Here is a 71,519-nt window from a genome sequence, read left to right on the forward strand (position 1 = left end):
TCCCAGCCAAACCTTTTAAGTTTGTTCATACTGGACCTTAGTTGTTCAAGATTTCAGATAGTACTTTTTCTTTGTTTAGAATATGGCTGGGAGAGCAGGAAATCCCATTTTTGTCTGTTTTGTGTTGGTAGTGCTCTGTTAGTCTTGTAGACGTTTCATGATCATAGCCGGAGTGATAATATAATTATTTTGAATTCATTTTTAGAATATTCTTGTGTTTTATCTGATTCTCAGCCACGGTAGCTGGCTGTTAGTGGTGCATGGTATGCAGAGTAATTTGAGAATATGTTCAAAATTGTTTTTCTTTGGAATCGTACATTGTAGACACTTGAAATGCTGGAGAAAAAGGAGAAAGTACTTATTAAAAAGGCTGCGGCAGAGGTTGAAAAGGCTAAAGAATTTACAAGGGCAAAAAATAAAAGAGGTATTTTGCAAAACTCACGGATCTTTGTGATGGTGTAGATTGTAGAACTGTCTTCTTATCCTGGATCAGTATATCTCTGAAATAAATAAATTTTTTACCCTTTCATATACAATGTGTTATTCTGAGGAAACAACACATTATGTGGTCGTCAAAAGTTCATTTTACATTTTATAGGGTGTGTCAGTGTATGTATATGCTTGACAAGTGGATACCTAATCTCTAGGGGATAATTGTTATTAGATTGGGTACTGAGTCAAAGCTTGTCACTTTGCTTTTGAATTTCTACTTCATGCAGCGGCCATACAATGTTTGAAGAGAAAGAGGTTATATGAACAGCAAGTAGAGCAGCTCGGGAATTTCCAGTTGCGTATTCATGACCAGGTGTGAATACAACTTTTTATTTATGGACAATTCAGACAATGCTTGAGTTTACTGAACTTCTTTTGCATCTTCTGATGATTTGTGGTATAGATGATAATGTTGGAAGGTGCTAAGGCCACCACAGAAACAGTGGATGCTTTGAGAACTGGAGCTTCTGCTATGAAGGCTATGCAAAAGGCAACGTATGTGGCGTATTGAATTTGTTTTAGTGATGTTCATATCTTTTTTCACTTTTAAATTATAGGAAGTTTTGTTTCTCTTCATATCACTTGTACTATTTCATATTCTGGCTTATCTTTATTAATGGAATGCTGATTGTGAATTGTTATCTTGCTATGTTATTTCACAGGAATATTGATGACGTTGACAAGACCATGGATGAGATTAATGAACAAACTGAGAACATGAAACAGATTCAAGAAGCATTATCAACCCCAATCGGTGCAGCTGCAGATTTTGATGAGGTCCTCTTCTAATCATTTCAACTTTATTTGTATTTGGACAAGACATAGATATGATTCTTTTAGGTGAACTTTTTTGAAGGGGTTGGCAAAAATCCCTAAAAGCAAAGAAAACAGATCTACACTGTTGTTTGAAATATACCTGCGGAGCACTCTCATTTTCTTTGTCTCTTCAGGATGAATTGGAAGCAGAACTTGAAGAATTGGAGGGTGCTGAGTTGGAAGAACAGCTTCTTCAACCTGCGACTACAGCTCCTGCAGCTCCAGTGCAGGTCCCAGCTGGGAGGCAACCTGCTCGCCCTGCTCCTCAGAAGCGCACTGCTGAGGATGAATTGGCTGCTGCTTGCAAGCTGAGATGGCGCTTTAAGCAGGTCCTTATTTTTAGCAGTAATGCCATCTAATCCCGTTATTTATGCATTTATTTCAGTTAATTAATGTTGCAATTGGATGGCTTGTGTATGCAATTATGCATCATTTTGTATTGCAATTTGAAATCTATTCCTTAGATTGCTTTCACGAGGAAAATGTGGGAAGCTTATTTTAGTTGGTTGCTCTCATTGTAATTGAGCTTTCTGCCAGAATTTTGCAGGCGCTGTGCTTATCACGTGTGGCTTTCATAAAGAATTCTAGCCACTGTTATGGAGAATTCTGCTTTTCTCAGTCTCCTTTATCTATGCGATATGTTGAACAAACCAGCAGGTGTATATAACGGTGTCAAAAGTTGAACAGAAAAGTCCATCGACCCTTGCATCCAATCTCCGAAGCGAGTTGTTTTTTTTTATGTTGTGTGATTTGTCTATTGGTTACATTTAAACTGCTCCCCCCCCCCCAAAAAAAAAAAATCTAGTCCTTGATGGAATGCATTTACTTAATCATACATTTTGTGTGTGTATCCTGGATGGAATTAATATAGTCTTGGCCCCAGTCCGCTTATATCCTTGAACCTGTCTTCAATGAATAAAAGAAATGATTAGTGAGCGACTTTGTTTGCTCTGGTGAATGGGAGTATAGAAGCACATTTCCGGCAGATAAAAGTACATTGCTTCTTGAAAGTATTTGCTAATCGCTTCATAGAGATCATGATTGGCAGTTTATTTTCCCTAATGGTTGTCATAAGATTTTTATTCTCCCATTGGATATTTGGCAATTCTCTAGGTTGTTTCCCCAAAATGACAGTTTCTACCTTGGTTTAATGCCTTTTCAGGGCCTTGCCTTATCCGGATAATCCAGACCCAATGCCGTGCTTTTCTTATCAAGTTAATTAAAAAAGGACAAAAAAATGAGAAATTCTCAAATACATAAAGATGCAATAAATTTTTATCGTATTCTACATTAACTTAGGCGGAACATCAACTTCGTGGAGCTTGGAGAGGGATGAAAAGCACTGGAAGGTAGGTATGGGTCATGTTTATACAGAAGGTGGTGGTGTAGTGTAGATTGGTTGGAGGCACACAGCTTGAACAGAAGCATTGGATGGGATTAGATTTTTATGGTGGTAAAATATTATATTGGTTTTCAAAAGGAAAATATAACAACCATACTGAGACGAATTGCTAAAAAAGTAAAAAAAAGATCTTTTTAAAAATCTTGGGGTAGTGGATCCAAGCTTATCTTTTACAAGCATGGGCGAGAGCCCCATAGGAGTTTCATCAAGAGGACGACAGCCCGAAGGCATGTAAATAGCGCAGTTGGCCAAGTAGTCTGCTCCCTGGTTTTCTCTCCGTAGCATGATTTGGGCAAATATCCCTCCCCCTTATTATATTAATCTAGTTCTAATTTATAAATATGAGCTATGAGTCATTGAAAGGAGGCTGAGTCATCGTGAACAAAAATCTTGGGTCCTGGTGATGAGTGATGACGAAGTTAGCATGTGTCCTGGAGATGAAAAAGCTGCAGTGGGAACGGATAGTCATGTGCTTGTCCAACTCCAAGAGAATCACCCATCACCCTTCAAGGACGTTGAATTAGTCCTAGTGTGATACTGTCGGGTTTTTGTTTTTGAGAAAGAGGCCAAGATATGAGCGGATTGTCTCCATGGATCATTGTTTTTCAAAAGAAGACCCGCATTTCCGATGGCTCTTTTATCTCAAAGCCTCTCAATTTAGGCTTATTACGAAATGGGATGTGGAATATTGAATAGTTAACAAAACTTAGTTGTTGCTTGTAACTTGGTTGTAGTGTTGTACCCTAAATAAGCCTATCTAAAGGTTCAAGGGTTAGGTAACAAGAAGCAAGGAGATTAAATCCTCATCTAGAGTGAAAGGTTAACTCACGTGTCTCTAATATGTATCCTTAAAGATTTATGACTTCTTCTTGCAATGCCATTGATGACTTACTATCATCTCATGAGGAATTCATATTTTAGTTCATTTTGGGTCAATGACAGAATGTCTTTACTTGCATGTCTTCGGTGTGCCGTTTTACTCAAAACTTCAACTTACAGAGCCGGACCTCAAAATCCATCTATATGAACTCAGATTGCCGTGAAATGATTTAAACATTTGAATCTCAGAAATCAGGTGTGCGTTTTGTCTGGAAACAGCGCTTTTGGCATTGAACGGACACCCTCAGAGTTATTTTACAGTAAGGAGGTGTTTGGACACCATGAAAGAAGTATTTTTTCTCAAATCAAGATAAATACCTCCACCACCCGTAAAAGTACTTTTAAAATTATGGTTTTTGATTCCATCCGAACACCCTTGAGAAGAAAACCGTTGTTTTCACTTCGAAATGTAAATTGCGAGCTGTTTGCGCGAATGATCCTTTGAAAAGAAGGGGAAAAAGGGCAAAGGCGTGGCTGCTTAAATCAATTTTCAGTTACTTTTTATTTATATTGCGAGGTTTGTTTACGTCATCAACTCTGGAATACTGATCACCACGTTGCAGAAATGTCATTTCTCTTTGCCCCAGAAAGAGTACTCACACTTCAAGCAAATTCGACAGAGAGGAGGAGGAACGCATGAAATCAAAGAATTTCATTGAAAGATCACAGCTTCAGCATATGAACAGGAAACAGAACCAAAATAGAACACAATCAATCAATATACAAAGTTCGCAAATTCAGGCCTCCTTTATATCCAAAGGCTTAATGAATGATGTAAGTAAGAAGCAGAGCCACTAGCATGAGCACGTAGGCGATCCCTTGATCAATTGCCATCCCTGTCAGGCAAACACCATTTAAAACGAACCTTATCAGACCATTAAAACAGCCCCAGGAAAGAATCGAAGACACAGAAGAAATTAATGATGGAAGCAGCTTAAAAAAAAAAAAAAAACCAAAAAATGAAGAAAGGTGATGAGAGGCATCAAAAAAAAGTACCATCACTGGTAGGAGGTGGTGCGGGAGCAGGGCTCTGAGCATTGATGGTCGGCACTGCAAAAAGCAAGGCAAGAGCGAAAATGGCCATCAAGAAATATTGAAGTCTAAGCGCAAGAACCTCCATTGCTATTTGCTATCAAGTTCTCAACTCTGTTTTCTTCTGCGTTTGAGAGGATTCGAGGGCAAGAATGGGATGTGATGGGAGAATATATAAGCAAGTTGCTTGCAAGAGGAAGAGGAGGAGGGCGAAGCTTTTTATGCATCGAGACAAGAATCTTGGGACGAAGCAGACACTCTGGCTGGCAACTAAGAAAAGGGAGAAACAAGAAAGAGAGCAACATGCAGAATGCAGGAATCAGATGTAGGACCCAACAAGAAAGGTTGACGGATGACAGGTGTAGAGATGAGATTGTGCCCATGTTACACAGTCCAGGCAATTTCGAGCTGTGCTACAGAAGGCGGCCTGGGCCACAGATATTGACAATAGAGATTGATTCGGTTCAACATTTCAAATTTGAATATTTAATATAATATTTAGACAACTGATTCGGTTGAACCCCGAAATCTTAAATCTTTTCCCTCTCCTCAAATTTCGAGACATGATTGAGCCGTTACCTTGGACGGCGACCGTTGGCTTGGACCGCATCCCTAGGGGCCACAGATACAACTCATCCACGACACACAGCCCAGCGGACCGGAACAGAAAGGGAGTGAAGCCGAATTCGATTGTGTTTAATTAACTTTTTGCACATATGGAGAAATAAAAATTTAATATATTGATTATAGTTGAAAGGACTTTCATTTCCTAACACCAAATTTTAAGTTCGAGGTTGAATTTGTGTAAATACAGAAAATGTGTTAAAAAAATTATTTCCCAGCCAAGTTTACCAATATTTGAATCTAACATAATTAAATAGTCATATCAAAAAAAATTTCACAGTGCTAATGGGCCCGTTTGGTTGCAGCCCAAACAGCCCACCCGGCATGCAATGCTATGGAATATTGATTACAATGACATCATTTACTATGTGTCTTTTTTTAAATTAAAGAAGTGTAGTAGGATATATTTTTAATATTTGATTAAATAAAAATTACTAGAAAAAATCATATTACCCTAAAAATTAATAGTCTAGGTTCTTTATTTTGCTACTTTTTGTTCTTGTCTCGCTGGTTCCTTGTTCTTTAAAATCATACCTCGGTTTATATTAAAAAGAAGGCAACGATGTATAAATATAATCACATATATGGTGACGAACTTGTTAAGTTGGCATGATTTGCCGAACAATGCGCCTCTTTCAGAATTGTTTTTGGGCGCCAAAGCAAGAAGAATGACAAAGTCATATGGACAAAATATGGAAGAAACAATTAGATGCGACAAAGTTTTGGTTGCCTGCACGTTCACCAACAGTCATGTGGACCAAGTCAGAAAACCAATTCACAAGCAACGAAAATGTTCAATAATTATTTCTCTTCCCTTTGTTGTCATTGTCATGGGACAAGTTTAGTTTATAAGATTTGTGTCCAAAATGTTAATTTTTTTCTAAATATCTGTTGTCTTTTATGTTCATGACTGATTAAACAAATCATATCTAATTAATAAACTTTGTTACAGATAACTATAAAATTTTAATAACATTATATATAGTTTGACTGAATTTCTCGATATAAGTTCATAGATCCTCACAAGTTATAACAAGATCTGGGAGATAAGCTGCTCAACAAACAACCTAGTCACATGACGGCAGCTGAGATGTAACTAAAGATGAAGGCACATTAAAACTGAGGCAGAAGATAAATTTTGACTAATTAGCTAGTTAATATGGTATTATGGCAGAAATCTACCAATAAGAACAAAGTTCAGCTCTCCAACCTCGTAAAAACACTTTTGCAATCTGATGAGAGTGTTTAGAAACTCCCAGAAGTACTTTAAAAAAGTACTTTTACTCGAGATAAAATAAAATTCTTTTCATATACTCATTTTGTTTTTCATTCAATCACCTCCGCACATTAGTCGCTCCAAGGGTATGAGGATATGTTAGCAGAACAGTATTGTTCTGTCATCTTTCAGAGAAAATTATGCTCAACTGAACTTGTTATGCCTTCATAGTCACAGAAATGGATGCCTGTGGTGGTTAACTCGTTATCATGACCAGAGGATCGAACGAATAAAGAACTCGGGCCACTAAGGATATTAAAACTCTACTCAAAATTGTAATCATGACCAGAGCGTGAACACAATTCACACAAACAAATACCCGCATCCTCCAAACAGGATGGTCATAAACCTCATGAAAGTGGCGGCCGCGGTTAAAGGGAACAAAAACAAGACAGTAAATACTATTAGGTAAGCACAATAAACACTTCAATTAAATCCTAAATCCTATATATTCTTAAAACCTCTTGATATATTTTCGCTTAAAGAAACTCTTGCTTCTTCTTTTGAACTGATTACGCTATCCTTGAGACTTTGATGAAGTTAGGGATGTGGGGAAGAGAAAATAGCATGCCACTGTTTTTTGTTTGAAGATCCCATAGGAAATCATGATAATCAGCTTTACTTTATGAAGATCGGTAACTTAGAGACACGAGCAATAAGTGGCCTTCATCTTGGTTCAAAGTTCCAAATCACCAACAGCCCTGAGGGGAAGGGGTGCTAGCTCCAAATAGTCAAAATCATCTGTTATCCCAATCTGCATTAAGATTAAGGTGCAAGAGTTAAGGAGACATAAGAAGAAGAAACGTGGATAAACAACCCAACTCTCCTCAAGGAAGGCTGTGTCCTAGCTACGTTGTGCATCAGGATAGTGATCTCAATCTCATTCAAGTGACTATGAAAGGCAAAAGAAATCCATTGCATAGGGTCAAAGATAACAACTTAACAGAGGGTTTAAGCATCGAGCTTTACATAAAGAGGCATAAAAACCTGACCTCCTTATACACGTTTTCAAGCTGCTCCTTGGCCTGGGGGAAGTTGTTTGAGCACCATTGCTTCAGGGTGAAAGTGTTGTCTGCACACATTTTTTAGCCACTATGATTTGGAGGTTCTACTCAGCACAATGTAATGTGACATTTCGAAAATCCAGACATCCTCCCCTAGTAAACCCAATTCATTGGAAAAAGGGGAAAAAGGAAAACATTAAGCAGAACCTGTCCATCTGTTGGCTGCTACATGGGCAACTTCAATTGCTTCCTCTGCAGATATTGACATCAAATCATCAGTGATCCGACATGAAAACCATCACAAGTTATAAGGATTAACTTCTAAATTTTTCCAATTAAGGCGCCAAATGAACAATTCTTAACTCATTGCTTCAACGGCAGCTGGATCATTGTCTGCATACTTTCCCAACTCTTCCTGAAACCATAAAATATTAATTGATTGCGGTCATGGAATTCATTAAATTATGATCATACTTAATGCAGTGTGAACAAATAAACTGCAAATCAACCTTCAACTCATTATGCTTCAGCTCAATGGCTTTTAGATCCGCTAAGGCCTCCTCTCGTTCGTCCTGGAGGAGATACAATCGATACTCTTGGAGTAGAGCAAAATGCAAATGATACACTAGTAAGGAATGATGAATCATAACTCACAGATTCCTCTCGTCCTTTCTTTAGCACCTCACATTGATCAGCAAGTTCAACATACCGCTTCTTGTTGCTTTTGAGTTCAGATTCAAGTTTGTGGTAAACATTCCTAAGCTATACAAAATTGTGTTAATGCCGTAATCAAGCTACAGCCAAATAATCTGGAGAGCAGTGACCAAGTTATCAACCAAAAATGGTAAAACAGCAGAATGTCACTTTGTCCTCAAGGGTTTCACCTGATTTCCTGCACAGCTTGGAAGACTCCAAAAGTATACCTGACAGCCAAAATACGAGATCAGTCATGTCAAGGTTATCTCTGAGAATAATTTGTCCGAATGTCAAAGACAGCTTAAAATTTCCGTTTCTCAAGTCTTGTGGGTGGGACAAGCATCTGATGGCCCTAACTATAAAACAAAGGAGGGGGTGGGCGCGAAAATGAAAACTATTTTATTCAGTCTCTATTTGTAGATGTTAACTTACAGAAGTTCCTATCTTATCTTTTGAAACAAGGTCATCGTCCACTAAACTTTGGATGACATCCTTCACGGACTGAGTGATGACACCTTTCTTGGGACCTAACTTCTCAAGCTCCTTAAGCTAAAAAGAACCCATATATAATTAGTCAGTTGATGATAACAAAAAAAACAAATTAATGCAGTAGTGAATGAAATGAGGCTAGCAACTAGAAAGTTACACGAGAACCTAACCAGGAAGAAGTCTTGTGACTCGTAAAAGACTTGGAGCATTCTCTCACGCTTCTCTTCCAATGAAAGACCTCTTTTCTTCGACTGCACCGTAAGCAAAAACGCACCAATCCATCGCAAGACAAACAAATTGACAAAAACAATCTATCAGTCATTAGGAAAACCACCAAGACCTTGCCAGAAGAACGCGTCATTTTCTCATACATGGAGAGAGCCACGATTAAAATCGTAAAACAATCTATTGAACATGCAGGAAAACAATTAGGTATTCCATATAGCAATTTTTCTTTTGGTGGTTAATTCGGGACATTTGCCAACTCCCATTATATTCAATGACGAAAACGAAGAGGAACAAAATAAGAAAAGGGCGCTCAAGATTCAACTCTAGAACCAACCAACTTCCCAGTGACTTCAGATATGTGATATCAAATCCTACTAAACAAAGGAGCTACTAGTGAACGATAAGATCAGTCACGGAGGCGAAAAATGCTACAAATAGGGATAATTGAAGACTAGGTTATCCAATAACGAAATAACAAATGAAATCCCGATTTAGAGAGAGATGAAGTCACCATTGCGACTGTTCGGCGAGCAGCAAACCAACAATCGGCAGTGAAGGTGGAACGTTAAGAGTCAGGAATAAGAGGAAAATTCCGGAACCGCGGGCTTTTCGTTGCGGCAGCCAATTTCTCTTTGGCGGGAAAATGAGGCTTGCTCAATACAACACTGTAATTATTAAATACTCCTTTTAATTGAAAATGTATTTTTTATTAAATCAAAGTAAATAATTTTTTATTACTAAAAAATTGAACTTGATTTTATACTTAAATGATCATAGCTTCCTTCTACTAAAATCAATGTCTGTTGGTGATCTTTATTGAAAACAAATATATCAAGAATATAAATTTAAATAAATAAGTTTTTCCCAAGATAAATGAGGTAGGTGCAGTAACTAAATATAAAAATTTTATATTGATATTATCGGCGAGTCATAAGTGGGAATTTGAATCAGAGGCATGGGCTATGTTTAAAAAAGTGATGTTAGGATTGAGAATAAATTTATTCTTTTTGGTAATTTTTTTTAATGGAGACAAAATAATATTAAGTAAAAAGTAAAAGTTCATTTCACCCAAAAAAAAAGGTTCAAAGTATAATAATAGAACAAGAATAGAAATTATAGTTGGAAATAGCCATAAAAGAAGATGAACTACTCCTCCGGTCCTAATTATAAGACCCAATTGACTTATTTGAGGAGATTAAGGAAGTAAGTTAAGTTGGTTATTTATAATAAATAAGTGTTGTCATTCCTAAAATATCCTTGCTAATTAAGTATATTGGCTAAAACTATCATTATTAGAAGGATTATGTTGGAAAAAATGCATAAATATAAGAGACAAAATGGATTGGGTTTATAATTAAAACCAAATAAAAAGTCAAATTGGGTCTTATAATAAGGATCGGAGGAGTAATATGGAAACATAAGGAAAAAAGAAAGCAAATAAAAAATATCATAAGAATATCTTCCAAAACATGAGGCTTCTCTGTGCTGATTAAGCTTCGAAGTTTTTCCACCAAGACTAGATGTGAAACTGAAATTGGATATTCAAGCAAGAACAATAGCTTTTGACACAATAAAATGCCGGTCTCAAATATGATGGAATGAAAAGTTTAGACTCCGAGGTTTTCCTCATATGTCATATGATAAGAAAAAGAAAAAGTACTCATTTGATTTTTGTTAAAATAATTAATTTAAACTAATTTCATTAAGTTATATAAAGTTATTAAGCATAATAGGGAAAGAAAAAAGTACTCGTTTGAGGCTCACCGATATAAAGGATGAACCGTGAAATGAAAGAGGAAAAAAGAATCAGGAAAATAGTTATAAAGTCTTGAGTAAAAAAAATAATTATTAAAAAATCTCAATAACAAGAGAACAGTATGCCATAAGCTTTCAGAATATGAGGCTCTTCCGTACTGATTAAGCTTCTAAGTTTTCCTCACCAAGGCTAGATGGAAAAAACTGATGTTGACTATTCAAGCGAAAGCAAATAGCCTTTGACTCAATAAAGTGCTCATCTCAAACATAATAAAATAAAAGGTTTAGACTCTGAGGTTTTTCTAATATGTCATAATAAGGAAATGAAAAGGCAATTGTTTGATTTTTATTAAAATAATTAATTTAAAAGTTATATAAAGTTATTAAGCATAATAAGAAAAGGAAAAAGTTCTCATTTGAGGCTCACTAATAAAAGAGAAGCAGCGGAGGAAAAGAGAATTGGAAAAATTACTATAAAGTTTCAAGTAAAAAATATAATTACTGTAAAATCTCAATAACAATAGAATAGTCTGCAAGATGCCAGTAACAAATTCTAAAGCAATAAATGACAACTATTCACTCTTTTTTTTTTTGTGCAGACTACTCATTTATTATTAAAACTTACTTTCTTTTTTTTTTCCTATTGAGGCCTCCTTATAATTCTCAAGAAGATTTGAGCTGACAAATTGTAGTGGATCTTGACGTTGTATAATTACTACTAATCTGTGAGACTTATTATCTTAATCTCAATCGTAGAAAAAATTTAAAATTAATATTCTAACTTGTGAAAAAAATTCTTATTATTTCTATAATCTCTCCATTTTAGTCTTGTCTTCCGTTTACCGAAATTAATATATATATATATATAGTAAAATTGATCAAGTTTTAACGCTTTTTTCTCTCTTCCATATAAAATTATAAACTATATTCGATAATTATATTCAAACTACTCTATATATTCTATATGAATTTTTAATTCAGCGTTTCTCATTCATCATTTGAAAATCTTAAACAACATTCTTGACTAGCTTGTGTTTTGTTCTGAATCCTAAAGGCATCAAGTTAAAAATTACTACCTCCGGTCCTTAATATAAGGCCCCATTTGACTTTTTGTTTGGTCCTAATTATAAGACCCTAATCTATTTTTCTCTCATATTTATGTATTTTTTTCCAAGATATTTTTCTAATAATGATAGTCTAGCCAATACACTTAATTAGCAAGGATATTTTAGGAATGAAACACTTATTTATTACAAATAACTAACTTAACTTACTTCCTTAATTCCTCAAAAAGTCAACTGGATCTTATAATTAAAATCGGAGGTAGTACTAATTACGAATCTTGATATGCATGATGACGAGAAAATGACAACTGGCAAAGAATATTGGTATTTGATAATTTATATTTAGGATATTAATCACTTGGACCAAAACATCAAACCAAACGAAGAGACTGTTTCTTTTTGACTATAATCCTCTGAGAAAATTATAAAAAGACAAATGATGGATTCCTCTATATATTCCGACTTGTATTAATTTTAAATTTCAAACTGATGCAGACACCCTATTAATCAGTTTATAAAAACTTGTATTTATATACATAATTTAAACTTGCAAATAAAAAATTGGAGAAGGAAAGCGATTTGTTGCGCATAAGTAATCAGAATGGAACCTAAACCTTGTGGTGACTATAAACTCGTTAGGGTCCAGTACATGATTACAAAGATTAATGAATAATGAATACAAAAGTAGAAGAATAAGACAAGAAGAAGAAGAATGGTTTATTAATAAATATTAAATGGGTTTGGCTTGGCCTGACCATTTTAAAGACCAAGATATATATATATATATGTGTGTGCATGAATAAAAGCTGTAAAGCTGAATAAGACCAAGCGATATCTTAGCTAATTGGTTAATTGACATCCTTAGGATAACTTGCTCTAGTTTGCTTCTCATTTTAAAATAGTTAGTTGTCAATTAATATAACTATTTATGTGATATTCTAAGTAATCAAAGTGCAGAATGGCCAAGTAGGTGAGCCAGCGCCAATCAGTTCAAGCTGACTCCTTCGCCTTTTCCTATTCTCCAGCTTTGCTGATTTCATCGTTTTTTTAATCTTTTTGTGGTAATTTAAGTACATCCTTCTCATCTATGGACACTCTTCTTTCCACATTCAACGAAGATAAACGATCTCACTATATCCACTTTTTACCTTGGGGTGGAGCTACCGTAACTACCAAGACATCCAACTGACAACTAATGAACTAAAGACTAAGAAGTCCCTATATCTGGTTTCATTTGATTTTAACTTTGCATGATTATGGCACTTGGTAAGATATGAAATCTTCGTAGACCAGACAAGGCCCTTTTTTAGTTCAGACATGACAATGCTGATCAGATTCATCTCCTCGACTATGATGCTTCATCTTGTTCTTATGGTTTCAGTTCTTGGACAGAGACAAACAGGTTAGCCTTCCCTGTGATAATACGGTCCTGCATTTAAGATTCATAATTCCTTTTCTTCTGCAACTTCTCGTTATGAAGTTATCGCACGCAATATTTTACTCAATGGGTTGTCCGCAGTCCTTGCCCTTGTTTATGTCACATTTGAGTTCTTGTATTCGTTCTAAACCAATCTAAAACCTTGTTTTTCTGAGGCTAATTTGATTTAACTCTGTGTTCAGGCTTCATCAGTATTGATTGCGGAGGTCCAGAGAATTTTGAATACACAGATGATAGCGATCAAATAAAGTACAGCACAGATGGAGCCTACATACAAGCAGGGGTTAACAAAAACATATCGTCAGAATACTCATATCCAAACAATCCCAATCTACCATTACCAATGTCTGACCTCAGAAGTTTCCCCAAGGGAAAGAGGAACTGTTACACATTAAGAGCTGGACAAAGAGGAAGCTTACGTTTGATAAGGGCCTCTTTTTTGTATGGGAACTACGATGGAGAAAACAGGCTTCCAGAATTTGATCTCTATGTTGGTGCCAATTTCTGGTCCTCAGTAAGCTTCAAAAATTTTTCAGAGCCAGTTACACTGGAAATTATCAGCATGGCAGAATCAGAGGTGACGAATGTTTGTCTTGTGGACAGGGGACTGGGAACTCCTTTTATCTCAGCGTTGGAACTAAGACCACTCAATAGTTCGATTTATAATACTGAGTTTGGTGCATCAGCTTCACTGTTACTTTTCAAAAGATGGGACCTTGGAGCAATTAATGGTAGCGGTAGATATGAAGATGACATATATGACAGAATTTGGTCCCCATATGGCTCATCTTCCTGGGATTCTGTCAGCACTTCCCATGCTATAAATGGCAATAACAATGGCTATAGAATGCCATCTGAAGTGATGAGAACTTCTTCAAGACCCAAAAATGTTAGTGCTCCTTTTGAATTCTCTTGGACCCCAAATGCTCCAAATTCAAAATTCTATGTATACTTGTATTTTGCTGAGGTGAAGCAGCTTAAGATTAACCAACTAAGGAAATTCAGAATATCCTGGAATGGACATTCATTGTTTGGACCCTTAGTCCCAAGCTACTTAGATGCAACCACAATATCGAATTTGAAACCCCTGATGGGACATGAACATCGAATTTCTCTTCATAGAACTGAAGATTCAACCCTTCCGCCCATGCTTAACGCAGTTGAGATATTTGAAGTTAGAATGATGGATGCATTCCCAACACTTGAGAAGGATGGTATGGTTTGTTTTTCTTGGCTTGAAATTCCAGTTGCAAAAGCAAATGTTATATCATATGACCTGACACTGATTCTTGAATAAGAAACACAGTAAATGCTATCGTGGATATCAAAGATGCATATGGAATTGAAAGAAACTGGGTGGGTGATCCGTGTGAGCCAAAGAACCACACTTGGGAAGGCTTAACATGTAAATATAGCAATTCACATCCTCCACGAATCGTATCTCTGTGAGTACCTACATATTTATGTTCTTCCATTCTGAGAACTCTGATTTCGTAGAGAGGTACCACCTTTGTTTGATTCAAATTTTAGAAGGGAGAAATTTATTTTGATAGGAATCTGAGCTCAAGCAGCTTGGGTGGGGTGATTTCTTCTGCCATCTGCAACCTCTTATCACTTGAATCATTGTAAGTGAACATTTAACTGATCTTGATTATCTTACCATCATGCCTATGACTTTTAAGAATTGTATCATCCTAATAAATAACACACAAGGAATTTTTTTTACCTCAGGGATTTATCAAACAATAGCTTATCGGGGTCAATTCCGAAGTTTCTGGCAGAGATGAGATCTCTCAAAATTTTGTAAGTCCTAATATTTTGGTGGTATATGCACCTAGCCCTTGTATAGCTTGGGGATGAGGAGAAAGTTAAATTATTTGTAGGAATTTGAAAGGCAACCAACTATCAGGTCTTGTCCCTACAGCTCTTCTTAAAAGATCAAGGGCAGGATTGCTTAAACTGAGGTATGCCGCACTAATTGCTATTGAAGACCTCGAGAAGTTTACTTTCTTTTATTTGTCCTGAAACAAACAAAACTCAATAAAGAGAGAGTGAGAATGCAAGTATGAAGCATTTAAAGCTTCCAAGAGATGTCATCAAAATCAGTTTAAGACATATAAATGTGACCTGGTAGTGACTTCCTTGTTCTCACCATTTTCAGTGTGGATGCCCAGAATCTTTGTGGCTCAGACAAGTGCGAGAAGAAGCTAAATGTATTTGTTCCCATAGTTGCTACGATATCATCACTTCTGGTTCTACTGATTGTTTTCATTATCATCTGGAAAGTTAGAAGAAATGTGCAACCAGGTACTGCTTTATTTGATAACTCCCAACAACTGATTTCTATTCTCAATGGAGTCTTTAGGGCTATATAGAATCTCATATTTTGTATCCTTTTGAACCAAAGATCATACAAGTAATTCCAACAAAGAAAGAACACTTGTGGCATCAAAGAAGTGGCAATATAGTTTTGCAGAGGTATTGGACATCACCAACAACTTTGAAATTGTCATTGGGAAGGGGGGATTTGGGACTGTGTACCGGGGTCAGATGAAAGATGGGAACCAAGTGGCAGTAAAAAAGCTTTCTCCATTATCATCTCAAGGGCCAAGGGAATTTCAGACTGAGGTAACCGGTAATTTATTGTGTCACTGGTTCGGACTTAAATGGGGGTGCTTTTTAACATTAGACAGAACCATCAACAGAAAAGCATCCTGGCTTGCAGGCTGAGCTCTTGATGACAGTCCATCACAAAAATTTGGTAGCCTTCATTGGTTATTGCGATGATGGAAACAAAATGGCACTCATATATGAGTACATGGGAAATGGAAACCTCAAAAACTACCTTTCAGGTACACTCATTACCTTCCGTTTTTGCTTCTAAATTTATGGCACTAAATACTGAAGAGGCCATACTTTGGTTACCCTTGCAGCAAGAAATTCACGTTGCTTGACTTGGGGAAGGAGACTTCAGATAGCAATTGACGCTGCACAGGGTCTCTGTGTGTGTGTGTGTGTGTGTGTGATCTTCACTCTAGAGGAAGCCAGCAGTTCCCTTGTTGTGCATTCATTCAATGACAATGATGTGTTTTGACTTGTAGGATTGGAGTATTTACACCATGGATGCAAGCCACCTATAATACACAGAGATGTGAAGACGGCCAATATTCTTCTAAGTGAGAAGTTGGAAGCTAAGATAGCAGATTTTGGCCTCTCCCACGTGTTTAAGAATGACACTAGAGATGTAGGATCCTCAGTGAATACAAACGATCAAGGAAATGCAGAACCTGCTGTTATGGGTACCAAAGGGTACCTTGACCCAGAGTAAGGCTACAATCTTCGTCATTTGGGCTCATTTTCATTCTCTGATGGATATACTAACTGCCACCAACAATTTTGTTGTTGTTTATTTGCTCAGATACTACAAATCAAGGAAGTTGAATGAGAAAAGTGATGTCTATAGCTTTGGAATTGTTCTGTTGGAGCTAATTACAGGTCAACCTGCTGTATTAAAGGGAGAGGAATCAGTTCACATACTTGACTGGTTAAGATCTGAGCTTCGAAGAGGAGATTTGAGTAAAATTGTAGATCCAAAGCTACATGGTAAATACAATGCATGTTCTGTGTGGAAGGCTTTAGGAGCAGCAATGGCATGTACTGCGCCAGCCTCAATTCATAGACCTACAATGAGTTGTGTGTTATCTGAGCTAAAAAAGTGTCTGGAAACAGAGGTGCCTAGTCAGAGTGAAACATATATGGTACCAGCGCAGATCTATAGGGAGTTGCATAGTTTGTCTGAGACATATTCATTGGATGATGAATCTATCACCTACCCTTTTCCAAGATAGTGAAAATAAGTGTGTGTGTGTTGAAAAAAATATTCAGATGTACTTGGCGCAAGTGTACAAATTCTTATGAAAGCATAAAGATGGACAACTATGGATTGCGAACCACCCTTGAAAGTGCCATATTCCCAAGAGCTAATCACACTCATATTATGAACTCAATCACGAGTCACTTGTAATTGCAAGATCTGTGTGGTTTGTATCATTCAATTAATCACATTCATTCATAACCAATAGATTGATTAAACTGAGCAGGTAAAACTGCAACACAAAATGTTTAGGATTTCATTCTTGTTGGTACTCCTTTGTTGGTAGATAACTGAATATTTGAAATCATCCACTAATTGTAAAAGGATAAGGACTCTGTTTCAGTAATAATGTCTCTAATATGCTAGTAATTAGTTCAAAAATAAAATTCTATTTGACATCAGAGATAATCAATGTCTAGCACCCATTAATTCTTCAATCAAACTTTAGAGAGACATTGAACTGCCGTAACTACTTATGACTTATCAGAAACTTCTCAATGCAGTTTGAATATACTAAAAGATGAATTCCACATCATGGAATCTGACAATTGCTTCAATTCTTCAGAATACATCTGTTAGTCGATCATTGTTCTGACTAGGGAGATTTCCGGTTGGATTTTCCCAATCCAATTGTCCTTTTCCCTTCACTTTCAGGAAGAAAAGGGTCCCGGGACTTCATTAACGCCTTGACTCTAGAGGTATAGATTGGGCCAGCATTCCACATAGGAGAAACCTCATTAACTGGAAAATCATACTTTAATTGGGTGCTAAGACTGATCTTAATCGAGTTGTTGTCGTATAATAAGAACTTGTTTTGTTTGGATTTTACATTCAATTGTTAATGTGTGCCCAGGAGATTATTATTTTGACTTGATGCATCTAAATTATCAATCAGATTGAGTCTGTGATGGTAAGATTTTGACAAAGTTTCAAATGTTATCATGTCAGGAAAGTGGCGCTGCCTAAGAGAGCACTATGTCTTTGAAATTTGATACACGGCCGTCTAGAAGCAGGAGACCACAAAACTAACTTTGCTACCTAGATATTTCATGTACTTTCAATAACTTGATTGGGATTGTCAATTTCTACTTTATTCGTATTATCCATTGGCCAAAAAATATATATATATATATATACACTTTTTAAAATGGCTTGGGTATTTCAATCTACTTCTCTCTACAAAATCTTCACTGTATTCATAAACTGTTTCGATATCAAATTTTTAACGATATAAATTAATTTTTACTTTTAAAAAATTATTAAATCTAAATCAACGAGTTTAATTGCTGAAGTTCTTGCGCGCTTTATATCTGTGGAAGACGTTGAAGGCCTACGAGAATTTGATACTCCTCCGGTCCTTAATATAGGATCCAATTGTTGAGTTAGTTTTGATCTTAAATATAAGACTCATTTCTCATATTTATTAATTTTCTCTAAATTATCCCTATGAATACTCCCGCAACTATAATTATCAAATAGAAGAGGAAGAGGGGATATTAAGAAAGATGATTATGATATTTTAGAAAAAACGTGTCACATTTATTATAATTAACTAACTTTCTTAATCTGATCAAATTAGTTAAATGGTTTTTATATTAAAAACTGAAGGAGTATAATTCTAGTGTTTTGTTTTTTCTCGTTGGGATGGTTACGGCATAAACATGCCGAATCAGCATGTGCATGACATAATATGTTTGAATTAAATTCATATATAGCTGGGGGGAAAATATCGGCACACCCAAAATGTTTTGGGAGAAAAATATGTTAAGTCGATCAGTAGTTTAAATTATTGGTGTGGGATAATATTTACTTAATATCATGGTGATGATTGGTCAAAAAAAAATCATGATGATAACATAGCACAGCTCAAAAGTGGACAAAAAAGGTTAAGTGTCAAACAAATTCCGGACAAAAAAGCAAAAGCTGGGTTATAATTACACAAATAATGGTCCTTAATACTCCTCCAATCCTTAATATAAGACCTATTTAACTAATTTGATTAAATTAAAAAAATTAGGTAAGTTAGTTAATTATAAAAAAAATATGACATGTTTTACCTAAAACACTATAATCATCGTTCTTAATATCCTCTCTCCCTCTTCTACTTGATTATTGTTGAGAGAGTATTCATATAACTAATTTAAAAAAATTAATAAATATGAAAAATATATCTTATTTAAAATTAAAATCAACTTAATAATTAAATTCTATATTAAAAAGTAATAAAAAGGATAAAGTCCATCCCTGCCACGCTGGTCGTAAAAGGATTTCAAAGTGATTTGATTTCATGGATAGTGAAAAATAGAGACCCATTACCAATCTTCAAACAGAGAAAAAAACAAAAACCAAAAAGCCCCTTACACTTTTTCCTGGCGAAAATTGGTGGGCTGTGACCACATCTCGTCATTCTGCGTGGAAAACGAGCTTCTGATAGTGTATATGTTTAATTACCATTCTTCAAAGCATGCCTAGATATTGCATACGTGTTGCAGAAAAATTACTGTCCCTTTTATGAGAGTTTGAATTTGATGTTCTTTTAAGCTACAATATAATATATAGCTGTCCAAAGATGACGCTGCTCACATAGGTTTTAATTATTTGTCAGTGACATTTTACTGAAAAATAGCTTTTGATTGGGTTTGCTCCAATTATCGCAATATACATCTTTCACTTTTTTATATGATTGATAAAGTACGGGGTACAATTAATTAGCTGCCTTTTTTATTATGTCGAGCAGGATGAGATTCTAATATGATTCTAGCACTCTGGTATGATCGAGTAGCCGACATGATTCGGATCGGATCTTTTACATTTGAAAAGTCAAATGTATATAACTAGCTAATATGTTCAAAAGGAGACGAAGACAGCAGAAATAACAAGATAAGATGTGAATCTGACACTCACACACACACAGTTGTAATTTTTGTGCCTCTTTCTTTAATTTTAAATATATATAAATACATAAATATAAGAAATTTAGCCAGTGATAGTTTTTGAGTGAATAGTACAGTCTAATATTGTCCCAAAAAAAGAATACAAAGCTTGCCAGTCAAGCTTCTTTTCAAATTTTTAGGTTTTGGCCTGTTTATATGTGCATAAAGTAAGCTCACTTTACATGTATATATGTATATCTATATACCTGAATAGAGTTGGGTCATCTCTCACGTGAAGAAAACACGAGTTTGAATTTTGCAGTACATTTGTTATTCTATGACGGGCATCCCTTTTCCTGCTCAAACCCTAAAGAAACTTTCAACACAACTGACTTGATATAAAAGCAAGCTAACCACCTCAAACAGGAGAATATAGTGTTTGAAAATCTCTAACATTATGAATGAGAAGTAGAACTCGCTAGTTCCAATGCTCTTGTTTACCATTTTCTTTGGAATTAACATGCAGTGTTGGAAACACCAGTTTACACGCTATTGAGTACCTAAACAAAATGCATCCCCATTCAATTCTTTTTCTTTTTGGGGTAATCTGACTATTAATTAATTTGGGAAGCATTCGTTGATGAGACCTTGATCAAAGGAAGCAAAGCCATTAATGAAGAGATCATCATAGACAAGATCAGGCATACTTGCATCATATTGATGATCATCATGCTTAAAGCCAACCCACTTGGGATGATCGTTCTTTTCTGCCAACCAACCTGAAGCAGATGAAACTTCCATAGAACATGGCATCCCGCAGCTTTCGCTCTTCACGCCGCTGCCAACCTCTGAAACTTGATGCTCCAGAGGTTTTGGTCCTGAAAATGGAGCTGTATTTTGCTCCAACTCCAGAACACAAGGCTCAAAATACTCTGACGAGTCCTTGTGACCTACCAAAAAGGCATCGCCTTGAGGTGTTTGAGGGGGAAAGGATAAGAACGGTACATAACTATTGCCGTCGTTAATGTTGCTGGTGGTCCCATTACCATTGTTTGCTGCAAAATACTTCTTCTTCAACTTTGTGTTCCAGTGGTTTTTCACATCGTTGTCCGTTCTTCCAGGCAACTGAGCAGCTATAAGAGACCACCTAATGACAAAAGAACCAAACATATTCAGAGAGTAATAAAACGCAATTGTAGTAAGAAGCAGAAACAGCAGTAGGAACTAAATCTTGCCTGCTTCCGAGGGTAGCATAGAGAGTGCAGATAATTTTGTCTTCGTCGTCAGTAAACCCTCCAAGCCTTATATGAGGCCTAAGATAATTGAGCCATCTCAGACGACAGCTCTTCCCGCAACGCTTAAGACCTACACATCAAAAAAGTTCAGAAAGCAGTGAAAAGATAATACTCATGTGTATCAAAAGAGATGGGATGATATAGGGATCATTAGAGACACATATATAAGTAGTAAAGTACCAGCTTTTTTGGGGAGAGCGATCCAATTGCCACCGGTGCCATGCTTCTGGAGGTAGTTCTTGAGGGTGGCATCTTCTTCAGGAGACCATGGTCCTCTTTTCACACTAGCTTTGTCGCAACAGGGAGCTCTTCCCATGGCTACTCACTAAAACTGAACTGATGAATGTAACAACCAGAGAGAGAGAGAGAGAGAGAGAGAGAGAGAATATAAAAGAGAGTGGCTAGAAGCTAGCTGGAAACATATGCTTTTATAAAACGTTAAAAGGGAGAGGGGTAGATGACTTCGTCTGACTGACTGACTATAACTGACAATAGCCCGTTTCTTTTTGTTTTCTTCTTCTACTCTCTGTCAAGAAATTCTTTGCCTTACCCAGTTCCCTAACAAGAAGAAACAAAGGGACAACTGGGGGAATGACTGAAAGAGAACCAGTCAATGCTCAGAGAGCGTTCGAACAAGTGATCTGTTTTTTCATATGATATAAATACAAATTCCCTACTCATGCTGCCGTTGCGGGAAATATCATCCATCAGTTCACCCATGTGAACGTGACTTCTGAGTACTATGGTGCACGTATATGTATATATTCCGCAGCAGCGTTCCCCTTTCTTTAGGGAAAAAATTAAAGCAGTTTTTTTTTTTTTGGCTGGCGAAGTTAAATAAGGTAAGGAAATTTTTCAGGTTTAATGTTGAAGAGAACACCATGGTTCTTTGTTGATTAAGGAATTAGCTATATGACAAGGCGGAAATGAATGAAGTGCAAGATCTAAATCTAATAATGCTTTCAGAAAAGAAATTATACTACCTCCGATCTTAACTAGTTGACTAATTTAAAAAAAATAAAAAAAATTAGTTATTTGTAATAAATAAATGTTGTCTTTCTTAAAATATTCTTATTAGTCAAATTTATTAACTAGAACTACTATTATTAGAGAGACTATCTTGAGACAAAATACATAAATATACAAGATAAAGTGACTCGAATCTTATAATTAGAATCAAAATAAAAATTAAATAAGATCTTATATTACTGAAAATAATATTATACAAGGCTTTAAAATTTTATGGAGTGATTATATATTTGGGAAGGAAGACGTACACAGAAATTAAAAATGTTCAACGGCAGAGGGACGAGGGAACTGAGTTCTGACGAGGTAAACAGAGGCAGACTTGGACGGCGGACACGCGAAGTTTGAGTGTGTACTGTGTACTATGGCCGTTGCAGGCTACTGACTATGGGCCCAATGTTGGACCAAGTTAGTTCTATTGCATGAAAAATAAAAGGGAAATTGAATATGATAGTCCTTTTGAATTAGGTTCTTGTTGATTTTTTTCTTTTTATTTAATCCTTATTATATGCTCCGTTAATAAAGTTAGTCCTTCCGTCTAAAACATTTGAAGATGCCGTTAGTTTGAGCTAAATAAATCATAAGCTCACCTTTTTCCTTAACACAGCATCACCTCCTTTCTCAGCCCTCCCCCCCAAAAAAAAAAAAAAAAACTCCACCAGTCTCCTTCATAGCAAATACCGTTACCTCTTCACCATTAACCAGAGACCTCGTGCCTTCTCCAAGCTAGAAGCTATTCGAAAAGAGGTCAAACATGGTGACTACGTTTTGTTCCACATAAGCCTTCTTTAGGAGCGCCGCTATTACAGTCTTTTTCTCCATCGAGGCTTTGGTTAAAGCAAAATCAAGATCTTGACTTCCATCAATAACACTATAAAATAATGTCATAAAAAGAAAGTAATATATAAACATTGGAAAAAAAAAACTGGATCTTTACATTCTTTTTTAAACAAGAAATTGAAAAGAGTTATGAGTTTGAACTTATTGTGCCTAGTGGTATTTTTTGAATAAAAAACAATGGGTTAGAGAAAGAAGACCGAAAGAGGAGAAGCTAGCGTTCCGATCAACAATTCTGATATTGGGATAATGCATTGTGTGTCTTTACAAATTTCGATCTTTGCTGTGAGGTTGTGTGGCGAAGATAATTTGTTGCATGGAAATATGGAGATACAGTAAGGTTGTTTGAATTGATTCATCATTATCTCTCTCATTGAAGTTGCAGACAAGACATGGGAGGTTGGCTTAGCAAGAATGGAGTGAAGCTTGTGCAAGAGAGGGTGAAAACGATGAAGTTGCAGAGAGAGTACACGGACGATGAGCTTCGGCACATATCTTGGTCAACTTTAACGGCACCTTCAATTTTTTTTTGTACGGAAGGACTAACCTAATAATAAAAATAATAATAAGGACTGAATAAAAAGGCAAAAAACAATAGGGACCTGATTCCAAACTTGATAAAACTATAAGGACTTTCTGATTCATTTTCCCAAAATAAAATTATGAGATGATTTACTGCATAAGTCACTGGTCTCCTGTGAAATTTATGATTTGCGTAGTCTTAAAATTAACTAATATTCTGCCTCTCCCTAGCTCTCTCATTCATCCAAACTAAGAATGCAATCATAAGCCAATAGTTTTGTAGCTTGTTGGCTTGAATGCTTTCTTATAAGTGGGAGTCACAAGTTTAAAGGAAAGGGAAATGAATAATAAGGGATGCGGGCTAGTAAAAATGAACTATTACTCTCGTCTGACGCAACCAGGGAGGAAAGGGATAAGGTTTTGATCATAATTTACTCCTCCAATCTTTAATATAGGACTCAATTGTTAAATTAGTTTTAGTCTTAAATATAAGACCTATTTCTCATATTTATCAATTTTCTCTAAATTACCCCTATGAATACTCCCTCAACCATAATCAAGTAAAAGAGAAAGAGGGAGTATTAAGAAAGATGATTATGGTATTTTAGGAAAAACATGTCATATTTTTTATAATCAACTAACTCACCTAACTTTCTTAATCTAATCAAATTAGTTAAACATGACTTATATTAAGTTGTGAAGGAGTATTTGGTTGAATCAGAAAGAAGGAAGGGAAGGTGAAAGATTTTGTTAATTCAAGAGGGGAGAGAGGATTTTAGTCTTGTCAAGTTGTAACAGTTAAAATGCTTCCCTCTCTTTCCGAGTAATGATTAAACCCAGTCAATGATTCAAGTTTAAAACATTCGTCCGCTTCAAAAACCTAATGATCATTTGTTGCAATTTTTAATCCAACCCAATCATCACCTTTTAACCCAACCGAATCATATTTGCCGCCCCGAAAAAACAAAGCATATTTGTATATACGCTTTCGGGCTGTTTAGAATGGTTTGTAAGGAACTTTTTTAAGGGAAAATTTCATCTAAGGACCGCATGTGAGAATTTATATCAATCAACCCCAAAATATTTTGAAATATCACTGTAGGACTAAGAGACCAAACTAAAATTAAAATTAAAAGTAAGAATACAATAATACCCCTCATTTTTATTTTTTTTAAAAATAAATATTAATGGTCACCAGAGTTTCGACCATCGGAGGTCGGAGGTCTGGTCACCGATACTCAGGTGGCCGTGGCCGGAGGTTGGACCTTCGGTGGCAGCTGTAGCTCCGGTGGCTAGAAGTTTTTTTTTTTTAAACAAGGTAGCCAAATAAAGGTTTGAACCCATAATCCCTTGACACACAAAAAATGATGCAACCACCAAGCAAGCTATTCAATTGTGTTATGCAAATAAAAATATATATATAACAAAACAAACGCAAGTGTCCAAATATAAGTAAACAAGTGAAATTTGATAGTTTACAAGTAAAATTCAACAATTTACAACAAAAATTTGACAACTTACAAATAATATAATGGAATTCACAACCCCAAATGTAAATATTTAAATGTAAATGAGTAAATGAAATTTGAAGATTTGCAACGAAAATGTATAGATTTCTAAGTGAAATTCAGTATTTACAATGAAAATTTTATTTGCTCATTTTCACTTAAACACTTACATTTTAAGCTGTAAATTCCATTATGTTATTTGTAAATTGCCAAATTTTTATTGTCAATTGCTGAATTTCACTTGTAAGTTGTCAAATTTCACTTGTTCACTTGTACTCAAACATTTTGGGTTGTGAATTGTCTTGTATTTCTTATGAATAACCAAATTTGGATTGTAAATCTATAAACTTTTATTGTAAATCTTCAAGTTTCATTTGCTTATTTACACTTAAACACTTACATTTGGGGTTGTGAATTTCATTATATTATTTGTAAATTGCCAAATTTTTGTTGTAAATTACTAAATTTCACTTGTAAACTGTCAAATTTTATTTGTTCACTTATACATGGACACTTGCGTTTGTTTTGTTATATATATTTTTATTTGCATAATATGATTGAATGGCTTGCTTGACTTTGTGATTACATCACTTTTGGTGTGCTAAGGGGTCATGGGTTCAAACCTTCTCTTGGCTACTTTTAGGGCTACACATGAAACTCGATAACCCGGTCCAATTTTTGAAACAATCCAAAACACTTGGTGAAATTCGGGCTAGATCAGGTCTGATTTGAAGACCGGGTAGGACCGGGTTACTAGTAGGCACGTTGGACTAATAACCTGGTCCTACCTGATGATTTTTTGTGAGATATAAAAAAAAGCTGCATAGGCCCATATTATAGTTTCTTTTCTTTTTTTTCCCTAACAAGTCCATTTCTGATTTAGGCCCGTGTTGAAGTCTTTTTTTTTTCCCAGATCCAATTCTGATTTCCCTTGCGGCCTTGCCCACACCGCATGTTCGAATCCATCAGAGATCAAACCATCACCTCGTCAGGCATCCTTCATGAGCATTCCCAAATTCCCTCTCCCTCTAAACCTAACGACAGCGTCAATGTCTCAGGCTCTTAGCGATTAGCATAGACTGTGAAGGGATTTGCGTCTTAGGCTCTTAGTTCATCAAGCCCATCCCCTTTTGTGATTTGCGCAGCATCGGCGACCCCATTCCCTAGCAGCTAGCAACCAAGCTTGCCTCCTAGTCCTATGATTTGCAGCTCACTATTTGCTCGCCAGTTGCCGGCTTGCCGCTGCTCTCCAGCTCTGTCACCATCAGGTAAGTTCGATTGACCAAATGAATTCAGTTGATTGGTTATTCAATGGGATTCTTTGTGATCTGCAAGAGCTCTAGACTTGGTTGAACTCTCACGTAGTGATCTTCGTTTGATAAAGGGTGTTTAATATGTCTCTATTGATAATGTAGGAAGAGGTTGCTCATGAAGCGGAAATAAGAAAGATCTATAGATCCAACTACATTGACAAGCAAGGGAGGATTGTTCTTGTAATGAGACCTAGCCGCTAGGTTTATACTAAAATTTACTTTAACCTCTAGCATGCTTTTCTTAACAAGTGCCTAGTTATATAAACGTTGGATATTCTGGAGAAGGAAGGAAAATGAGGGTTCTTTCTACACGTGCTTTCTGTTTAACTGCATTTTCAAATTTGATGCCTATTATTTTTCACTCTCTCAAAGAACAGCCTAGGTCAACAGAATAGTTGCACATGCATGATCTTTGAATTTTAATAAAGTCTAGCTAATGATAAATGCCCGCTTAACTAGTTAAAATTCAATTTAGTATTGCTTTGAGAAGAATATTTTGTCCACGTTGCAGTTTATTAACATTTGTTTTCCTTTTCCTGGAATGCAAAATTCGCTGCTCTCCAGCTCACTGGACTGGACCTACTAAACCAGTAACCCGGTCTAGTCTGGTTCAGTCCGCCCAACCCGAAGAACAGCAACTTCCTCACCTAGCAAGACCGGTCTTCGGGCTGGGGTGACTAGCTCGAGACCAAAATGGACCAGACCACGAGCTGGGGTGACTAGCCTGAGACTAAAATAGACCAAACTACACATTAATGCCCTGCCTGGCTTGATTTGGTCCATGTTCAGCCCTAGCCACCTTGTTTTTGGGGAAAAAAAACTTCCGACCACCAGAGTTACAGTAGCGGCCACCAGAGATCCAACATCTTCCAGCAGCCACCTGACCTTCGATGGTCGGACCTCTGACCTCCGATGGCCGGAACTCTGGCAACCATTATTTTTTTTTAATTTAGGGGTATTATTGTAATTTTACTCTTAATTTTAATTTCAGTTTGGTCCCTTGGTTCTGTAGTGATATTTCAGAATGTTTTCAGGGCTGACTCATATAAATTCTCACCTACTGTTCTTAAATGAAATTTTCTTCTTTTTTAATTATAATTTACCTAATACGAGGTTAATATGTAAGAGAAATTTTGTCTCCACTTGCTTAAAACATGCTTATAAATATTTTTAAATGTGCTAACAAATACTATCTTTTTTTTGTGAATAAAAACTACCTTTATACACAAGCCATCAATTCATGAACTATGGTCTTATTTTTTCCCCATAAAAAATCATGAGAAAATCTCCAAAAAAAAAAACCTTCAAAATTTCAAAATTCTAAATCAAGAATCATTACAAAAATGGGTTGTCATTTATTTTTTAAATATGGTAGACTATTATTAAAGTGTAGTAAACAAGATTAATTTAGAATTTAAAATTTAAAGGTATTTTTCTAAAATTCTTCCAAAAATCAATTAAATTAATATAAAATAATAAAAATTCATTAACTATTGTCTCTCGGTCTTTCAGGTGAGATGGTTGTTTCATTTTTGAAAGGCCCTTCAAGCTTAATCAAGGCCCGGAGCAAGCCATTCGAACCTAAGGCCCATGAAGGGAAAACAAACCGGCCCAATAAAAGGGTGGGGAAGAAGGATGGCTAAACATTTAAGTTAGAAAATGGGAATAAAATCTGTCCTTTGCACCCAAAATAAAAAGAGCATGGATTACTAAGTGGGGTTGGGTTTAGGGGGAAAAAAAAACTAACCTCTCATAATGTGAAGAACAAAAGTTTGACCAACGGGGGTTGGTCCGAGTGGTAAGCGGCTCGGTTCTGCTTAAGTGAGGTCTCGAGTTCGATTTCTCATGGATGCAAAAAACCCCTGCTGGGAGACTCACCCACCATACCCAGGTGCGCGACGCGGGTCGGATCCGGATGTAGTCAGAGCAAAGCTCTGGTGAACTGGGTGGGGAACCAAAAAAACAAAAGAACAAAAGTTTGAATTCTTCTTGAAAGATATACCTATATTTAGTATTGGACGATATCTCAAATAAGATTGTCTCTGACAGAAAGATACCTATGTGTAAGGAAAAAAATTTTAAAAAAAACGAATATGATTTATTCAGAAATTAATGCAGGATAAAACATAAAATAGTTATATAATCATATTTAAAAGATTAATAAAGTTTAAGTTTTTTTTTTGTTTTGAGCAAAATACGTTAGAAGTACTACCTCCGGTCCTAATTATAAGACCCAGTTGACTTATTTGAGGAGATTAAGGAAGTAAGTTAAGTTAGTTATTTGTAATAAATAAGTGTTGTCATTCCTAAAATATCCTTGCTAATTAAGTATATTGGCTAGAACTATCATTATTAGAAGGATTATCTTGAAAAATATATATAAATATGAGAGATAAAATAGATTGGGGTCTTATAATTAGAACCAAATAAAAAATCAAACGGGATCTTATAATAAGGATCGAAGGTAATAAGAAGGAAAAGTCAAGAATACGGAAGTTGCATAGAAGACGTAATCTGAGTGTGGCCTCATCAATGGCAGCTCAAAGCACAAGAAAGCGGATTTATCTTGTTGGAGTGGTTCTGTCCATAGCGATAAAGCTTGGGGACTTCAGCCGTCTCTCAACCGGTAATTTTCGATGATCCCACACTTTCATGTCCATATCTGCTGCTTCTTGTTTCTTGCGTTTTCAGTCAAATCCATCCCCATCTTATCTTCAGGCCCAAAAGACATGTTAATGTTATGGTCTCTACCCATTTTGTCCCAGGCCGATATTCCTTTTCTTTAAAAAAAAAAAAAACTGTATATTATATTGTTTTAACGAGTTGATTGATGAGAAAAGTTTAAAACTCGAATAGAAAATTATATTTTTCTTTTTTATATTCTCTTATTAGAGACAATCTTATTCGATACACTGTCAGGCACTAAATATAAACACCTCTCTTAGCGGGGATTTGAACTTTGATTTATCACATTGTAAAAAACTAACTCATTCTGTTAGAGCCAATTCTATTGGTATATTTTCCTATTTTATAATTGTATATCTCTGCTTCGCTTGTTACGGGCCATTTTTTTAATAAATCATGTGCCTGCCCAACCCATTATGTCATGATAGGCATTCACATCATAATTCTAACATTTTTATTTAGTATTAATATCAATCATTAAGTGCTGCTCAAAAAATATTATTATAATCATTAAGCAGAGTTATTTAAATAAGCTAATCTGTCTATTCTAAATAATAAAGTGCAAATCCATGAGATCCATGAATGGGGAAAAGAAAGCCAGAGATCAGAACCAAAATCTAATGTGCATTAAATATCTACATACCACATAATTGAATAATCCTAGTCATTAAACGTAATGAAAATGCATATGCATCCATTAAATGCAAATTTCAGCCAAAAAAAGCTAAATAAACGCAAATGACTGTTTTGACTTCTGCACCCGAATAGGGATATCCTTTGAATTTTTATTTTTTTGTTATACAAGATATCCTTTGAATTTTACCAAATGTGCACCTAGGGCTGATGACAACTCACCTTGATGATCATGACTCACGACCCTAGGGGTTCAGGTTAGTCGCCACGTGTCGAAAAAGTCAAGACTCGTGTTTGGATGAGCCCAAGCCCCACATGGGAGCGATGCCACCTTGTCCCCATCCGCTATTTGAAGAATTTTTCTTATCAACGTCCCTTATACTCCCCCTGTTTTTAGATATAATTTTAAAGAAAATTATTTGTTTCATTTCATATATTTTTACAAATTTAAAGCAGTATTTTTAATATTTTTCATATTATGCCCTTATTCACCCTAACAACTTCAAAACAACATTTATTAGGTCTCAGGACCAAAATTTGACCGTGTAATCAATAACTTAATTTTATTTCTTAATTTATATCCAAATATCATAAAAGATAGATTTTGACATCAGGGTAAATAATATTATTACAATGTGCACATCGTAAATTGGTGACATGAAATGTTTTCTTATAAATCGAAGTTTTCAAATTTGATCCTACTCCCAATGTCAAGCCATGGCCTCTTAGACTGGACTGAAAAAAAAAAAAATCAATTTAGACGTTATAATAAGTTGAAGCTTGATACTTCTCACGGTTAGCTACTCTATTTGAGAGCCACAATTTAAAGTCATCTCTGATTTTGATTAGGCAGCTTCAAAAATGAACTCAAAGATAATACGACTATTCCCAAATGCACTGCGTCATTTCATTTACTATCTAAAATTCCTCTATTTTCTCAAATGTCTTAAAAAGTATCCTATTCAGAGTCTCTTACAATGATAAACTATAACTATGATAATGAGATCAGGCAGACAAGCAGAATCACAAAAGTCACACTTGAACTCTTTTTATTGGGGCATCAATTCATCGTAAGTGGGCATTCTTTTCTTGTTACGCGCATACAGCTAATGTTGACTACCACTATCGGCTCAGTTACCACTGCTACCTTACAAAACTGTCAGCTCAAATTCTAGCCCCATTGTAACAACCATAACCACATCAAGTTTTGATACTGGTTCAACTCCAAGAACTCTGGAGATTCATCCAAATAGTTATTTATGTACCACAAGAGCAGGTGTTTTAATTTTTATGATAAAAATAATTTTGCAATTACATACTCACGTTAGCCGGTGTTTGTTTTCTTTCTTAAAAGGTCAGTAATTATACCATCATTGAAAAATAAGGAGTTGCATTGTTGTCCCACCTGCTATTTTGAACCGTTGGCATGATTCACGGTTTAACTTTGTATTGGTCTATGGGTTTGGGACAGAATTATTTGTCCCCTGAATGTATTGAAGCTATTGATAGCCTTGCCACAATTGCCATAGCAAGCACTCTTTCAGCGACTTAATAGATAAAATTAGGATGCTATTGCATTTCCTGCTCATATGAGTTTTTAGCCTTACAAACTAGTTATGTAAACGTTCTCATAACATATGAAAAAAATTTTGTATCTTTGATCACTCTTCACATTTTGTTCAGGAGGCAAACGATGATGAAAGAACTTAGATTATTTTCTCGTTATATTCATTGCTTTTATTTTCAATAGAGTTTGCTATACAACAGAAGGTTAATTCCTCACAAATAGTTTTTGATTTTTTTTTTTTTAATGATGACAATGACTTCGAGGTGGAAACTTTTTTACAGTCGACGTAAATTCCGTTCCTGATGGATTTCATAGGCAGTCCATATTTAAATAAGTAATCCATTATGTGAAAAAAAAAATGAATAGTGAATACTCTTCTACACTATACTCATCAGTATATATCAGTGTATGTAATGAGACGAGATCCAGAGCCAAGACCAAGACGGATTCTCATTTGGTGAAAAACCGAGTCAAATGTGAGAATCGCTTCTTTACGTATTTTTCCACCCTTCTTTTTGCGGTGGAGGAAGAAAAAGATCGTTTGTCAATTTCACTACCTGTAAGGCTGAAAAAACAGAAGCACGACGCACGAATTGCTCTTGCTCATACGATATCTAGACAGGTCATTGTTATTGGAAAAATAAGTCAAATAAATTAAAAGATCAGTTGTCCATTTCCCCGCTTGCAACCATGCCATTCTGCGCCTTGATTGAGACGATGTGAAGACCTTTGCGCGGCGCAAAAGGGCCAAAAAAAAAAAAATAGGGAGACGATAGGGCGATAAATTAATATAAAGATTTCCCCCAAAAAACAAAATAACCAATTTGTAAGGTGCAGATTCTGGGCCCGATCTCTATTCTTACGGTCTCCCCCCCCCCGGGGCGGCCAACTGACGGTCTTAACTCTTGCTCCCATTTGATTTTCTCAAAGGTACGGCATAGTCTCCTTTTGAAAGTCCGCAAATACTCTTGTTAAATGTTAATGCACCCCTAAATATTTATTTGCTCTCTCTCTCAATTCCTCTTGTCTTGCTATTATCCTTTTTTTTTCTGTAAAAAAAAATTTATGTGAGTTAGATTCTAGAGATTCACTAGGGCTAGGAAATACTTTCATGCTTAAAAAGTACTTGTATAAGTATTTACAGTTCATCCACCAAAAAAGTCTTTAAATCGGCAGTGGAATTTAAACTCACGACTTTATGGATCATGAACCGACTTTTTACTAATTAGACCAACTCTTGTTAATTGCTATTATCCTTTATTTCCTCTATTATCTATTTTATAACACAATCTATTTAATTATCCTACTTCTGCAAAACTGAGGTTAAAGCCCCCTTCAATGACCCAAAAAAAAACCGGGGTAAGGGGTGGGAGGGCAAAAGGCATTATTTGACCGGGATAATAAAGTAATTTTCAAAGCGATGAACTTCTAGTGCCCTACATCGATAATAAATTAATAAAATAAATCCAGTAGTCAAACTGTGACTGCAATATTGATTGCAAATAGTCTTTGATAAGATTAATTTCAGACTTCACGGGGTAACGCACGAAGTCTTGCGTGTAACCAGGTACAATTGTCTCATGGAGATTCGCATTAAATTCCTAGAAAATGACTAATAACAAAATAAATAGAGAAATTTAGGCCTGCGGATTAGGACCCAAAATTGCGAGTTCAAAACAAAACGGCGAGCAAAGTCTAATTCAAGTCTAGTCCGTCCCTGACGTAAGCCCAATTTGACTTTAAGCATTGAAAGAGAGCATCGAATAACATCCATCCGTCCATCCGTCCGGGCCGTAATTACCTTTCTCATGGCCACAAAGAACGGCCCCAGATCTTCTTCCCCTTAAAAGACTACTGCTCCAGAAGATCCTTCAACCAGACAAGATCCAAGTTATCAACTGTATCAATACCATTACACAAGAAAATTATGGAATTCTAACTGGAGCAGATCAGCCATTGGTGCAATTCTTAACCTTTGCATTAGGAAAGGGTAATTGGCTCTGCCCCCTAACATGTGTCTTCTTAATTATGTAACCTACCTGCACGACCCCGTCCATTTCAAGGTCCGTTCATAAAACTATGCTACTATGGTCATGATAATGACTTTCACCGGAAAATTATAACACATCCTAAGACACTTCCGAGAGCCGTTATTTGTTATGCTCCCGGGATTCAATCGGAGGGGTTATGGTAGCATCCAAGGGAGGAAAGGGGCGTGACGAGTCATGAGGCCAAGGAGATCTTTTACCACAAGGCTATTACTGCCTAAGAAGATCACACTGTTACATCAAAGGAGGAAATCGTTCGCGTCTGACAGGAGGAAAGACGCCAAAAAAGTCATGATTCTCCGGGGCACAAGGGTCTAACACAAGGATGGGAATTTAGGCCATCGACTCCAAAAACCATTTCTCTGCTCTGTTCTCAAAATAGTGCCATCGTCATAAAACATGTGGAATTTTTCTCACGATTTGCCAGACAGCAACATGACCCATAATTCGGAGTCTCAAACAGATTCATTTCCCTCTATTACAGGGTAATTTTGAGAAACGAAATATTTTACCCAAAAAAAAAAAAAACAGCAGCAGCAAAGTACATCTCGTTTTACTTCTTCCCAGAATGGTGTAGGACCACATAAATAAATAGACACCCCTCTAAATTTTTCCAAAATGTGTGTGAATACCAACAATCTCCAGGAAGAAAGACACATGAAATTCCATCACCATATCACAGCCAAAGCAAATCCCTTATCGGTGACAGAAGCGAATGCCATGCACTTCGAAATTGAATGGGGACACGCACAGAGCCATGGAACGCTTAAAAGCGGCAACCTAGATACAACCGAAGCTCACAAACTATGGAAAATACACAGTACACAAATGATTTGGATAAAACCGAGGAGCTTGGATCCTACATATCAGTTTGTACATTAATGAGAGATTAGAAGACACAACACAATAGTTAATACATAGCAATAATTCTTGGTCTACCACCTATACAGAAGCTTCACATAGAGCTTATCTTCCAAAACAATGCATTGTTGTCTTGATTCTTCCCGTTAACTACCTATAAAAAGAGATTCTAAACTTCAACCATGCCTTTGGAATTAATTATATACATAGCATCTCCGACTTCTTGCTTCCAAAATAAATCATTACTATTAATCCCCCTGATTCCTCACATTCTATACACAGAGCTGAAGAATCAGAGAAGGTGGCCATAAAAACCCAAAAAGGTACCGCCGATGACCGTAAACAAAAATCAACGCCACTCATCCCCAAATCCACCTACTTCACTTAACCAGCTCCGAAACCCACCCAACATCCGGAGCTCCAGTGGATGTGCTGGGACCCGATGGATCCAGCGAATTCTCTTTGCTTAGTTTTTCAAACATCTTCGCCCTTATGTCTCTTCCAGACTCCACCCTCTCCATCACAGGCTCCTCCTCACAACCCTGATCCCAAAGATCAAAATAGCTGGCCCCAGAACGAGTCGGTGCCTCAGTAGGGGTTGACGGGAGGCTACAGAAATCTGGACGGAGCACCGATCCGCGTGGAGATCCAAAACGGGGAGACCCCATTGGAACATTTCTAGAAGGGGGGAGTGACTTTACCTTTCCAAACTGTAGATTACGCAGAGAAGCCACCATCTCATTGATGGAGCTCGAACCCAGAGAGCGGCTCAGAGACTGTGTCATCGGCGACATAGGAGGAGATTCTGCCGGAGGAGTTGCTGGAGGAGAAATAGAACCCGGAGATGACATGAATGGAAGCGTTTTTGCGCAGGAAGACTCAATCGCTTGCCTGAGAGGAGACCCATCATAGGAGTCCACCGAGTTAGCACTCCTCGGACTCTGCTGAGGAAGGACCCTGAGTTGCTCCGGGGTGTGAGCAAAGAAACAGACCCTGCGGCGGCAACTGGTGCCATCCTTGCATGGCTGTGTACGATAACGGGCTGGATGAAGCCAACACTCAAACACGCCATGAGCAAACTCGCATGCATCCCCCTTCTTGCAATTCCCCTTGCGGAAATCAGGGCATGCAGTACCAGAATAGTGATACTTCCTCGGGTCCCTACGGCGAGCCTTCTCACCAGGATGAGCATAAGGACACTCAGTCCAGTCATGTGACCGGCCCCGTGCACACCTCCTCACCTTGAACTCGAACATGCGGAAATGGTCGCAGGAGTAGGCGTCCACCGGAGCGTCCAAATCTCGACCAAGAATCTCGGAGTCGGAGTCGATATCGGCGTCGTTCGACGGCAGATAACGCTGGAGTGCCGTCAGTGCTTCTTGCAAGTAGTACGGAGAGTAGTCGCCGCCGCTGGCATTGCCATCGGAGTTTGCAGACATGCCACTCATGGAGTAGGGAGAGTACACCTCCGGCATCTGATCATCGATAACCGGCCACGGCGGTATCTGAACCGTCGGATTCGTGTGATGGGGTTCTCCGAGCATCATCGAGGAGGACTATCTTGAATGTTCACAGGAAAAGCGGTATGGTTAAGCCGTTTATAAACTGCCACGAAAGTGGGATTTAACCGTGGTTAGGTTAAGCGTAACCATGGTTGCATTAGATCAATGGCTTGCGAATTTCACCGCGGTTAAATGGAGCGAGGGTTCTAGCGCTCCGAGGAAGAAACGTGACAGACGACGTATGAGTGAGCCACGTGGCCAAACACAAGGTGAGGTGGAAATGACATGGACCTCCTGATCCACGTGGTAGGAGATGATTGGATGGTGATGGAAGATAGTCACCCGGCCTTTTTCCGTTGGACTGTTTGTCCCTGCAACGCCCCCAGTCTTTGGTAGATGAGGGAGTGAATGATGCGCAACACAAGCTTTTTCTAAAAAAAATAAAAAACAAAGGGGAATATTGATGGTACTATTGATAATTTAAAATTAATAATAATTATAAAAAAAAAACTGGACGTAGTTTTGATCGGTAAATTGGGATGAATATTATGAAGAAAATCGATGGGCTCAAAATCGTAGAGTTCGAACTTCTGATCTGGGCCAGTGTTGCTGAATAAGTTTAAGCTTGATTGCATCTGTTTATTTTAAATATAATTTGTGGTAGAACTCATTATACCTACTTTCTTTGTATTGTGTAAATTTACTATTAAGAAACTGTTTCAACCATTCCAAACAAGTTTTTTGTCATTTAAGGCCATGAGAAGTACCACATTGCTTTGCTTTTGAATGAGGTTTCTGTCTCGAATTCAAGGGTGACATATTATATTTGTGTGTATGTGAATTAAATATAAAAAATGATATATGATTATTTGGGATTTTATTGATCGACAATACTCAGTCCATCCACTATAAAACAAGAAGCCATATTGTTTGGTTTTGTTAATCTCAATGGAATCTATTCAATTTATGAGTGAGCGTTGGGTATCCGCAAAACTCTTCTCCAAGTTAATCTTTATAGATATAACCAATACTTATAATCGGTAAGAATATTTTATGAAAAATATTACTTATTTATTACAAATAATTAATTGTTTAATCTACTCAAATTAATCAACTAACTTTTATATTAAAAACCGAAAATAATATAAAACATATACATAACGCGGTTCATTTATTAGTGAACTGAACGTTTTGTATCCGTCTGGCTTACAACGGGACAAGCATCCCTAGATTGGGCATTCATCGTTTTATTTTAAATTATTAGGTAAAAACTGCCGCGAAATACAAACGGTTTACGAACGCCAATTGTGTCTCTCTGTTTCTTTTTTTGGGTCAGAGAACATCTACTGTGTCTAATCTTCTTTAGTCACTCGCTCATGCGCTTCACATTAAATGGGACCCTTCGACAAACCAAAAAGAGAAAACTATTTAACAAGATACGTGGGTTACTATTATTGTTAATTCCTCAGAGTTAACCTTATTTCAGTCGGAGTTATGGAATTTGAAGCAAATTATTGGTTTCAAATTTTAGGAGTCAAAATTAAAATTAGGTCGAATTTTAAGATTTATAAATTATATTAATCTAAAATACAATTGAAAAACGTTTATGGGTAAAATGAGCCCTATCGGTCAAATCAAGCAGTCAATTATAATATTTTTGTGCTTGTTTGAAGATTCTTAATATAAACACATTCATGTAAATTAAGATAAAAGTCCATTTATGTAATTATTTTGTATTTGATAAATCATAACAAAATAAAAAAAATAAAAGAAATACTTTCAAAATTAAAATATCATATACAGGAACTTGTTTATAAAGATTGTTGTCATTTGTTTATTAATTACTGTTAAAACTAATATTAATACTGTAATGAGTCTCTATTTACAATTTTTTTTTATTTTCAGTGTCCTTTTTTACACTATTACAAAAAATGTCATTTTCGTCTGTTTTTTAAAACAGGAGAAAAAAGATCACTATGCTCGTCTGTTAAAGCCTAACAGACGAGTATGCAAATATATACTCGTTTATTAAGTAACGGACAACAAACTTTTTACTTTAAATTTGAATTTTCAAAACATAGTGCCATTTTTTCATCAAATCAGAGTGAACTAGCAGCAGTTTCTCTTTTTCTCCTCTCCTCCTCCGCCGCAAGCTTCCTCTTCCTCTCTTCTCATGCAACAACCAACATTCTTCTATACTCTCCTCCTTGGCCTGTGACAGCTCATCCTCTTTTCTTTTTCTTGACAATGCAATAGCTCGACGACACAGTGAACTCTATGCCTAGCCTCTCTTTTCGATGGCAGATAGGTACTCCTCTCTTCTCTCGTGTGCTTGACAACACCATTTTCTTCTTTTTCTAGGGCTTTAGCTTTGCAGGAAGCAAAGTAAATTATGTGGTTTGGTGTTGAATGTTTTGGTTGTATGGGACTATTATATGGGTGTTGAAGGTGATTGTTTGGATATTTTGGTGTTGAAAATTTTTTATTTAAATTGATTGTTAGTGAATAATAGTTTTGGAAAGCAATGATAGTGATTGAGAAAGCATATTAAGATTAAAAGCTTATTAAACTTGTTTAAATATTAATGCACATAAAGTGTCTGTGAAAACGTCTAGGAGAGAAATGTTGTTAGAATATGAGAATATGATAGTTAATTAAGTGTCCTTAATGTTTAATTTTCATATTAAATTTTAGAAAGGTATGAGATTCTAAAAGTTAAAATATCTATTTAAATAAGTTAGGATGTTACTCCTCCGGTCCTTAATATAGGACCCAATTATTGAGTTGGTTTTGATCCTAAATATAAGACTCATTTCTCGTATTTATCAATTTTCTCTAAATTACCCCTATAGATACTCCCTCAACCATAATCAAGTAGAAGAGAAAGAGGGGGTATTAAGAAAGATGATGATAGTATTTTCGGAAAAATGTGTCACGTTTCTTATAATTAACTAACTTACCTAACTTCCTTAATCAAATCAAATTAGTTAAATGGGTATTATATTAAGGACCGGAAGAGTATTAGATTTTCTAGTTTTAAATTTTGTTGTGTTATATGACTGAGTTAAGGTGTTTAATTTTTTTTCCTTAACTAAGTTAATTTAGATGTTATTGTTGTCACTTGCTTTGACTCATGAAATTGTGGTTTGTATGGAAAGTGTAACATGACATGGTTTTGTTGAATTGTTGTCATTATTACTTTGTTTTCATTTTGCTTTATACACTTTAGAATTATAGGTTATAGTAAAAACTAATAACATAAATAATTTCACTTAAAAAAAAATCACTACATTTGTCTGTTTTTGAAACATACAAATATATAATTTCTATCTAAGTCTTCTTTATCTACGTTTCCCTTTAAACAAACAAAAAAAGGCCTTTAGGATAGACGAAAATGGATCTTTTTTTAGTAGTGTTACTATTTTTTCATAAAAAACTGTTTTTAGTTTAAAATATACTTCCCATCAATTACATTATTACTGGTATTTTCAATTAAATATTGGGACAATTATAATGAGATCGTTACAAAATATGTTTCAGAAGTTGTTATTTTTTACTCCCACCGAACAGTAAGAGATTAATCTTTCGGGATACTGTCAAGTGTCGCAGCGGGGATTCCTTCTTACAATGTTTGTTTCATACATACCACCTCAAGAATTAAACTCAGGACATGGTATTTAAAATGTCTAAGTTCCTTTCACTTGAATCAACACTTGTTGGTAATTCTCCTTTAAATATTTACTTATATGTATTTTAGAATCATTTTTTGGTTCACCAAAATGAATATTATCTTTGTCGTGATTCAATGTTTAACTTACTTTATATTGCTGGTCAAAAAAAAAACTTACTTTATGTTGGTCCGATAAAAAAAAACGATCTTTTTTTTAAAAACAAGCAGATCGATGCTTAGAAATTAGCAAGTGATTTATTTATAATCGCAAGGCACGGGGGCAGGAAAGGTAATGCTAATTTCAACCCCAAAAAAGATTTATAAAAATCTTATATTTATGATCAGAAGAATATCATTTTATTTTATTTTTTTTGCCAGAAAAATGTCCAGGCATCTGAAGGAAGGGAAAGACGTATTTATATTGAAAATAAATTAATGATCGCGACGTACAAGCAATTAAGAGAGACGGGCAATTATTTTATATTTGTCCCACGCCGCCCCATACTATTGAGTAGAGAGTTTGGCGAGAGTAAATGAAACGATAGCCACTGCTGGTCAAAAAGTTAAAAAAAGAATGAAACGATAGCCCCAGAGCCTGGGATCACACGAGGGCGGCTTCACGAAGCTTCTGATGAGGTCTAGAGAACTCAAGAAATCATGTTTATCATTTCATATAACAAGAAATTCATCAAACGCCAAACTTTCACTGCGGGCCTCCGTCACATTCGGTCTCATTTAGTACGGAACACTAAAAATAAAAAATAAAAAATAGAATTGAAAAAATTTATTAAAGATTTATTATACATGATTGGACAAATTGATGTATATGGATTTGAGAAATAGCATAGAAAAAAGTGATATTTTCCTATCCAATATGTATAAGTTGACATAATCTTATATAACAAGCAATTATTCATCTTAAATATTTTTTAATAATTTTTCTTAAATGTAATATCAGTTTTTATTTTTTATTTTTAATGTTCGTATCAAATAAGATTTTTAGATCATATTTTTTTATTTTTAATGTTTCATATTAAATGACACCTTTAGATCATGCTTGGATAAGAATCTCAATAGTAGCTCGGACGGGAAAGCCTAAAGCATCATTTGCATATATGCGTCCAAAAAAGTGTGTGTGAAATTATATTTAACTTGCTTAAAATCAATTTTTTTCCTCTTTACTATATTTTGAAGCATACAAGAATTCTCATATTCCAGGCAAAAACAAAAATACAAAGGAAACAAAGGAATTTGCTCATATCCAAAGCAGGCACATGACAGAATGTATTATAGTCTTCGTTATTAGACACGGATATCTAGCACTGTAGGATACAAAGTTTGTGTACCTCACCCAAAAAACATTTAAAAATTGATTTAGTACGTTGTGGGAGCTAATCTTTTCTACCAGACGTATTAAAGAATCACAATGTGGGCTTTAAACGCTGAGTTTGTCCTGAGGAAAATTGGCAATACACATTGATCAGCCGTAATTTTAAAAGGTGTGGGTGATTTAAATTCAATCGGTAACATTATACTCCTCCGGTCCTGATTAAAGACCCAATTTGACTTTTATTGGTCCTAATTATAGACCCAATCCATTTTCTCGCTTATAGTGGCATTTTTTCCAAGATAATCCTTCTAATAATGATAGTTTAGCCAATACTGAAAGCAAGGATATTTAGGAATGACAACACTTATTATTATAAATAACCAACTTAACTACTTCCTTAATCTCCTCAAATAAGTCAATGGGTCTTATAATTAGGACCGGAAGAAGAGTAGAGAGATGATGATCAAATGAAATCCGCTCACGAGCAGTGGCACTGGTCATTTACTCTCGTCCTTATCGGTTCCACTCGCCACCCCCTTTTTTGTCTTTTTGAGAGGCCGATAATGAACACAGACAAATTAAAGCAGCCAGAAAGCGCAGAACATATAAGTTTTTGGCACGTGTTTTGGATTTGGACGTACGGGGAGGGAATAATGTCTGCCATGTGCCCGGCCATATTGAAGAAAACTTGTGCATTGTGATGAACTATGGGGAGGACCATGTAATTTGCTGTCACAAGTACTAATGAAACATGGAAGGTGAAGATATTGCAAGGATGTGAAGGGAGAAGCAGATAGAAAGAGGAGGAGTGGTTGCAGAAATGGAAAGGAGGGGGGTCGATTGGTCCAAGCCAGGACGTCAAGATCAGAGAGAGAAGTGGAGATGACGACGAGCACTAATAATAGGAGAGGGCATCCAAATTGGGTGAAAGTGATGCATGTGGCGGATTATTGCCCAACTTCGCAAATGATTCTCTCCGCATTGTTTAGTTGTTGTCTGTATTTTCTTGGATTTTAATTAGCCAAGCACAGAGTGCGTAAGCTTCATCAAAATACTATTACCGTCTCGTTGTTAATATAAAAACTCGTTTGATTTTTATTTTAAGTTCTAAATATAATTTTTTAATTTATTTTGTTTCTTATTTTTTATTTTTTTAAGATAATCCTTAAAATAGTAGTAATTCTAATCAATATACTTGATTAGTAAAAATATTTTTTAAAAAATAAAATTTATTTATTTTAAATAATTAATTTAACTAATTTTTTTAATTTATTTAAATTAATTAACTAAGCGTTAAGTGTTATATTGAGGATTGATGACGGTATTACTAACCGCCTCTCGGTCCGGGGAGTTGCTCCCTCCCCAGGAATCCAATTCCCCCCTCCTGCCCCACCACCCGCCTCCGCAGTACCTGCTTAGTAGTTATTACCCATCTTAACATCTGATTACGTCACCTTATACCAATGTTGTCTCCTTGAAATTAAATTTGTTCCTTTTTTGGTTAAATAATAATTTGAACTCAACATCGATAATAATATCTTCAGTGCTGATTCGATCGATGAACAGTGCAAAAATTATGAGTTTACTTTAATGATTGATTTAGGGAAAAAAAAATTTGTGAACTTTTATAATTATAAAGCTCTTTTTTTTATATATATATATTTTCTGATTGGGTCAAATTTAAATATTGTGGAGTCTAATAATTATAGGTAGAGCTCTTAATATGAACTCAAATTGAGGTTTCATAATCGTAGAAGACTCATGCATTAGTGATTTTTTTATATCTTGGATTAACATGACATTGGGATACTGTGATGTGCCGGAGCACATGGTGAATAAGGGAAGGGGGCAGCATAAAAGTGATGGGTGGGAGTGGGATGGGGGGAAAAAGGGGGGGAAAATAACAGGATGAAATTAAATAAGGAGGATAATGACGTCCCGGAACTCAACAAATTTAAAATATTGGTCAATGGAGTTAATTCTCGTACTAACATCTTAATAAAGATCAATTGACGAAGATGCCTGTGTCGTTGCAAAGGGATTAAGATGGGGCATTAACCTTCGAGTATTGCAGGGCTTTAGCAGAGTTTTTGTCTTTTGCTTTTTTGCCAAAGGTTGTAACAATATGGTACCGTACTATTTTGGGTAATGGCGGGGGAGAAGAGTGGTTGGAAAAGGCGGGAGCATGATAAAATGAATGGATAAGGAGGAAACGTGGAGGGTGATGGCGGGAAGGGGCGAGAGTGGAATGAGTAGTTGAGTGAAGGCCACGAAGGTACTACCAAACAGAAATCATCAGAGTGGGGTCGTAGGGGCGTGTCATGTGAATCAAATCAACTCCTGTTCTCTCTCTCTCTCTCTCTCTCTCTCTCCCCTTATTAAATATCTCCATCCTTTTCTCTTCCCTCTCCCCTTTCGCCACTGTCCCCACTCCATCCCTTTCTGGTTTCTACATCCTTCTACGCCCTCCTCTCTTCTCCCTTCATTCAATATTTGCTATATGCCCCCCAATTCCCTTCATATTTCAAATCAACCCCTTGGGCCGCGTTCTCGCTTCCAACTCCAGTTCACTTCTCGGAAGGACGCAGCCCGATTCGACGCCAATTTTGAAGCATACTTTCCCCAACTCATGACCAGAAATTTGGGCTAAAAAGAGGATGTGGAGGGAAGTCGTCGGGTTGACTCGGGGGAGGGAGGGTCACGTGAGCAGTTGGGGGAAAAGGGCCACATGGCCTCTAGCAAGGTCTCCGACAAAATAGGGAGCAGCAAACACGCCGTACCACATTCTTTTAAAAAAAAATCTTGCTCCCCGAGGATCCTCCCTTGATCATGACATCTGTACAAATGCCATTTCGCCGTCCACGTGTCGGCCCTTTCTTTTGTCCTTTCCCTCCTCCCCTACTTCTCCCACCTGGCTCCTGTCCCTTTTCCTCATCCTCAAGATTCGCGTGACCCTCCCTTCCCGGTTCCCTACCCCGCCCCCAAAAAAAAAAAAAACTCTTTCTGTATGTCTAAATTGCATTGCAATTTTTCGTCCTCTCTAATATTACTTCCTCCTGCTTAAAATATAAGATAAATTTTCTTAGAATGATTTTTTTATATGATAATATTTGTTTTATTTAAATATTTAATAATTTTTTCTAATTTTATCTTCTATATATTTTCTTTTATCTTTAATTCATTTGTTATATCTTTATTTATTTTCTTCGTTAATAAAAAAATATTTAAAAAACACATTTTTATTTTAAGTTAATTTTAACTATTTTTTAATACACGCGGATGGATAAAGTTTCTTTTATATTTTAAATCAGAACGAGTAAAAAAATATAATAACAATTACTTCCCCGACGCAATGAGAGCATGTAACTTTTGTTTAAATCCGTGCTTATGACGATGGTTGGAAAAAAAAAAGTCCCCGTTTATTACCGAAAGTTAAGTCTGGTAGAAGGGGGCAAACCAAAACTTACGCCGTAAGAGGTGATCACATCTAATACTTAATTATTTTGAATTAAAAAAAAGATAAACTTTATTAGATGAATTTGATTTTTTTATAAGATAATTAGTATTTTTATCTAAATATCTAATCAGTTTTTTCTAATTTATCTCCAATTTTATTTTCTTATACATTCTCTTTTCTCTTTAATTCAGTGATTGTATTTTTTACTTATTTTTTTTATTAATAAGGACATATTTAAAAATACATATGTCTTACATATTTATTATTTTAAATTAATTTTAGCTAATTTTTTTGATAAACTTAAATAGATAAAATTTATGTTATATTTTAAGCTGAAGGAGATAAAATTATTCTTAATAAAAAAATAAGTGGCTACGACAAAAAAACCTTATTTATAATTTGGGCCAATCTGTCTTCATCACCGTCAAACAATGAAACACAGCGTAATTTTGTGTTGGTCAGACAACTTGGCGTAATTAATGGTGGAACTTGTGGCCATTAGTGCAAGTCAATTGTCACGTTGAAACCGAAGCCGAGAATGCAATCCGGGGAATCATGACAAAGTTGGTTAAGAACAAAAAGCTCATCCATTATCAAAATCTTCCAGCCAGAACAGAGCAGAGCCTGAATAAACGTAATAGATTAAAAGGGTTTAACTGCATCCATATCCTCAGGTATTTTTTTCCCGAAATATTTCTCACACGATTAAAGTTTTTTTTTTTCTTAGTACTAGATATACCAAAATATATTATTAAGTATTAAATATATCTGAAAAATACTGGACACATTTAGAAAAATATTTTAAAATACTGAATGCACGTAAAATATTTTAATTACTTTTGATTATAATATTTTTTATTTTTAATACTATTTCTAATCCTTAATAAAAAAATTGAACTATAAAGTATATCTTATATTAAAGAGCAGATGTAATATAAGAGTTAGATAACTTATTTGTAAATATTAAAAAAAACTTAATTAATTGTTTTTAATAAACGTGCTTTGATTTTCCTATAAAACCTTTCTAATTAATTAGTAACTACGTTAGCAAACTATACATGTTCACAAGGAATAGGAGATCTTAGTCTTAATCTTGCTCATTAGAAATCTCCGCTTGTATTCAGAAGGGCAACACCATGCAAACCAAGTAGAAGGTCCGAAACCTGAATTTAAAATAATGATATGCTGTCGTGAATTATATACAAAGTTTAATTTTACTCAAGTGTTCTGATTTATTTATAATTTATTTCAGATTCAAACTCAAACTTCTGTTGATCAGGAATTGTTAATTTACTTAATACTGATAATTAAATTTAAGGGTATAAACTGTTCAATATTGATGAATTTGAGCCAGAGAGATTAAAATAATGAATCACTTATAAGACGAACAGAAATGTAATTTGGTTCATATCATTATCAGCCAACTGCTATGCATGATGTAACAAAAAAAAAATACAGGGGAATGGAAAATATGGACAGAGGTTAGCATTCCAAACAGATTTTAGAAGGAAAAACCCGTGGCATACTTTAAAAATAAATCTAATAACAATTATTAAACCATCATTATATACTCCTTTGGTCATATATATATATATATATATGACGTAATTATTGAGTTGGTATTGGTCATAAATATAAGACTCATTTCTCATATTTATCAATTTTCTCTTAATTACCCGTATGTATATTCTCTCAACCATAATCAAGTAAAAGAATAAGAGAGAATATTAATAAAGATGATTATATTGTTTTAGGAAAAACGTGTCACATTTCTTATAATTAACTAACTTACTTAACTTCCTTAATCTAATCACATTAATTAAATGGGTCTTATATTAAGGATCGGAAGAGTATAAATTATGATGCTATGGATTTTGTGCCTTACACAATACGACAATAGGTTGTATTATTTACATATGGATCATGAATAGTGGGATTTTTTTTCCCCCCGAGATCGGCGGGAGTAGTAGTAAAATGATAGAGTTGATAATTGAATAAAAGGTTTGGAATACATGGAAGCCAAAAGAGATTGAAGCTTGCCTGGCATCATGTAAACAAAACTCAAAAAGTTAGTTGAAATTAGGGAAAAAAACTAATTGAATAGCAAATAAGTGCCATTATTTCACGTATTAACGTCACATTTTTGGCATTTCGAAATTTAAGTAGTACTATCTCTGGTTTTTATCATAAGACCTCATTTACAAAAGAGGTCTTACAATTAGGACCGGAGGTAGTACTATTTAAAATTACAAATGAGATCTTATAAATAGGATCAAATGTAGTATTTTTTAGTCATTTTTTTTAACTTGTGATTTTTAAGGGAGTGTTTGGATAAGAATAAAATCATGGTTTCAGAAGTGTTTTTACGATATACGAAGTAAATATGTGGAGGAGTTTGTCTCAATTTGCGAAAAAAGTGTTTTTGAAAAGTGATTCTAGGGTTACCCAAACACCTCTTAAATCTTTTTTTTTCCGTGTAAATTCAATTCAAATCTTGTGAAAGTAACTACCTAATATATGATTTAAGTGAGTTTGAAAAGAGGAGGAGCAAGTAGGGAGTGAATCTGAAGGTGGATAGAGATGAGGGAGGGAATGGTAGACTTTTGGGGATGATCACAATAATATTGTGTGGTGCACTAACCAGAAAGCAATTAATCTCATTGTGTGCCTGTCAACGTTACTGGGATTTGCAATATCCGCCCTCCCCTCTCCTTCCGATAGCGATTGACCCCGAAGCCATAGTCGCCTCCCATCACAACCACCTCAGATTCCCTCTCCCCTTTATCGTCATTTAATAATAACACGCACTGTAAACCATGTTTCGATGCTACTATTTATAACTTATCAATAATATATAACTTATTTTTTTAATTAGGATAGGTCTTTTATATATATATATAGATGATAACAGACATACCAAAAATTATATCGATCGGTGATTGAAAAGACGGAGGTGGCGTTGAATTGGGTCAACTCAGTAATGACTAAAATAGCATAATTTAATCAACATGTGTAGAAATACTTGTACATAACCCAGAAAAGTAATAATTATATAAAAAGGCATTGATGTATAAGAAAATCGAATATTTATGTGTGAATCATAGGTTATCGAATATAACAAGACCATTTTTTCAAACTCAAGACGAGGTTGTTCGGACTTTGATGAGAAGGGAAAAAATAACCATTTAAAAGTCTTAACCCGACTGGCAGGGAATTACCGCGAGTTCATTTGTCTGGCTGGTGGACTTGATCAGTCGAGTTGTAGCATAATTAACTGAAAATTTTATAGACTCACATGGAGTCATAATTGAATCAATTGTTTTAAGAGTTTAAAATTATCGGGACAGATTCCTATCACATACTCATTTCGTACACCGTAAAATTACCTTTAAAATAATGATTAAATTTTAGGGCATGACCGGTGGAGCATTGGCATCTATATATTTATAAATTATAAATAATATCTTATAATTAGAATAGAAAATAGTAGTTGGGAGATGTGAGGGTACGTGTTGACCATGGAACTGGAAAACAAATGTTAATTTTATATGTACGAGAGTCGAAAGAGGGAAGTGGGCGAAATTTTATGGTACGAGGATGCGAGACGTGTCCCACCCGAAAGCGGCAATGTCCCTCCGTTTGTTTATTTTGTGCCAAGGTTTCATCAAGGCCTTCCATCGCCTCACATCTAATGTTTCTAATGTCTTTCATATATAATTTAATACTCCCCCACGTATTTTTTAAAACGGAAACATTCACATCACACACAGGGTTGAGCTGATTGCCTCCCCCACTGTATTTAATTATTTATTGTACAGAGTCATCAATCAACCGCAGAAATAATAATAAAAAAAAACTAGTGAAAACATGATGAGAACACCCTTCATTATTAACGCAAGATACATAATACAAACAGTTTGTTGCCATGATTTGATCACATATATCTTTCTTGTGATGAGTGTTAAGAAGCCGCCCGATGCATAAATTAAAATAAAAACGTAAAAAAATACAGTAATAGATATGGGCCGTTTAATGCACGGATAGTTTAATGATTACAACAGCTAGATAGCTGCATATGACCGATGAAGAGAATTATTATGCTTCGGACTTTTTTATTATTTTCATATCGATGCGTAAATTCACATTAAAACGAATCGTATAGATCACTTCAAATTTATGTGAAATTGGACATACCTGTAGGTATAAGGTATATTACGTGCATACTCTCGTATACCTGAGCGAATGGTTTGGGCACTTTCCAAATATATGTCTGAATTGGATTCCAATTTTATGCGACAAAAGGTTAGGGATCAACGCAGCGCAGGATATAAATTGGTAGGTAGAGTTGTATAATCAAATCAAGAAAAGAAAAGAGGGTGGATTAATTCGTAAATTGATGCTGCATTCAATAATTAACAAACAAGTTGGAATTAATAAAGAGGTGATAGCATAATTAATTAAAGAAGAAAAAAATGAAAAACATGAAATTATCCACTTCCCTTCCAGTTCCATCATGATTAAGTATCATTATTACCTCCATGAACCTCACCTTTATCTTTTGCTGCCTAACTAGTGTCTCTTGTTTATTCCCTCACACGTTTTCAACACATTTCGGGTATCAATAATATCCGGCGCCGGCGGTGCTAGGACGGAAATTTGCGTCAAAGATTCCTTACATTTCTTTTATTTCTTAGTCGTGTACTCTGATTTGTCTCGATTCCAGAAAGGGATTTTGCAGATTTAACCCCCACATGATCTTAATTTCTCGTACTCAGTTTGAATATGGGATCCATGTGGAACATGCCACGGTGTGCCTCCCGTTATTATTTTATCACTTTCAAACGGCTTTTCAGCGGCAAAGAAGTGTAACTTGTTAGATATGATTAGTTTTGATGATGTCAAATAATAGAGCAAAAAGTTTACATAAATTATTTATCTCATATTTTGACTAACTATCATACTTACTATCTTATGTAGTTTCCTCAAGAAAAGAAAGGAGATATTATGTTACACTTTGAGTTATGGAGAATGATCAAGAGGAAGAAGAAGAAGAGAGATTGAGAAAAGAAGAACTTGCAAGATCAAATGAAAATATCAAGATTCAAGTTCATAGAGTTGATGTTAAACGTTGCTATACTCAATCAGAAGTTTGGATGGCTCAGTCGGAAGCTAAAATATACAACCGGGAAGTTATACCATCATATATTGAGTCACCCTTCATATAAACATGAAAAATAAGCTTCAGAGGTGATTTTCATGGGCAATTATCGATCACTTGATCGATCATCCATTTATCGATCAAGTTATCGATAAAATACATCCTCTGTTATGCTCTGTTCTTCGTTCAGTTCTGACATAGGTTCGGTATTTCTTCAATATCTCTCAAACCACAAATCTGTTTGAGGTGAAACTTGATTCCTATGAAACTAGACTCAGAACACGGTTCATGGACACCAAATTCACCTTCAAAGAGTTTCATATGAGGGAGATATGTAGCTCGAAAGATTGCAGTAAGGATTAACGCCTTTATTCCGACCTTTAGTCATTGTGATGAAGATAACTTTGCAACCACAATGAATTTTGGGGTGATTCTTGTTGCACTAGAAAGTAGACTCAAATAGCTTTCTGGGGATAGGTCATTTGCAAAATTTGGAGTTGAATTGGAAGAGTTATGATCACTCAAAGTTGACCTTCGTTCTGCTTGAATCAGACTTCGAATTTATTGAGGCAAAGACCAGAAATTCTACATTGATTGATTAAGCTCTCAAACAACATACTACTCAAACATGTTATTGAGTAAAAGCACTAGAAGAAATGAGGAAATGAAAAGCCATTATCAGATGTTACTCGAGCCTGATCAAGCAACTACATATTCGATCATTTTATCGAGTTCCTGGTACTATCTCTTTAATTCTTCTCTCTTATCTTCATATGCATTATTGAGGTTTTATAACCTATTGGATAAATGGTTTTCGGATAACATTATGGATAGATGTTTTTATCGATCACTTGATCGATAAACAAAGTTAACGTTATGGATAAATAGGCATTTATCGATAGCATGATCGATAAATAGATTATCGATGAGAAGACAGATAAATGGTAATACGTTCTACTCATTCTATGTTTTGCTTTAGTCTCCATTTATCGATTACCTCATCGATCAGTCATTTATCGATAATATGATCGATCATTGCTCTTACATGTCTACCCTGTTTTTCACGTAACGTGATCGATAAATCAGTTCTTTGAATTTACATGATTAAATCTCCTTGTTTTACTTTATCGATAACTTTATCGATCACTCATTAATCGATCACTTATTCGATCAACCTACATAGCATGTGTTTTCTCCGAATATACTTGTGCTTATTGTTTATCGATAAGGTTATCTATTATTTGATTATCGATAATTTGTTCGATCATCAATGACTGAAGTTTCATTTCTGTAACACTTGGATTATCGATAATCTATTTGATCAACAAGTATTTGATCACTTGTTCGATCATTGTACAAATTCATTTCATAACAGCATTTCACGATGATTTCGAAATCCTTTATCTTTTTATCTTCAAAGCTTTTCTCAGCCTTCTTTTTACACATAACTCTCTATTCAAAGGATACGAAGGCAAACATAACTTGAAAAGGTTTATTCTTGCATAAATCATTTTTGGGTCACTGTATTCATGCTTCATCATTTATCGATCATTTGTTCGATCATCATATGAACCATAATCTATTCGATAATTGCATCTATCTGCTATATCTTTTCTTCATGTAATTAATCGATAATATAATCGATCAAAGTTTTATCGATCAAGACATCGATCAAGTAAGTTCATCTTACGTTCTGAATATCTAAATATCTGATGATTGATTCCATGTTTTCCAACTTATAGTTTCTAAGATTATCAGATACTTATCACTTGATCTGAGGAAGATTATTTCAGATAAAGAGCCACAACGAATTTATGATGTGAAGAATCGACGTTCATCAGAAGCTTCCAACGGCTAGTTTCAACGGTCATATTCTTCAAGCCAAACGGGAAGAAAATGCTCAACGGTCAAGTACCCAACATCATCTATAAATAGAAGAGCATTCAAAACAAAAAAAGAGAAGAGTCCAAGCTTACAACATCAAATGCTAAAATGCCGAATCAACATATTCTCATTTAGAGCTCCGAAAGAAAACTCCCTGTCTCTGTACTTCATAGATTAAAACTTATGTATTCGTAAGATAGAGAGGAGAGTTTCCCAAACGTGCTTAAGAGTCGTCTATCACTTCTTTGAGAGAAGAAATATTCAATCTTCATTATCATTATTAGATTGTATCCTTACGGTGAGTAAGGGGGAGTATTTACCTCGGTGTGAGGTTGCTGCTGAACAAACTGATTAGTCTAAGAATTGTAAGTGGCGTCACAAGTGCCCGGATCAAACTTGTGATTGTAGTGGTTCTCAAGTACCCGTGTTAAACTTGAGGGAGATAGTCGATTGAAAATCTCAGGGGGAGCCTGGGGACTGGACGTAGGTCAGTGAGGACCGAACCAGGATAAATCTCTGTTTGCATCTTCTCTTCCCTTACCTCTTTATAATTCCAGCTAAACCATTTTACTACTGTGATTATGCTTATCTCGATTCATTGTTTTTTATACTCAGAATTCCTTATGAATTTCATTATATTGCGAAAAGATTTTTAATTTTAATCAACACCCAATTCACCCCCCTCTTGGGTGTTCAGCCATTCCAACATAACTGACCCTCTACTTCTACTTTCCTTTTTTTTTTAATAAATAAATATTATCATAAATTTCTTAATGATTTTTAAAATTTCATATGGACATAGATATACTCTTTATGCGATATTTTTATCCGTTTTCACGCTATTTAATCTCTAGGTTTTACAAATATACTGAGCACTTTAGAAAGTTTATGTCATCATCCATATACTGTAAAACAAGCCGCGTTGATCGGAATCATTTGCAAACCGTATTGACGAGTGAAGGAAAACGAAAAGGATCTTGTTGAAAACATCGACACTAGCTAGCCTATTAACGAAGGACTGGAGCATCAATACAAGTTCAATTATTGTCCTGGCAGATTGAAAAATATAACCAAGAGGACGAGCTCGAACTTGCACATTGGCTACCTTTTCTTGGCTCCCAACACGCATAGGAAAAAGAAAACCCGATAGCCCCTACATGTATATATTTATTCGTCCTAGCCAGCTGACTGATTCCCAAGGCTCGTCTTCCCGTTGAGTTCCATCTGTTATCTTGATATCTTTATTTTATATCGCAACGGTGTGTACATATTTGTGTCTAATCAATTATAATATTTACAGATGCGTACTATATTGCACAGTGTACATAATAGCGAATTGGGTTGTTACATATCTGAGATATTGATTTGGAGAAGCTTTCTTTTTGGTGTATCAGATTTACTTTTGAAATTTACCGACCTTGTTTTACTTGCCATGAGCCTGAGAAGGAACAAATAGTAAATAATTAGGCAAAAGTTGATGTGATGTGGTTCTCCTGGTCAATGTCGTTGCGAGAAATCTGCTGAGCCAAAACTGTGATACATAATTTCAAATATTCGAGATGGAACATGGAATCACATTCAAAGTGTACTCATGAACTGCGCAGAGTTTGATAATTTGTCGTGGCCAGGAAGAATTGACTAACCATTATCTAATCAGGGAAAAAGATGAAGTCTTCACAATCAAGAGGGGAATCTCATAGTCATAGAATAGATTAGAATAGAATAGTTAGAGAGAGAGAGAGAGAGAGATTAAGAATAGTTTGGAGAAATAAAAGAGAGTAAAAAAGAATAGTTGGAACGTACTTTTAGGGCAAGGAATTAAGTAAAGATGGGACCCTCGTGCTGCTCCAAAGCGAAGAAGGTTATCATCAACGCATATATAGAGGAGACCTGTTCTGCAACTTGCTCGTGCAACTGCAATATTATACTGCACAGTACACAGTGGGATAATATACTGCTTCCATATATATTATTGCTTCAACTCCAAAACAAATCCAGATCCATGTGGATCCACCCTTTTATAGTTTGCCTTGTATTTTAAGATAGAACCTGTAAAGGACAAGAGGATTAGAGCCTTATCCCTGAGCATGATGTTCGAAAAGGAGGATAGCTCATAATAATACTAATAATAATTAATAATAGCCCATCAACTTTCCCCCATATTCGGTTTCAGCTAGCCAGGCCCTACCTGATAATAGGCTAAGTGTTGGCGGATAAAAAATGTAAAATATATTGTTTAAAAGGTGAGTGGGCTGAAAGGATGGGCCCAGGGTAGGTCTTGGTGTGAGAAAGAAGTGGTAATAATAGGGTGGCATGGTACAATAATGAGAAGCCTAACTGGGAAAAAATGAGTGAGTCGGTCTGGGAAGGGGAGACCGATGGGCTGGACCACACCAGAATATCTAGTTCCGTCGAAGCAGGGTTCGGCTTATTGGGATCATATAGGACGGCCATATATAGCTCTCCACGAAGCCCGCATCTAGATTTTTATCCTCATCGTCATCCCCAAGAGATTTGTGGTTGCATTCAGCGTCATCATCAGGACTATCTTTGGAATTAGTGGTCTAAATCAAAGGGTAAGAGCTTAAGAATAAGTAGGGTTCGTGGAAATGGTGGGTTCCAAGATAAAGACCCGAGCTTTAGGGAAAACGCAGAAGAAAGCAATAGATTGCTGTAACTGTAGAGACAGAAGTTGGACTCAAGTGTGGGTTATGATTAGCCCTTTTCGAATGAGCGAGATAGATGAATTGGAAGTAGTGGGATATGGATGTTGGGTTTGGCGTTTGTGTGATGAAGAATTTACATATAGGCTTGGTATTTTTATTGCCTCTGTTTCTTTTATTGTGAATAGTCATTATTGGTTTAATTAAAGTGGAGCAAGTATAGGTAAGGTAGGCTTGTTATTATGGGGAAAACCAGGCCTGAAAAGTAAGCATCTCTCTCTCTCTCTCTCTCTCTCTCTCTCTGTTTAAATAGGTTGCTGGTGAGGCCGGGCAATAGTACTCACTACTCAAGCTACCTATTCAATATTTTTATAAAATAAACCAAGCATTCATCGTACTCTCTCTGCCGAGATTCACCTTAAATGGAACGCACTTGAAAATTTAAAGTTATCCAGAGTTTCGATTTTGTATGGTTTCATTTACTCCTTTTTATCTAAACATGTTTTTGTAAGTTAAACGTCAGATTGAAATCCGAAAAGAGTGAAAGTGAAAGTTTCACGCTTCCTTTTTTAATTGATGTCTGGACGGTGAGTATATAATTTGTGGACAGCCTTGGAGAATTCAAATCATTGAAATAACAACACGGGGAAAGGAAAAAGAGAAGGTAGAAAGAAGGGGAAGAAGACAGTGTTATTAGGGTTTCCTAAGCTGATTAAAGGGTTGGCCCAATAATCTGGGATGATATGAGAAATGGAAAGCCCCTCTGGAAACCGGCCCAATAAGGTGTTCATAACTATGCGTAAAAAAAAAAAACCCCCACCGCCCCCCCCCAAAACCCCAATTATGCGTCTGATTCTGGAAGTGCAACAGGACCCATGCAGGGTATTGTAGCAAAAGAAAAAGGAAAAAAAAACCCACACATAATACACGAAACTCGTGGAGATTTCAGGAGTGTTTGGATCACTCAAAAAATATTTTCATGGAGATAAAATTATCTCATATTTATTTTATATATGATAAAATTATTTTTAAAATCATGGTTTAGTCTTTATCCAAATATCTTATTTATCTTCGATCGAGCTCACAAAACAAGAAAAGAAAAATCATATAAATTCAGTGTCCGGCGTTTTTACCTGATGATGAAAAATCATTCATCTCCAATATTTTCATATTTTCAGTCCTGATGAAAACAGAAAAACCAGGGCGTGTTACGAAATTTGAGTTACAGTAGCATAAACTCGTATAATGATACAGGGTACGGCATTTTTTGGGCCAACGATGCGGGTTACAAGATTGCACATTTGGATGTAATAGAAGATTTGTGAATTTTTTAGAGTCTTGAAAATAGTCTTAAATCTTAAAAATTATTTTTTTGGCCAAAACTAACATTTAAAAATCTTAAAAATTAATTGTGAATTTCTGCTCCTATATATGTATATTAATTAATTCACAACCCGGCCCCAATTTTTCATATAAAAGTTAGGATATTACTTATAAATTTTCACATATCAGTGTCAATTTTCGAAAGGCCAGTATGAAATTTTTGAAATATTTATTACAAAGGCTTGACCCTCATCTTCCATGATTTATTACTAATTATATAATAATTTGTAACTCAATTTCTAAAATATAAGGCGGAACGTTTTAAAGGAAGGGGTGATGTGTGCGTGTGTGGGCGTGTGTGGGTGTTTGGGACTGCAAAACGAAGAGGCAACTTTATATGATTATGAAGGATCCAAGGTTCGTTACTGAAATTTCAAAAAAATTTTGATTTCAAACTAAGGGGGTGTTTGGAAGCACTTAGAAGCATTTTTCTGAAAGAACGAGACAGACTCCTTCACATATTTACCTTGTATACTGTAAAAGTACTTTTAAAATTATAATTTGGTTTCTATCTAAATAGCCCTAAAATTAAATTAACGTAATGATCCTAAAAAGTCATTCCCCCAGCAAATTTACCACCCCGCCAACCTCTTTTTCTCTCACAATTTGTGTTCGCGAACCACGCCTGGTTGGGCCAGACTTGAGCTCAGTCCATGTAGTCAGTATTTGGGCCAGGCCTTACCTGAGGTTCTTGATTCTAGAATCGACCTAATCTTGAAGCCCAAACAGTTTATAAGCAGATCCCTAAGATCCGGAACAAGACATATACTTTGTTTTGTTTTCATGCCGCTGGTCTTTACCCTTTGCAGGGCAGGTCAGCAGGTGCGGGTCAACAAACAAATTTTCCTTTTTTTTTTTTTGGGGGGCATAACAATTCAAAACGCAATGAGCAAAGTACACATGTGATTTGCACGTGTTTTCACCCTCCAATTTTTGTCGTGTGTGGAGTCTTCTCGGTTTACAATCTTCTGTTTGAAATAATTTACAAAATATAAGATAAATATATTTATTTCAATTTATATAAAATGTATTTATAAGTAACTTCGATTTTGATTTCAAATAGGACCCTAATATCCTTTTCAAACCTTGTCTCTGAATATCTTTTACTTGCATTTTTAGAGAACACTTGTCCTATGAAGCATTTCTTCCCCTTGTGATTTAGGTTTTAATTTTTACAGCAGAAAATGATTTTAACTATTTACTTATTCTTTAGACTTTTTAATAATTTTTTCATAAAGTTTTGAATTGACCAATAGAATGAGGAGACAGATGATGCTGTAATGTGTGGTGCAAGCTATCAAATCTGGTGGTGAATTTTCTAAGAATTTTATTTTTTTCCCAACAATCAATGATATCATTGTATCATTCCTTTTCTTTTGTGAAAAAATAGCAAAAGAGACTGCTAAAATAAAAATATTATAAATAGGGACCCATAACAACATTAGTATAAGTTTTGACAATAATTTTATGAACCGGTCCTTGTGTACAATTTTTCAATTTCTAAAGTTTTTTTTTGTTGTTGCAATTTTCGCTTCTTTTGTTATCTATAATACCAAAACTATGTTTAAACAAGATATTACTTTCATTCCTATTTATAAGATACTTGAAAAATTATTTTTATTAATCTTTTTATAAAACATTGTAATTATAGCAAAACTGACCAAAAAAAGACTGTTAAAATTTAAAATGACAAAATAGATATGTGAATATATGAAATGACCAAATAGGAATGAGGTATTAATATGAAATTTTGACAATTCAGTAAAAAGACTAAGATGCCCCTGATACGTATTTGGAGCCAGTTTCACTACTCCAGTAATGATAATAACAATATTTGTAATGTAAATTACAATTTTCATAATGAGAGTTACCATCTCGCTATTGCCATTTGCAATTTGTTTCTTTCAAATCCAAATAACATATATTTGGAACCAATTTCACTACCCTGGTAATGATAATGACAACATTTATAATGTGAATTACAACTTTTTTAATGAGAGTTATTATCTCACTACCATTTGTAACTCGTTTATTTCAAACCCAAGTAACATGTATTTGGAGCCGATTTCACTACTCTGGTAATGATAATAACAATGTTTATAACGTGAATTACAACTTTCGTATTAAGAGTTATCACTTGTTCATATATTCAAAGAAGTTCAGGGACATTTTAGTTTTTCTACTAAATTGTCAAAATTCTAGATTGATACCTCATGCCTATTTAGTTATTTCATATATTCGCATATTCATTTTGTCATTTCAAATTTTAAACGGTCATTTTTTTGGTTATTTTTCCATGATTATTTATTACAGTGTTTCTTCTTATTATTTAATGTTGATATAGGTTTGATTAAAAAAAAATTGATGTAAGAAAGTAGAAAGTCAATAAGTTCTCAGTTTTTTTTAGCCTACTAAAAAATCTTGGAAAAAATTTATTAAAAAAATGAAAATAGAAAAACATATTTTCGTTTCGGTTGGCGCAAAAAAATAAATAAAAATCATCCGCTGTCCATTTTCTTGGAATAGAAAGAAGCTGTGATAAGAAAAATGAAAATTAAAACAAGAAATGTTTCTTTCGTCTGGGACACTTTAACGTAAAAAATGGCCGCGGGCCATAGAGTAGGGATGAGAGGATGTTCAAGACGTAATGCGCACGTTAAAGAAAGTGACAACTGACAGGGAATTTGTGGGCCCCTTTGCCATTTTTCTTAATCAATAATAAAAGCGATAATAATGATGGCTCGGCCGCATCAGAGTTTAATCTGGTCTGGATTAGAAGCAAAAAGACGATTTGCCCTTCATTATAACATTTTGGATCATGCATCCATTTTGTTCAACCAACATTCCGCTTTTACCCTTGTCGAAGCCGTGTGGACAAATAATCCATTAAACTTTATTAATAATAGAAGGCTCCGAGGTTAAAAAAATTATAGCTTGGGAAATTTTAAGTTTAGAGTTTCACGAACGGAAATATTTTCTGTAAAACGAAATATTTTTTTATAAGTAATCTCGTTTATGTTTTTTTTAACTTTCAAATTTCAAAAAGTAAAATGAACTTGCAAGACCTTATTTAGACTTATTTGAATTTTATCCTGGACTATGCCAAGACTTACTCACATTTACTAAACCATGCCAAGGCTTGCCCTGCCTCATCTGAGTTTTGCTCGGATTGTGCCGCGAACACTTGCTTAGACTTTATTCATACTTGTCAAATCATACAAAATTTGTTTCCGACCTATAGAAACTTGCCAAACGGAAATCCACTTATTATGGGCAAGTCTGTATATGGGCGTTGGTATATATTTTAGGCACTCGAAACCTATGGAGTTAGTGAAATGTCCGTTTTTTCCTCTCATAAGAATCAGGCACCGGAGCTTTATATTGGGAGAATTACAATTAAATCTTATTAAAAAAAAAATACAAAACAAGTTCAAAAAGTTAGTGAAAAAAAAAACAGGTTCGGACCGGCCAGTTTAACCGGTAAACTGGTGAACCAGTTAGTGGACCGGTTCTGTTTGGATGCTAAACCGGAGGGATTGAACCAGCAGAGAACCAGTCAAACCAGTGTGAACCGATAATAAACGGTTTGAATAATTAGGTTGTTATTAGTCCTATTTTTCTCATGCAACTCCTAACATATCAACCCCTATAAATTTAAATGAATTCTAATGATAATTTTGGTATCAATGATTATTAATTTTAATTAATGATAAACCATAAAGATCAAAATTCTCAATATTGTTATACTTTGTTATCGTTACAATCAAATTATTGTCATATTTTCTTATATTTTGTTATTAGTGATTGTTAATATTGTTATTTTTAATTAAATTATATTATTTTAATATGATTGTTGGATCCCGAGTTGACCCCGATCCGATTAATTGACCATTGAATTACTATCTCAATAGATTTAGTATCCGGTCCGATTTTTTGTTCCTTGCTAAATGTTATCATTCTTTATTGTAAGACTTATTATTACAAACTGCTTATGTTATTATTAAGATTTTTTAGTAATTATTTATCTTTTACGAGATTTGATTACAATTCTCTTTATATTTTAGTCTTATTTCTTTAAAAGGAAAGAGAAGAGAAGAAATATGTTACCTTCAAATCTTCAAATGGTATCTGTGAGTCAACATCTAACGTTTGCATAGAATGCTGGAAGACCTATCCACATGACATCTACTCTTCCAACAACCAGCTTGTGAAGGAATTAAATGAAATAATCACCAAAAAAAGGAATTAAATGAAGATTTCAAATACTATGCCTTCTTGTTCGAATTTTACTCTGATTCACTATGCAATTGCCATTTTCTTCTTGTCTAGAGGATAAGCAAAAGTTTTTATTTTCTTTTAAGAAAAGAAAAAACAGAAGAAGAAGAAACTCAAAGCAACACAACAACAATGCATGAGAATATGAAATCAACATTATTCTTTAAACTAATTAGCAAGAACGTAACTCATAAGGTTGTTAGTTTAAATCCATCACGCATGAGTAAGAGAGCCTTGTATGTGGGTTGCGAATTGTAAGAGCAGTTTAGAAGCCTGCCATGTCCTAGTATGAAAAAATAAAACTAGAAATCCTCCAATTTTCAAACATCTGGTTGGAAAAATGACAAAAAATACTTATTAAATTTTAACAAGATAACTAGATCATACTAATTATTTTTGCAATGATTTTGACATACCAAAATTTATTAAAATTACTTATTTATCATTTTAAAATTCAATCGGTCTTTTTTTTAACCATTTTTCTTATGTAGTTCAAACTTCCAAGAGATAAAGCAGAAAGTGAATTCCTCGTAAACAAGGAAAGTTTGAGAATTTAAATCCATTAGGTCTCGGTATTATGACTAACCGTAATTATCTACACATTTCGTGTGTATATATACATATAAATAGATAAATATGAGAAATAAAGTGAACTAGGATTTTATATTTAGAATCAAAATAAAAATCAAACAAGCTCTTATATTAAGAACATGATGTACTATTTATTACAAATAATTAACCTAACAAACTTTCTTAATATACTAAAGTTAGTAAACTAACTCTTATATTAAAGATAAGTGTAGTATATTTATATATTCGTGCTGAGGCTATACATAAAATCATAGGCTGCTTCACCAAAAAGATTAATACTCTTCTACGGCGAACACGATCTATACTTTTCCTTTTAAAAATTGACGGAAAACACCGATCAGGCAAATTTCTGCGATTTCATTGGGACTTCTTTTAGTAAATCATTGTCGGCTGAAAACATTCCTGAATTGTGCCCAATATGTGAACCAAATACAGAATGTTTCTGTACAGAACCACATGAGCATGACTGCTGCGCCACCACCACCTTGAGCGTGGGTATCCAAATACTACTTCCGGTTCTTAATATAAGATTCTGTTTGATTTTTATTTTGATTCTAAATATAAGATCTTAATCCACTTTGTCTCTCATATTTATACATTTTTTTTTTCAAAATAACCCTTCTAATAATGATAGTTCTAGTCGATACACTTAATTAGTAAAAATATTTTAGGAAAAACAACACCTATTTAGAACAAATAACTAATTTAACTTACTCTTTTAATCTCCTCAAATTAGTCAACTGGCTCTTATAATTAGGACCGGAGGTGGTATTTTAATAAACACGCCACATGTAAAAATATGTAGTACTGTATATTACTACCTCCTGTCCTAATTATAAGAGCCAGTTGACTAATTTGAAGAGTCTAAGGATGTAAGTTGAGTTAGTTATTTGTCCTAAATAGGTGTTGTCTTTCTTAAAATATTCTTACTAATCAAGTGTATTAACTAGAACTATAATTATTAGAAGGATTATCTTGCAAAAAATTGAGTAAATACGAGAGATAAAGTGGATTGGGGTTCTTATATTTAGGATCAAAATAAAAATCAAACAGAGTCTTATATTAAAGATCGGAGATAGTATTATATTATTATTTTGCGGGGAAGTTATTTAAGACAAATAACTATATTTGACTCATGAACTAAGTATCCAAAAAATATTTGACCAATGAATAGTTTCACTTAAAAAAAATGAAATGCAGGAAATATTGACCAAGGTAGCCCTGAAGGTCAAAAAAAAAAAAACGGGTAGACCTGGTGAGGATAGTTCACGTGTCCAGCTAACCACAGCTTGAGCCCAGGACCCCCCCCCCCCGCAGATGTGCTTTGAAGTTTTCTGGGACCTTTTAGCCCTTTCCTTCATAAAATACAAAACTTCCCACGCAGCGTATTATCCTGTGTGACATGTGAAGCTAAAATGAATTCAACTCTTCATAATTTATTAATAATTTAATTTATACACACACACACACACACCTATCTGTGTGTATATTGATCGCTTAAGCAATTTATTATAAAGATTTATTTCATATTTTATATCAATTGATAATGATTTGGAAATACTCCGCATTCTAAATAGCATTTTTTTTAAGGGGCAAAGGCACAAAAGAGATTCCTGAGGGATCGATGGAAGCAAATAGAAGTGTACTATGCATCGTCCAATTAGAAGCCTCAGGTCCTAGCGTCAGTTAAAGAATCTGAATGTTAGTTCCAAGAACTGTTAATGGTATTCGTTGATAGATCCACACGAGTCGTTGACTATCGTATCTCGTTTCTGAATGATGCACCCCAATATTTTGAGTGAGGCTTAGCTCAGCTCCTGCACAGGCCTTCCAACCACCAACGATCCTCATTTTTTCCCTATTCCTTCTCTGTATCGGAGCACTGACCCCAGTGAAACAGAAGCCCATCATGAAGCAAACTATGGAATCTCCGCTGCTCGGAGGTGGTGGCTTAGGCAACAAGAAGAAGTCGATGAGAATTATCTTATTCGTTCTCGCCTTAATGGCTCTCTCAAGTTCGTTCTTCTTTCCTATTCTGCTGATTTTTGTTTTGTTTTTTAATCTGAAATAGTCATTGAAGAGATGTTAACGAACAATTCACTTCTATGCAAACCTTCTGGGTGGTAATCTTAGTGCACGTAACTCTGAAGCCTTACTTCTTCTCGCACTTTTAGGGCCGGGGAAGGTGAAAAAAAACTTATCTCCGGCGATAATGACTGATTTTACAAATTTCTGATGCAAGCTTTTGGGTAACATGATTCTGAATTCACGAGCATGACTTTACTGAGACATAATTGGGGGAAAATGCTTGAGTCTCGTGATTTCTTACATTTTGACCTCTTCTCAATTTATGACCGGAAAATCTTGATTGCTTCTGATTAGTGAAGACCAAATCTGTTAGAAACGATACGAGAGTCAGAAAAAGATATCTCACAACCTCATTTCACAGGAGCAATTTGATTAACGTATTTACTGACTTGATCTAATGCTTGAAACTGTTGTGTTCCAGTTTTGGGACTTGTAATCAGAGGCAACAGAAACTTGTGGGGACTAAAACATGATGTGGGAATTAAAACCAATCAACAGGATACCATCGAGTCCGAGCTGGGAGTTGTTGCAGCCGACGATGGCCGTTGTTCTGAAATCGGAGCTTCAATTCTTAGGCGTGGTGGGCATGCTGTTGACGCTGCAGTGGCAACTTCATTATGCCTCGGCGTTGTTTATGCTTCATCTAGTGGCATAGGAGGTGGGGCATTCATGGTCGTCCGATCTTCTGCAACTTCCCGGACACAGGCTTTTGACATGAGAGAAACTGCTCCTTTAGCTGCTTCACAGGTCTGAATTCAACTCTTTCTGTGAAACTATTGCTGCTGTTAAACCTTACACATCAATGGGGCCGATCAATAGGAACTACGGAAGGAACGCATGGTTTGATGATATGGATCATGCTTAATGAAGGAGAAAATCACACAAACACACAATAAGTTTGCAACAATTACATTTTTGTTTGTTCCCAATTAAACTTGATAATTCCTGCTTCACAAAAATTCTACAAGAATGTAACTTACTTTTTTTATAACCATGTGAATGTCACCCAAACAGGATATGTATCAGAACAATCCTCAAGCTAAAAGCCAAGGTGCCTTGTCAGTGGGAGTTCCTGGTGAGTTAGCTGGCCTTCATGAAGCTTGGTTGCAGCATGGTCGCTTAAGATGGAAAGCTTTATTCCAACCGGCTATAAATCTTGCTAAAAATGGCTTTGAGGTGTCGCCTTATCTTGGAAATTGCATAGCTCACTATGCACAGAGGATAATGAACGATCCTGGGTTGAGAAATGTATACGCTCCAAATGGCAATTTGTTAAAAACAGGGGAGACATGCTATAATGTGGAACTTGCACACAGCTTAGAGGTAGTGGCAGAACAAGGTCCACAAGCTTTTTATAATGGAACCATTGGTGAAAAGTTAGTGAAGGATGTGAGAGAAGCTGGTGGAATTCTAACAATGGAAGATTTACATAATTACAAGGTGGAAATAACTGATGCAGTCACTGTGAATGCGATGGGCTATGCCATATATGGAATGCCTCCTCCTTCAAGCGGAACACTTGCTCTTTCTCTGGTGGGTATATTCCTATCTCCTGTTTTATTTTCCATGTTGTCTTGCGGGAAGGGGGGCATATCTGCCCTCGATAATTTTAACCATCCTCACAAGTAAACAAGCTATAGGTTGTTTTAGTTCACGAACTGCTCTTCATGGTTTCTTTGCTTTGAATAGGTTCTGCATATCTTAGACAGTTATGGAAGTTCAGATGCTGCAAAAGGGGAGATGGGTGCTCATCGGCTGATAGAAGCTCTGAAACACACATTTGCTGTTCGAATGAACCTGGGCGACCCTGATTTTGTAAACATAACTAGTACTGTATCAGACATGCTTTCCCCTTCTTTCGCTAAGAAAATACAACAAAAGATACTCGACAACACTACATTCCCTCCAGAGTACTATATGAACAGGTGCTGTCCAATTAACTTTCCCTTATTATTATGCTTGAAAAGTTCTAAAGTATGACATAATATGGTGGGCAGGTGGGATCAAGTTAGAGATCATGGAACAAGCCATTTCTGCATTGTGGATGCTGATAGAAATGCTGTATCATTGACAACAACTGTAAACTGGGTTTTTGGAGCCGGTGTGCTTTCTCCTTCTACTGGTATTGTGCTCAACAATGAAATGGATGACTTCTCAGTACCTACTTATGTATCACCTGAAAAACTTCCTCCAGCCCCAACAAATTTTATTCGACCAAACAAGAAACCATTGTCTTCCATGACTCCCATCATCATCACGAAGGTATTTCTTGTGGTTTGCACACTCTGATGACTAAAATTTGATAGTAATTTCCATGTGCAGAATACTTCAACGGTTTTGGAGGGTAAGGGCTCTTATTCAAGTTTGCTAATTGTTATGATCCTCTTGCAGGATGATCAATTGGCTGGAGTTATTGGAGGCAGCGGTGGATTGTACATCTTTTCATCAGTGATTCAAGTTTTTCTAAACCATTTTGTCCTGGGAATGGATCCTCTGGATTCAGTTCAGAGCCCAAGGATTTATCACACGGTTTGAACTAGTTTTTTTACTTCCCAGAATAACACTATCTATGCATGTTGCTACGAACTACCACTGAATTTAGTTTTCTTGTTATGCAGCTTATCCCCGATGTAGTTAAGTACGAGAACTTGACTGCTCCTTATGGTGACCGTATCGAGGTGTTAGATGAAATAAGGCATTTCCTGGAAGACAGGGGTCATCAACTGAAAGAGGCCCAATCACCATTAGCCATCACTCAGCTTATTGTGCAAGATCTCAAAAACCCTGTCAACATGAACAGGAAGATCAGTAAAGACACCAATCCTTATACAATGCACGGCACTTTAACTGCTGTCAGTGACCCGAGAAAGGGTGGGTGTCCAGCAGCCATCTAGTTGCCATCAATTCAGATTCATACCATCACAGAAACGTGGGGGGACATATATGTACAGTGCTTGAAAATTTAGAATAAATTGCGCTAATGAGTTAGCAGACAACATTAGTCATTTAAAAGTCCATTTAAACACAACTATACATTCTATTTTGGAAATAAACACAAATTATAAGAGATATAAGAATACATTTATAGATAAATTTTTTAAAGTTATTAATCAATTAGTTGTTTGATTAAAAATAAATATAGAAAAATTATGTGACATCTTATATTATTAGAATGAAATTTGAATTTTTGAAGCAAAAAAGGATTTTAGAATTTCGTCACAACTATGAAGCCATAAATTTAAAATATGATCCTCTTTTGAACACTCATAAAGATTGTCTTTAGCCTCCCCATCGAGATCCTTTTCTGGCTCCTCTTAAGATCCTTTTTATGATTTTTCTCGAAGTCTTTACTTAGTAGTTTGTATTTTAACACTCATCGTCTAAATTTAGGGTTAAGGTTTATCTAATACTAAAGTATTTTTCAAATGCATTGGGCATTTAAAATATTAATGGTTCATCTAGTATCCTGAAGTATTTTTATAGTGTGTTTAGCACATTAAATACTCTATTTATAAACTCTAAATGAGGGTGCTCAACAAATCTAGAAAATTATTTCACGATACTGGATGAACAACAAAATATTTTAAAGTGTTGGATACATCGGAAAAAATACTTCAGAGTATTAGGTGAATTATTAAATACTTTAGCATTAGATAAACTATAACCTATAAATTTGTTCTTTCATAGTTTCACTTCAGATGAAGATTAACCTCTGTCGGGTTAAGAGCGTTAAGGTTAAAATCTTTGTGTTTCTCAGAATTTAAACTTGTGTTCTACTTTTTATAGGACGAAACCGCTTACCATGTCAAGCATGAAAGTTAAATTTATTTGATTAAGCTCTTCCTCTTCCATTTTTTTTAAAAATATAAACAAAGTGAAGCCTTCTAATAAATTTGGGATTGTGGTAGGTACAAACGCAAATGTTTTGTTTACTCGCAGCTAAAAAATTTCCTATGTTTTTGTTAGAATTTGGAGGATTAAAAGTTGAGGAAAACAAGAGTCTCAAAATATTATTAATCTTTGGATAAGACAAGTACAAATAAGTTTTTATATAGGCAAGTCATAGGCTAATAAATTAATCCTAAAAATATTATATAATCCAGTCTAAACCTAATATCATAGATTTATTTTTTTTAAGATATGATAATATAATATTCAAATATAATCCTAAGTAATATCCTAATATAATTCTAAATGACTGAATAATTAATAAAAAATAATATTAATTGATTAATTATAACATATTTTCACATCCTCTAAAACAAATCCCTTATTAATTACATTAAAATTCACGAACATGGCCTACTTCAGTTGACTGCCGGTGAATGTCCTAGTGACATCTTCTCGTGCAGATCGGTCCCTTTGAAGGCGATTGACCACAGCGGCCATTCCCGTGGCATATATGCCCCACCCCCAGGGTCAGTTTGAAGGAGGAACAACATATAAAAACAAACCTGATCTCCCATCCCGACAACACTTTCTTAAAAAGGAGTTTCCAAGAAGCCTCACATATAGGAAAGACCTCAGAAGATTGCCATGAACCAGCAGCCATTTTTCCGAATTTCTGTATGTGCCATAAAACCTTCTAAAATTTTATATCAGAAAGTGCTACCGTGGAGTCACCTGGCGACTCCGCTAAAGCCATTGTCGTCGCCAGAAGGAGAACTTCTAATCTAGAGATTGAGCTATATTTCCACATAATTGATTAATTAATTTTAGTATATTTTCACAGTTTTAAATAGGTGATTTTTTTTTACCATATTTAAAGGTGAAATTACTTCACACGAAAATTTAGAATATATGCCTTCTTTCACGAATAGTTAAGGATAAAAATATCTTTTAACTCAAACTTTATTCACTAATTGTTTTGTATCAAGGAAAAATCATATTTTTGTTTTCAAAATAAGCGATTCGCTAACTGTTTTTGGTTTGACGTTGTTTGTGCTGTATTAACTATTGTGTCAATATCAATATAAAATAAAATTAATAAAAAATTTCATTGTTTATACATTAGTGTGATATTTTAGATTTTGGACTTTTTATTTTGTAAAATTTATTCACAAATTTTATTGGCTTCCTTGTTTTTTCCATTTTTATTCATTCAATACTTTTTCATAAATTTTAATACAATTTAAAAGTTAAAAAAAATGAGCACAATCCTTTATAATATACTAGCTCTAATTTTTAATATGAAACCTAGATAACTAATTTGAGTAGGCTAAAAAAATTTATTAAATTAGTTAATTTTAATAAATATGTGTTTTTCTTAAGATGCCTTTACTAATTATACGCATTAGTTAGAACTATTATTTGATGAAACTCTTGACATGCAATTATTATAAGAATTACTTTAAAAAAAAATAAATAAAATTAAGACAATAGATAGGGAGTCTTGTATTTAAGATTAAATTGAATGTCAAATTAATTCTTTTATTAATGACTGGAGGTATGATTTAAGTTGTTTTCTTAGGCATTCGCATGAAAGGATACTGACAAATTAAAATTATTTATGCATTAATATTAGAGCCGTTAGAAGCCAGTTGGAGTTTGACATTGTAAACGTAGAAGTCAAAATGCAGCCATTGGTCTATGAACTGGACAACCAGCTTTGCTCATCGACGACAATTGTACGTTGACCAAAAGGAAAACATATACTCCTCCGGTCCTTATTATAAGACCCAATTTGACTTTTTATTTGGTCCTAATTATAAGACCCAATCCATTTTGTCTCTTATATTTATGCATTTTTTTCCAAGATAATCCTTCTAATAATGATAGTTTTAGCCAATATACTTAATTAGTAAAGATATTTTAGGAATGACAACACTTATTTATTATAACTAACCAACTTAACTTACTTCCTTAATCTCCTCAAATAAGTCAATTGGGTCTTATAATTAGGACCGGAGGTGTACATGTTTTTGAAAGCCAACACCTTTCTGGTGCAGTGGCATGAAGTGCGACTTACGTTGTGGTATTCCTATCGCGTTTGAATTCATGCCTGCAAGCAACAATGAAGCAGAAGCGCTTCCCACTATTAGCTGATGAAAAGAAGACTCTTAACAACAAGTGTTCCAATACTGTAATAAGAATTATCAGTACTTGACAGGCACATTATGAACGAGTGTCATAACTCAAAAGGATAACTCACGAATTCTAGTGGCCAGTCACAAACGCATGAATATCAAGAGATCGTATTATGTTATATGGAGCCTTCTGTGTTAATCATAATGTCATTCAAACAAGGATCATCAATCTCATCTGAACTTGGCAACCAACAAAATCAATCTCATCTAACAGTTCTGCTTTCCGTCTGTGCTCTACAAATGAATTACCAAAACTGAAAAATGTAGAAGTTTCCTCAATTTTTCAAGGAGTTCAAGTATGCCCAACACTCTTTAAGCATTTTCTCATATGTATCCAAAACCAGCACAATCTTATCAATTCCTTGCAACACCCTTAAGTAAGCCTGAGTTTGACAAATACATCCTGGTTAATACATGACAAGCAGATAACGTGTCTTTTTTAATTGAAGCTTTTTTTTTTCCCCTGTTCAAGAGCATGTTTTCTTTCCAGAGATAATAAAAAAAAAACTTCTTGCGGTTTAAATAATTTTAAATAGCAACTCAAGGAAAACTATACTCATTTTCGGTAGATGTAGCAGGCGCAGCGTAGGACGCTCCTAAGCCTTTGTCAGGTACACGACCATGCCCAACGAAATAAATCAGCCGATCTTCTTGCTGGTGATGTTTCCGCAGCCAATTGTTAATGTCGTTAGTCTCTGCCCTTATGATAAAAATCGAATCTTTAATTTTTAAAAGAATGACAAAAAAAAACTGAAAATTATAAATCTCCAATTAGATTTGGTAACACAACTTTATTTGGTATTAATAAATCTGAATTTACAAATGACAACAAATTTTTGTTAACATTATTTGTTTACATTTACAAAATTCCAACCCTTTTTTTTTTTTTGTCATTGTTAATTTTTCCAATGAAATTACCGATAGATCAAGGATCACATTAGCCATCTTAAAACTCTGATCAAGGATCATCAATGAAGATTCTATTATTCTTGGTATTTTCACCAGCCAAAAATATTTGAGATCTTCAACCAATATTTGAAAGCAAGGATCATCATTCAACATTCTATTATGGAACAGGGAATGCTTCATTTGCCTGACCTTAAGCCGTTATCAGGCGCACCAACATATAAATTTTATGTAGAAGGCACGTGCCCAACAGTAAATACAACCAGAACAAGGGCGAGAAATATGAAATGGACTCAGAATTTCACTTCGTCATTTATGAAGAAAATTGGAGACTGATTGTGAAAGGCCGAATTCATAAAGAAACTATAGTAAAGGGAGCAGCTAATAATACACAAATCACCGAGTCAGCATTTTGCATACTTCTTTTAATTTCATTTGCTTCATGACGCTTTGTCCATCAGCTGAATTGGAGTCAGAATGTTTGATTTGCTTGTCTCCACAATACAACCATTCATGACCATCTCCTCCAACATAAAATGCGCCTTTTCTAAATGGAACATGATATCTAGCTCACACTGCAGAGTTAAAGTGAACGAGATATCTAAAATTAAGACACCTTACTGGGAGCTGCTCGCAGAAAATGCAAGTTTTTTAAAGAATGTGGGGAGGGAGGAGAAACTAGGAAAAAGAATAAACACAAAATCCCATAGATTCCAATAAATGGAAGACTTACCACATTGCCAAAGTGACGGTCCATGGTTTCAACTAAGAGATGTATGAATTCCAAAATAGCAAGCTCATTCTGCAAAATTTTCCGCAGAAGATGGGATAAACGGTCAAGGGTAGATTTTTTACGCTAACAAGACTCAAACAATAAAAAAGTCCTCCGCCTTCTACAAGACAATCAATATTTTCCTTTACGCCTAAGAGGCAGATCAAGTTTGAAGCCACGTCGCAAAGTTCAATACTAGACCATTTCACATAAAATGTTTAAGAATATAAAGAGATTACGTGTGGTACTTAAATGAACACATTCAGAATAGCATACAAAAAATGATTACCTCCTCATCATCAACTCCGACCAGGAAAAACAAGGAAGCATAGCGCCTGTATACAATTTTGTAGTTGCGATGCTCAACAAATGAACACTGTCCACAATGAAAATGTATCAGCTAATAGGTAAATCAATTGCTGTCAACAACAACAAACAGAGAAACCCATATTCCCATATATTTCAGGATAGGCTGCACAGATCCTATCAAAATATAAAGATAATAAAGAACAGAGAAAGCACCCGCAACAAATTTCATTTGAAGAATAACAAACCTATAAATATGTTAATAGGAATATCAAGTATGAAATACCCACAGATTAGCTACAGGTCAACAGAAAAATAAGATAAAACCACTGCTTCTTTGTAAAGAAAACAAAATACATTTCTTGGCATCCTTGAGTTTTAATTGTTGCAGCCTGCAAGAAGGTTGAATGTTCAGCGTATCACTGGACGAAAATTCTAGCCATCCTCAAGTACAGCCGCCAATTCCTAGAGAAACTACTTCTTAATGCTTTGTTTGAGACTTTACATCCTGGATAAGACTTCAAGAGCAGCCTTCTGTTTGCTAAGGTGGTTCGTGAGGAATAAAAGGGGAAGCGTTCTAAGCAACAGAAAGTTGCTCATTTTCGTCTGACAATGTACCCAAACAGAGATTTTCGGTATCATACTACCAACATAACCCCATGAACTAACGCCAATCATACATATTGTCATCGATACTTTTTTGTTTTGTTTTTGGGGAGGGGGTTATCGTATTGATTTTGGTGAATCTCTACGGTTCACAACACACCCTCTGCCAAAGCAGTGGAAAATTATAGCTTCCTTTTCAGTTCAAAATAAATTTATGTCAAAATTCAGAGGATATGTTTCAACCCTTTCTCATCATTTGATTCTAATACCGAAGTTAAGAAATATACAGAACAAAATAATGCACGAAATTCTTTGCTAGGAGGGACAGATGCAAATAATAAATTCCTTTAGAGTGTTATATAAATCGCAAAGATAGGCAAGAACAGAAAGAGAATAATAAACCCAACAAGTCTCAGCTATCCCTGATAACCATATTTTCCTGCTGAATCCTTCAAAATCAAACTAAACATTTTTCGTATACAGATGTTCAGACTTAGAATCCAAGTTATGGTTTACAAAGCCTTCTTCAGTTGTTGATCAGAACTTGAAATGACAGCGTAATTACTAAAAATTGAACAACAAGATGGAGAAGAGAAAAGGAAGAA

The 71,519-nt window shown here is 35.2% G+C and overlaps 6 protein-coding genes and 1 pseudogene across 7 annotated transcripts in view; 3 read left to right on the top strand and 4 right to left on the bottom strand.

Annotated features, from left to right (window-relative positions):
* Positions 1-304: 304 nt before the first annotated feature.
* Positions 305-2,138, top strand: LOC114761328 (vacuolar protein sorting-associated protein 32 homolog 2-like; annotated as a pseudogene).
* A 4,613-nt stretch (positions 2,139-6,751) lies between these two features.
* On the bottom strand, positions 6,752-9,525 carry LOC114761322 (meiotic nuclear division protein 1 homolog). The gene is made up of 10 exons (XM_028950667.1): positions 9,450-9,525; positions 8,881-8,961; positions 8,654-8,770; positions 8,410-8,448; positions 8,180-8,287; positions 8,035-8,097; positions 7,889-7,940; positions 7,733-7,777; positions 7,514-7,593; positions 6,752-7,275 (listed from the first exon to the last, which is right to left on the bottom strand). Exons 1-10 carry the CDS (start codon positions 9,450-9,452, stop codon positions 7,198-7,200), a joined length of 666 nt encoding a protein of 221 aa, XP_028806500.1. The 5' UTR covers positions 9,453-9,525; the 3' UTR covers positions 6,752-7,197.
* Positions 9,526-13,054: 3,529 nt separating this feature from the next.
* LOC114761314 (probable LRR receptor-like serine/threonine-protein kinase At4g29180) lies at positions 13,055-34,415 on the top strand. 2 transcript variants are annotated; one of them, XM_028950656.1, is made up of 14 exons: positions 13,055-13,159; positions 13,378-14,409; positions 14,502-14,640; positions 14,749-14,820; positions 14,927-14,998; positions 15,079-15,159; positions 15,357-15,502; positions 15,603-15,823; positions 15,921-16,047; positions 16,129-16,191; positions 16,297-16,519; positions 16,614-16,813; positions 21,203-21,207; positions 34,336-34,415. In XM_028950656.1, exons 1-14 carry the CDS (start codon positions 13,075-13,077, stop codon positions 34,372-34,374), a joined length of 2,505 nt encoding a protein of 834 aa, XP_028806489.1. In that variant the 5' UTR covers positions 13,055-13,074; the 3' UTR covers positions 34,375-34,415. The 2 variants fall into 2 exon arrangements, with proteins under 2 accessions (XP_028806489.1, XP_028806487.1); XM_028950654.1 differs by lacking the exons at positions 21,203-21,207; positions 34,336-34,415 and having other exon boundaries at positions 16,614-17,236.
* LOC114761321 (transcription factor MYB36-like) lies at positions 20,513-21,553 on the bottom strand. Its single transcript, XM_028950666.1, has 3 exons — positions 21,418-21,553; positions 21,178-21,307; positions 20,513-21,089 (listed from the first exon to the last, which is right to left on the bottom strand). The coding sequence occupies exons 1-3, from the start codon at positions 21,551-21,553 to the stop codon at positions 20,561-20,563; spliced, it is 795 nt and encodes a 264-aa protein (XP_028806499.1). The 3' UTR covers positions 20,513-20,560.
* On the bottom strand, positions 34,162-35,798 carry LOC114761319 (zinc finger CCCH domain-containing protein 49-like). Its single transcript, XM_028950662.1, has one exon. The coding sequence runs from the start codon at positions 35,782-35,784 to the stop codon at positions 34,618-34,620; it is 1,167 nt and encodes a 388-aa protein (XP_028806495.1). The 5' UTR covers positions 35,785-35,798; the 3' UTR covers positions 34,162-34,617.
* Positions 35,799-61,759: 25,961 nt separating this feature from the next.
* LOC114761315 (glutathione hydrolase 3-like) lies at positions 61,760-65,305 on the top strand. Its single transcript, XM_028950657.1, has 7 exons — positions 61,760-62,165; positions 62,660-62,985; positions 63,253-63,771; positions 63,928-64,163; positions 64,236-64,500; positions 64,630-64,767; positions 64,857-65,305. The coding sequence occupies exons 1-7, from the start codon at positions 62,060-62,062 to the stop codon at positions 65,130-65,132; spliced, it is 1,866 nt and encodes a 621-aa protein (XP_028806490.1). The 5' UTR covers positions 61,760-62,059; the 3' UTR covers positions 65,133-65,305.
* Positions 65,306-69,358: 4,053 nt separating this feature from the next.
* Positions 69,359-71,519, bottom strand: part of LOC114761323 (AP-4 complex subunit sigma) — a 2,400-nt gene continuing 239 nt past the window's right edge. The window contains exons 2-4 of the mRNA XM_028950668.1: positions 70,292-70,378; positions 69,964-70,032; positions 69,359-69,805 (exon numbers count right to left, since the gene is read on the bottom strand). Of these exons, the coding sequence (XP_028806501.1) occupies positions 69,671-69,805; positions 69,964-70,032; positions 70,292-70,378 (291 nt within the window). The 3' untranslated portion in view covers positions 69,359-69,670. The remainder of the gene's footprint in view (positions 69,806-69,963; positions 70,033-70,291; positions 70,379-71,519) is intronic.

This window comes from Neltuma alba, unplaced genomic scaffold (genome assembly GCF_004799145.2).
Source record: "Neltuma alba isolate B1F8T4 unplaced genomic scaffold, ASM479914v2 tig00011117_pilon, whole genome shotgun sequence".
Classification (NCBI taxonomy): Eukaryota; Viridiplantae; Streptophyta; class Magnoliopsida; order Fabales; family Fabaceae; genus Neltuma; species Neltuma alba.

Excerpts from the sequence above, each read along its gene's own strand:
- LOC114761322 (XM_028950667.1), bottom strand. Across the intron at positions 8,288-8,409 it reads CAAGCTGTGCAGGAAATCAG|CTTAGGAATGTTTACCACAA; the intron begins GTGAAACCCTTG and ends AATTTTGTATAG. Across the intron at positions 7,941-8,034 it reads TGAAGCATAATGAGTTGAAG|GAAGAGTTGGGAAAGTATGC; the intron begins GTTGATTTGCAG and ends TTATGGTTTCAG.
- LOC114761314 (XM_028950654.1), top strand. The coding sequence starts at position 13,075 with ATGACAATGCTGATCAGATTCATCTCCTCGACTATGATGCTTCATCTT. Across the intron at positions 13,160-13,377 it reads TCTTGGACAGAGACAAACAG|GCTTCATCAGTATTGATTGC; the intron begins GTTAGCCTTCCC and ends CTCTGTGTTCAG. Across the intron at positions 15,160-15,356 it reads GCAGGATTGCTTAAACTGAG|TGTGGATGCCCAGAATCTTT; the intron begins GTATGCCGCACT and ends CACCATTTTCAG.
- LOC114761321 (XM_028950666.1), bottom strand. The coding sequence starts at position 21,553 with ATGGGAAGAGCTCCCTGTTGCGACAAAGCTAGTGTGAAAAGAGGACCA. Across the intron at positions 21,308-21,417 it reads CGCTCTCCCCAAAAAAGCTG|GTCTTAAGCGTTGCGGGAAG; the intron begins GTACTTTACTAC and ends TTTGATGTGTAG. Across the intron at positions 21,090-21,177 it reads TATGCTACCCTCGGAAGCAG|GTGGTCTCTTATAGCTGCTC; the intron begins GCAAGATTTAGT and ends TTTTGTCATTAG.
- LOC114761319 (XM_028950662.1), bottom strand. The coding sequence starts at position 35,784 with ATGATGCTCGGAGAACCCCATCACACGAATCCGACGGTTCAGATACCG.
- LOC114761315 (XM_028950657.1), top strand. The coding sequence starts at position 62,060 with ATGAAGCAAACTATGGAATCTCCGCTGCTCGGAGGTGGTGGCTTAGGC. Across the intron at positions 62,166-62,659 it reads CGCCTTAATGGCTCTCTCAA|TTTTGGGACTTGTAATCAGA; the intron begins GTTCGTTCTTCT and ends GTTGTGTTCCAG. Across the intron at positions 62,986-63,252 it reads CTCCTTTAGCTGCTTCACAG|GATATGTATCAGAACAATCC; the intron begins GTCTGAATTCAA and ends TCACCCAAACAG.